Here is a 70,679-nt window from a genome sequence, read left to right on the forward strand (position 1 = left end):
CTGCACCAAATAATATGTCAATAACACTAGTTCACCTGCATTTCATTCTCCATTGTATCTCTGCCCAAAGAGGCTGTTTCCTCCTGGTTTCAACCTGCCTTGTCTGCCTGCCTGGCTGTCAAAAGGTTGGTGGCATTCCTAGCTATGTCTGTTGATCTCCAAACAGGCTTCAGCACTTCTCCCTCTCCACACAATGTATCCTTAGGATCAGTTTACACTGCTGGAGGGTTTGTTGACTGGGCTGCTTCTGGAAGTATGCTGCCTTCAGTGAGCTCAGGGAAGAATCACCATGGGGATGAGCTGGTGCTCCAGGTGGTGCTCCAGTTCTGTTTCTCCTTTGTAGCTTCTATAGCAGCTATTTTCTTGGGATATTGCACAAAGCCAGGCTTTTCTCTGTAGTACTTGACATTTTTGGTCCTGCATCATCTCAGGGGAGCTTGAGGCACTCTCGTAGGTCTGAAGAGGAAGGGGAAGGACTGTAGGCAGCCTGACAGCCAAGTTGTTTGACCAGCTGACCCTGGCATCTGTGAAGATGTCTCTCAGTCCCTGGCCCTGCTGGTCCCACCACCCAGTCACACAGGCTTGCCCACAGCACTGGAGCATCTATTCCTGCTTCTTCTGGTGACTGCCAGTCTCAGCGCTCCCAGCTTGGGGATAATCACTGGAGAGGCCCACTTGGTGCTTTGGGACATGAATGAGTGGAATCCAGAGATGCACAGAACAGAATGGCACTGGTTGTGGAGAAGGAGGAGGCTGAAACAGAGGGTGAGCACTGGCCAGGGCAAATGCCACAGGCCTGGGCATGAAGCACCGGACTCCCACACATGCTATGGCCACAGTTGCTCTCGGACCACTCCTGCTTCTAAACAGGGCTGTGCACTCCTGCCCCACAGCACAGCATGCTGTGGTTGTCTGGCCTGACACTCCCCTCCCAGGCCACAACACAGCTGGGATGGCCATTGGGACGTCCGGACCTCACAAGTCCCTGGGGAGGCAGTGAGTGCTGCGACAAGTGCGTGCTGAGAACAGACAAAAACACAAGCCCCAGTATTTGTCCAGAAATCTGCTCAGAATTGCTTTGGCCTTGATGAGCCTAGAGGATTATTTTCCATAGGCATTTTTAAACTGGAGCCTGGCAAGTACCAGATGACAGGGATTTCCTAGTTTGAGCACCCAAGCTGATGGACAGCACGGATCCTGCTTCTGCCACTCTCCCTGGGAGCCCTGACTGCCAGTGCATCTGCACTGGGATGGCCAGGGTGACAAGCACTTAGGAAGGAAGACATTTGTGGAGTGGGCCATGAGGGTCACCCCTGAGCCATGTGTACTGCTTCTTGGGGCTGAGCACCTCTCCATCCTTGGAGAAGACACTGAGCCCTCTCCCTCTGCCAAGCCAGCACCGTTGCAGATCCCCATGCTGCAGAGTCTGGGCTGCTCTGTATCTAGAAGACCGTCAGGGAATAAAGGCAGAAGCTGCAGTGAGGAAGGCAGGGACATGCTCCCATTCTCCTGCACCAGTAAAGGGAATGCAGAGTCCTCAGGTGAGCTCCTGGATGTTTCAGATTGGGTTTCTGAGGAGGACCACCTCTGGAGTCACATTTGTGCCTGTGCAGTGAACATGACCCCATTTGTGGGGCCAAGGGGAGTCAGAGAGGGAACAATAGTCTGTCTGTCCCCTGGCATCCCTACCCAGGTGCCCCAAACTCTTTCCCCCATGGATGACAGCAGCATGAGACCATTTAGCCCCATCCTCCCTCTCTGGGCTGGATCAATACCTGAACATTCCCCCAAATCAGCCCCTCAAAGGCCATCAGTAATGAAAAGAGAGAGAAAGGTGGTACCTGCACCACACTGCCGGCAATGCCTCAGCTGGTGCAGCTGCCTGTCTCTTCAAATGCCCAGCCCCAGCCCATCAGGCTGCATGGAGGCAAGCAGGGGAGACAGGAGAGCCAACACTGGCAGTTTCTTTGTGGCTGAGTGTGTCACTGTTTCCATCTTCCCCTTGCTGTCAGGGTCCAGTGGCAGGACTGCCATGGTGTGCGCCCATCCCACATTGTGAGCACACAACCTATTGTGTGCATGTGTAAATACATATTTGTGCAGCTTGTTCCAAACCCCCTCTTGTTCTGTTCCTAAAGAGCCAGGACTGACAATGTCAGGAAAGCCTCTGTCCCCCTGTCTTTGTTTGACCGTGCTTGTTTGGAGGATAGATCCCCGGAGAGGAGCTCACTGCTGCTGCATGCCCTGACACAGGCTTGCTGCTGACAGGGAGCAGGCCCCAGTTCTGAGCACAGAGGACACCCTGCAGGCTCTGCTCCCCCTCCCAGGGCCCAACCCACCATCGTTTCTGACCCTGGGCAAATGGGAGCAAGGAGCAGTGCCCGTGGCTGGCTCGCTTGGAGATGGCTCTTTCTGAAGTGGGTCAGGTGCTCTCCCTGCAGAAACACAGGCCTAAGTCCAGCACCACCAAGGTACGCTGACAATTGGAGGTGGCCCTTGCTCCAGAACAGGTTTTGGGAACTTTGCCTTTTGCTACTGCAGAGATGGGATTTCATGCCCTGCCAGCAGTGAAGCTTGGGTCAGGATGCAGGTGGCTTATCCCTGGGAAGCTTCACATCTGCTCGTCAGCACCCTCCTCCCACCTCATCCCACTAGGATGATCTCCCTACTCTGCTCGTCCATCCTACTTGCTTTGCCCATTTTGCAGGTCGTCACAGAACCATAAAATCATGGAAACATTCAGGCTGGAAAGGACCTTACAGATCATTTCATTCCACCTCCCCACAACAGGCAGAGATGCCACACACTAGATCAGGTCCCACTTTTCTCTCTCTGAAATAGTGTTGTCCATAGTGGTGAGAAGAAAGAAGGTTGTTCTGGAGAAGAAAATATACTTACAGAGCCCAAGTCCTGCCTTCCAAGTCAACGTTTCTGGAGATAAGGTTTGGAAGTGTGTGAAGTGTCCATCAAAACTAGCTCTCACCGGCAAATTCAGTCCCGCCTTCTCCACAGGCTGTTTTGTGTTGGTGACTGAGCTCTACAGGCAGGAGGAATTACATAAAGCAATTTAATGAGTCTTTTGTGCCAGAACTTCTTCAACAAGTGCCCCATGAACTGACTTTTGACCCATCATGGCAGTACAACCACCCATGGGTCAACAGCTACATAGGCACAGGGTGGGTGCACCATGCTGGCTCCAAAAACCCTCAGCAGAAAATAGTTGCAATGACTCCAGTTACAAATCCCTGATCCTCCATAATCAGAGAATAGGGTTAAATGTGCCTAATAAGCTCATTCTAAATTGCTATTGCCGCTCTAATAATATCTGATAAACCAGTCTTTTGTGGGACAACAAACATTTCTGTTATTCCTCAAGCCCAGCTTGGGGATAAATAAAGCCAGCTCTTGTTTTAAAGCAGGAGGTCATGCTTCATCTTAGGATAAAGGCACTGCTCCCCTTTCTCTGGTTTACAGGCTTAAAGGAACAAAATTGAGTGATACAAAATGTCAAAGAAAATTAGACGTTTAGAGCAGGAGCAGCTAAAGACAAGTCAGACAAACTGGCGCTGAGCTCTCTCCACATGTGTGTTTAGCAGATAATTTGTTATCATCCCAGTTCAAAGTTAACCTGCTGGAAAGCTGCGGTGGGAGAGTTGGCTGATCTGCAGTGTTTCAGATTTCCATGTTTCAGTTGGGTGCAAACAAAAAAAAAACTCAAAAAGCTTGTTTTTGATTAAGCCTGTTGCTGCTGGGTACAAATACTTACCTTCTGGGTGGAAGTTCATTAGGGCACAAGCACCAAACACAATTAATCACACAGTGCCCAGTGCTATGGCTTGGGTGGTGGCAGCTCTTGGTGCTGCCCTGTGATTTTCACTTCCCTGTCCTGAACTGGGGGGAGAGGGAGGAGGAGGAGGAGGAGGAGGATGGCAGAGTTTCCTCACACCCTCTGTTTTTGGGGATTCAGGCACCAGCCTGGGTGGGCAAAGGTCTCAGACCCCTGCACCTGCTGCCCTCCTCTCTGAGCAGCACCGTGAGTCCCCCTGACTCCCCATTTGGCTCCAAATGCAGAGACCCAGGGAGTCCTTCAGCTACATCTTGTTGGGCCTGTGGCAGGAAGCTGTGGTCGAAGCTGTTTGCCTGCCATGGCTCATCTGCTATTCTTACACACCTCGCGGGGGTGAGCTGTGTTTTCACTGTCTCAGAGATGGGATTTGCCTCTGTTATGCTTTGGAAAAGCAGACAACTGTGGTGCAGGGAGTGGGAGAGGAGGCACATGGTCTGTGCTTGCAGCAGATATTTGTTGTAGGGAGCTGCAGCTGCAGACCCCGCTTCCAGGTCTCCTGCAACATCCCAGCCCCCTTTGCCTTGTGCCCTGACCATGCCCCCCCTAGGATGCCCAGGGCTCAGGTCTCCAAGGATGGAGAATCTCCCTCTAAGTGTCTGAGCTCTGTCAGAACCAACCCAGCACCTATGCTGCATTCCAAGCTGTGTGGCTGCCTCTTGCCTCTGCCCCAGGTGCCCATAATGGGGGCAAGAACCTCAGCCCCAGTACCACCAGAGCAGGAACGGTCACACTACTGCCTGTCAGTGTTCCTCCTGCACCTGGGGGCTCAGCTCTCTGCCACAAAGCCACGACACCCTGTCCCAGCCTCTTGTGTGTCTTGGAAAATCCCAGATCTTAACTGTCACCAGCCACCCTTGATTAAATGACCCCTCCTCTGCTGTCTCAGATCAAGCCTCAGCAAAACATACATCCCAGGCAGGTCCTCATTTGTCACCAGCCTTGGGCCCAATAGGGCTGCACCTGCATGTGGCTGTGTAATGCCATAATGAGATTACGCTGTGACATGATGGTTGTGAAATAATCCACAGTATCATTCAGTAAATCCCGGGATCAAATTACCTTTCCACATGACACCCCTTCCTTGGGCATGGGGAGGCCAAGAGGCTGCAGCCCAGTGCCATGCCCTTCCAACAGCCTCTTGCTCTGCTCCTCCACATCCCTGCACCTCTCTGCCTCCTTGTCATTTAAGATTATCAAAGTTTGTGTTTCTCTGCAGGAGCCCCTACCCTCTGCCAGGCTCTGCTGCGTTTTCACAGCTGCCTGTTCACTCCCCAGCACTGCACTGACCCCCCTGCCCAGGCAGTCCCGGCTCCCTCACCACCCCAGCAGCACCCATCCTGGCTGAGCTGCTGCTCAGGTGGCTCAGGCAGTGATGCCAGCCTGCCCAGGGTGGGGTGAAGGGCCAGTCTAGCTGGCTGTGGGGCCACAGTCTGTGGGAGTGCTGAGCACACTGCGGTGTGGAACCCGGAGAGCTCTGGCGTGCACCCTGCCTCCCACAGCAGCAGTGTTGTTTGCAAACGTTTTTTTCCTTGTTCTGGCAGAGCTGCTCCTGGGAGCCAGAAGATCCCTTTTTGTGAGAATAAAGCCCGGGGCACAGGTACAGCCACACTTGGCAGCCCGGCAGTGGTGCCAGGGCACGCACAATGCCCCACGGGCGGCTCAGCGCGCTCCGCTGCGGGCGCCACAGTCGCTCCTGGCCCTGGCAGGTGTTCAGACACCAGCGCTGTTGCCAAGTCAGGCAAGGGAGTGTGGCCAGCTGCAAATTTCGGCTTCGTTTTTGGAGCCTTTGAATCACTGGCCAGCTGCCAGGGTTGTTATTTGTTAGTCTGAGTATTTTTTTCCCAAGTGAATTTCAAGCTGGCAAGAGGAGCCAGGCAGGAGAACTTGGCAGAGGGGCCTTCGGTATCCTCAGTGCGGGGGGAGTGGGAGTGAGGGCAGGATACTGTGGAGTGGTCTGCCCTGCCCAAGAGACCCCAGGCAGCAGGACAGCGGGTTGCATCAGTGCTGGCAGAACCTTCACACCAGGAAATCTTTAGTTTCACTTCCCTCGTGGGGGAATTCAGACAAAGCTCCCACTTATAGGGTGGAATCCATGGACCAGCTGTTTGGAGCAGTCTGCGCCTCTGTACATCCTTAGTGCTGCACAGGTCTTGGTGAGGTTTCAGAAGCTGTGACCCCAGGCATGGATCCCTGGGGTGAGCAGGGAATTAATATCACCCATTTCTGTCTAAAGAACACCAGAATCCCACCTGAGCCAGAACTTGAGGCCATGCTGAGGCCAGGGCTGTGTCCCATCTGGATACCAGAGCGCAGGAGCCCTAACTCTGGCCCTGCTCTCTACTGCTACGCTGTCCACCCACCCTCTAGCGTGGGCGGCTGCACTAAGCTGAAGCTTTGTGTTTGGTCAACTTGCACTTGCTGAGTCCAGGGTGTAGTCAGCTCCCTGAGAAAGGCACCTGGCTCCTACACCCATTCATGTGAAGGACTGGGCAGAGCTCACAGGCAGCTCATAGTTACTGGGGTGGCCCTGGATTCCAGAGAGAGACACCACAGTAGCTGTGGGCTGCCCCACTGGCAGCAGCCCCAGCTTCCAAGGCTGTGTGAGAGCAGTCAGGAAACAAAACAAAACATGGGCAATTTACAAGGGAAGAAATTGCTTTTCTGCCTTGGAAACCTGAGCCTCAGATCCACTGGCTTCCAGGGATGAGAAACAAAGACTTTGGGAGGGAAGAGCTGGCGGGTCCTTGGGAGAGCAGAGAGACATGGGGCAGGGACCCGTGAGAGAGCTGTGGGGTAGGGAGACATGGGGCCAGGGATCAGACTGTGGCCCAAGGGAAGTGCCAGCAGGAGAGAGCCTGCCTGGATCTGGCAGGGGCGGCACACAGGCAATTGGAGCGTGTCCAGTCATTCCCCCCACACTTCCCATCTCCCCATCACCTTTCCAGCCGTTGTTCAGCAGTCTCAGGGTGGAGGCACAGCATGGAGACAGGCTGTCTTTTCTCCCTTCCTGCTCCTCCACCTCTGCTCCTACCCCATCACCTTGCAGGTGATGTGTGAGCCCTACCACCAGGCCACATGCCACCAGCTCCTCAGGAATGTGGGTCTGGGGCATCCTGTGCTCTTGCCTGCCCCAGCACCCCACCACTGTGGCAGCTGGCTTATCCCAGGACTGTGTGGCAGCAACCAGCACCTCCCCAGGAGCCAGTCCATGGCCAGGAGCAAGGCCATGATCCAGCCAGAGACAGCCACAGCAGTTAGAGGGGCTCTGTGGGCCTCTCTGTTTAGATGGATAAATCTTTCATGATCCCATCTCCAGGCAAAGCCATTTCTGTCATGTTGCCTCGTTCTCCTGACATTACCGTGGTGGATTTTGTAAGGGACCTTTCTGCTGAATTGTCTGAATGTCTGTTCTGTGGCTCAGCAGTGGCCACTCGCTGGCCACCGCAGCCACATCAACCCATCTCTCCCAAAGGCAATCCCAGCCCACCTAATGGCAGATTGAAAGGCTGTTCCTGCCAATAGAGTGAGAAAAATATCAGTGCCCATCCAGCACATGGCACAGTGGCCTGCAGCTCTGTGCTGGGGGGACACTCCAGACCCCTGGAGATCCCTCCGTGTGCAGGCACCCCACTGACATTTCCCAGCACAGAGCTGACGGCCCATGGAGCCTCACACACAGCACAGAGGGCATGTAGGAGCCTGAAGTGCCACAGCTGCAAGACCCACACGAGCCTGAAAGATTAAAGACCTTTTTCCAGTGTTTGCTTCAGGCAGATGCTCATGCTCCAGGGCTTTGCTCAAATAACAGTCTGGTATGAGAATAAGCTCCCCTGGTGAGGTGCAATTTGGAGAACTTGAATGGGGGCTACAAAACTAGTTGCAAATAAAGAGATTAAGATCAGTATTTGTCCTTTTCTTTTCCTTTTTCCTTCCTAGTGGAGCAAAAATATTCCTATTTATTGCTATAAACCCTTGGGGGCTGTGTGGTAAACTCCCAGTGGGAATTACTGTCTCAAGAGATCAGAGATCCCGAGAACATCCCCTTGCCAAATTTACAGTTATCGTTAGTCTTAATTAGCCTTGTTTATCTCTCCCTGCAGTGGTATTTGGGGAACTAGCTCAGGTCAAACACAGGGCAGCTCCCTTATTGTTACCAGATATCCAAAATCTCCCTTCAGGCCACACCAAACTGTCCTTCACCAAACACCTTCCTCAGGCCTTTCCCGGATCCCAAGCTCTGGGCTCCTGCATGTTTGCAAGGAGGAGTAAATGGCTGCTGGGAAAAGCCAGGAGAGGAGGAGATCCTGTTATCCCACCCCCAGCATAGCTCCTGTAGCCCCCAGCCACCCCAGCCACTCAGCTGCGATGGCTGTGCACTCACACCCTCCCTGCTCTATATTTTTCCTAAGAAAATAAAGCATTACTGTCCTATTAATTATGTGAGTTCTGGAGCAATATTTTTCCCAGAGTCACCTACTGGTTCACATATTCGTTTTCCAGGCAGCTTAGCCAGTAGCCTGGCAACATGGTGACCTTATGCACTGCTCAGCTTTGAGCATTTTATTAGCCACACTGGACTCTCTCCACTGCTCCATATTGCTGAACCCCTCATTAGTACAATTAATAAGCCGCTTCTGTCAATTCAATCAGATGCCAGGCTCGACAGCAGGAGAAAGCTTTGGCAGATCAAGTAGGGGAGATTCTGGGTAGTACTGGGAAATTGTAGGAAACCTTTCATCTCCCCCAAGGAGCCGAACAAGAATGGAATTGTGGGACTGGGATTCTCTCAGGTCATGTTTATTTATCACTGGCTCGTTAGTATAATAAATCAGGTCTCCTGTCACTTTGAATAAAGTCATAGGTTTGCTGGAAGGAACTTGGCAGAACACCTTGATATTATTAGTGATGGTGTGGACAAAGCCCCCTGAAAGGCAATGCCTTGGCTGGGGTGTGCAGGCACCTCACACGCACCCACTCAGCCCCACACCCCACCAGGGACTGGCGCGGTCATGCCAGGGGACCGGGATTGTCTTGGGACACACCACACAGCATGTCCCAGGTACTCAATAGCCACAGGATGGATGATTCTCCCTGCTCCTGTTCTTGCTTCAGGAGATGTGCATGGTGGGAGACATCCCCATCTTAGCCTCGTGTGTGTTGCCAGTGCAAAGCACCAGGCACACAAGTGTGGGTGACATCCTGCACTGGCAGTCACGGGGATGAGGCACATGTGACAGCACTTCGCCTTTCACACCTCTCCATGTCCTGCTAGACTTTGTCCTGGCTCTGACGTTGGTGTGCTCTTTGGATCTCATACTGGTTCCAGGAGCTCCTGCCACAGCAGTGCTGGGAGGTGCTGCAGCTGCAGGGCAGATAGGTGGCAGGCGAAGGCCTTGTGCTTACACTGGTGCTCGTTTGCTGCATGTCTGTTGCTCCTGAGCCTGATCCATGTGTCCTCTGAGTGGGACCTACCAGCAGCAAGGGTCCAGGAGTTGGCTTTCGCATTTCACCTGCCCCTGAACTGGGCACACCCAGTGGTCTACCAGAGACGCTGGAGAGATCACTGTCTCCTTGCCTCAATCCGGCACTTTTCCACACCAGAGAACAGATGTGTAGGTTGGTTCCTGCATTGGAAATAATGCTTAATGACAAGAAGGAAGAGTTGTGATTGGTGCCATAGTCCGAGTGCCCCAGTAGAGCAGCATCAACATCCCAAAAACCCTTCCTCAAATAAATTCCCCAGGAAATCTTTTGATCTGGTCTGATGGTGAGAACATACATTTGAAAATAGCTTAAAGGTTACAAAATAACAATTCTATTTTACCATTTAATATAACACTGTGTTTAGTCTCCCTGAGGTGATAAATATTAAACTGTCCCTAATTTTCTTTTTATAGACCTTCTCTATGAAGACCTTCACCTTTCACCTTCACTGCAAGTCAATTCCATCATCTTTGAACTGAACCTGCACCACCCTTGAAATGCAGGGATTCCCAAATCAGCTGTGTGATGTTGGAGCATTCCCCACATCCGTCCCACCATGCCCCTAGTCCATAAGAGCCTGGGAAATTCCTGGGGCCATGCTCCTGCTCATTAGTTCTCTTGACTCCAGCTGACCTATAAATGTTGAAGGAAACAAAACAAACTGCTGGGAGAGAGAGGAAGGGCTGTAGGTGTTGGCCACATGTCAGTGGAACCAAGCCAAGCTCCAACTGAAGATGCTATTGTGTTGCAGCGATTTCCCTGGAAAAATAGGCCTGGAGATCTCCTTACCATTCCTGGGACGCACTTGATGACCAGGAGGGTGTGGATTCGGGGCACCCGGAAGGCTGTGGGAGTACTGGGGACTTTGGACAATGTTGTGAATGTGACCCTGAGCAGACACGACTATAAACCTGCAGGACTGGACAAGGCACCAGTGCCCGGCTCCAGCACACATGGCTGGAAGTGCCAAGGCTTGGCTCTGGTTCCCACACAGTGGGTGTCTGCAAAGATGCACAGGTTCTGTACTTGGAGAGGTCCAGGACACAGGCACAGCAGCTCCTTGGCTGCTGCCAATCAGCATCTGCAGAGTGGTGGTCCATTGGCCACCAAACCCATGGACTGGGAGCCAGGAAGGAGATTGTGGCAGTGGGGGTGTCTCCTGTGTGTGCTCCAAGCAAGACCTGTGGCAGTTGGGGTGTCTCCTGTGTGTGCTCCAAGCAAGCCTTGGTCAGGCCCATGGCTGCTGCTCTTTGGGCTTTGTCACCCCTTTCAAGGGCAAAGTTAAAAGTTCAGTCCTGGTTTGTTGGCAGAGTGGATGTGGGAAGGTTAGTGTCCTGCTCCTGGAGCAGGTGCACAGCAGACTGCTGCATCCCGAGAGTGTCTGGGGGAGGCAGCAGGGCCACCTGTCCCCTGGCACTCATCCCTTCCTCCCAGGAAGTGCAGTGGACTGAATACTGAGGCCATGGGCAGACACAGCTGGGATTGCCCATTTGCATCCCACCCCTCAGGGCTCTGGGATGCTGCAGACACCCTGGGAATGGACTGGAGGAACATTCCAAGAACCTCAGCCAGAGTGCAGCCATTATCTCTGTGCCATGGGGAGGGTCTGTGGGTGATGAAGTCCTCCTCACTGTCAGTGGCTGGGTCAGAGCGGGACTCTGACCTTGGCTGAACAGTATCTGCCAGCCCTCTCCAAAGCTTCACGGGCAAATCACTTCCAGCTTTTTAAATGTCTGGCTTAAACCACCACCTGAGCATCCCATGCATCTCCAGTCACTGCCCACAAACAGCATGGTACACGGAAAGCAGTCTGGGGACACAATGCTGTCCCTCTCCTGCACCACAGGGGAACCTCCTGCATCCGCCACCCCTGGACAGTCCGTAAATGCCCCTTCCCTCCTTATCTTTCCCTGAGCAGCAGGGGTCTTGGCATCTCCTTAGCCCCTGTTTCCTCTTCCAGTTCCTGTTGACACAGTGGCCATGGGAGAACAATGGGGGCAAGGGCAGCAGAGAGACAACCTGTCTGTTCCTCTGGTTGTCTGCTCACTTTCCCGGGCACAGCTGGGCCACAGGGACCTTTAGCACAGCTGATGAGGTGGCAGCACAGGGAGAGGCTAGGGCAGGGTGACCCCACAGGGGAGCCACAGCCTGAGCAGTCTGGCTCTGCCCCATCCCAGCACCGCAGCACTGGGCATCCCACAGCATTAGGCCACCCTGCACCGCCTGGATGCTGGTAAAGATGTCCTAGTGAAGAAAGGGATGCAGAGGTACCTCTGTGCTGATGAGAACAGGGCTGAGAGGCCAACAGAGGCATATAGAAAAGTGGCTGGTCAGGGATTTGGGGGAGAGAAGAGTTTTTATTGTGAGTTATTGGCCATGCTGACACTTTCTGCCCTCCAGCAGTGTCATTGGCACAAAAAACTATATTAAATAAAGACCTCATCAAGGCCAGCAGGTCTTGAATTAACCTCCCTGAATTTCCAGCCTGCGAGGAGCAGGGAGGTAAGCTCACCCTTATCTGGAGGGAGTGCTGGTCAGGAAGAAAATTGCGTGTTCCTGAGGAGCGGCTGGACGCCCAGCGGGAGGTGCGGCTGATACTGTTCAGCCAAGGTCAGAGTCCCGCTCTGACCCAGCCACCGACAGTCCCGAGGGTGGCGTGGAGCCAGCAGAGCTGAGGGGCTGGGAGCCCGGCACCTGCCAGCACATCCTGGCACTCCCCCTCCCCTCTCAGCATCCTCCGGCACCCCCAGCCCGCAGCCGCCAGCGGTTTGCTCAGCACCCCAAGGCCACCCAGGCTCCTCTGCTGGGGCTCGTGTGCCATCCAGTGGCGAAGACTCAGCTCCGGCACAGTCTGAGCCTTCCCACGCTGCCGCTCAGCGCCGGGAAGGAGGCAACCATGCTGGGCTGGAGCCTGGAAAGCATCTCGCCGTGGAGGACCCACTGTGGAAGCTGCAGACGGCAATGGGATGCACTGAGTCTCCATTGCCACACAGCCGGGGAGGCATGCCCGGGCCAACGATGCTCCTGGCAGGGGCGGCGGGCCTCCTGCTGCTGTAGCAGGATCCCAAGCTTCCCCTCGGAATGCTCAGGGAAGCAGTCCAGGTGCTGGAAGAGGAGAGTGGCCCGAGGTGGGTGAGCAGGGCTGGGCTGCAGCAAAGCCTCCTGCACCTACCCTAGGCATCCAGGATTGACCTTTGCTGGGGAGCGGGCAGATTCCTCATCTCAGGGAGATGTACAAGTCGTTCCATGGCAAGTACCTGACCACTGCATCTGTCTTGTCCCAGCCAGGGACAGGAAAGGGATCGAGTGCCTCCTCGATTTTAAACCACACTGACACTGATGGCTGGGCTGGAATTACCTCCAGCAGGGTCATTTCAGCTGTACCCCCGGGCGTGCTGCTGCTACCTGCTCTGCAATGGCTTGTGCCCATTTTAGCACAGTCAGCAGGATAGGGCTTTGAAACACCTGTGGGCAATCCTGAGCGTACAGGAGGTGTTCTGTGTATAGCACTAGTCCTCCATGGTCAGATGGATTCCAAAGGCATCATCCCAGAGGACCCTCATAGGGACATCACTTCTAAATGGATGCTGTAGGCAGCTGCACAGATCTTGGAGCTGTGCTGGACTGGGCTTGGCAGAGGGAGCAGGAGAGAGAGTTTTAAGGAAATTGGCTGAGAAGGCAGGTGCCCCAGCAGTGGCAGTTGTAGCTTGGTGAATCACAGCAGGCTCCTTTCTGCTTCAAGACATTAGGAGCAGTTCAGCAATTAAGACTGGCTTCTATTAATATGCAAATTTCTGCTGCCATGGCAATAATCTTATAAATGCAGATTGCACTGGGAACTATTGTTAGAGAGACCTGTGCTCGGCCCTGTACTTTGTCTGAGCAGATTCTTCTAACTGAGCTCCCCTGAGCCTGTGGCCTGGACAGCTGGGGACAGCACCGCCAGTGGCTACCGTGATGCAGGCAGCAGACTCCCACCCGTCATCTTCCCTATCCTTGCTTGGTCCTTTTTCCACAGATCATAAAGAATATCCTGAGTTGGAAGGGACTCACCAGGATCATCGAGTCCAGCTCCTGGCCCTGCACAGGACACCCCAAGCCCTCTGCCTGAGAGCATTGTCCAAACACTCCTTGAGCTCTGGCAGCCTTGGTGCCATAATCATTCCCTGGAGAGCCTGACCACCCTCTGGAAGAACCTTTTCCTAGTATGCATTCTAACTGTCCCCTGACAAAGCTCCAGACATTCCCTTGGGTCCTGCCACTGGTCACAGAGAGAAGAGATTGGAGCTGCACCTCTGCTGGCCTCAGGAGGAAGCTGCAGCAGATGCTGATGAGGCCTGACCTCAGGTTCTCCTTCTTCTCTGGGCTGAACAAACCAAGTGATCTCAGCCATTCCTCATGGCCCCTCCAGACCTTGCACCATCTTCATAGCCCTCCTCTGGACACTCTCTAACAGCTTTATATCCTTGCCTATGTGCCAGCAGCAACAGGCAGGCCAGTTCAGCCTCACTGCTCTGTGGGAATCTCCTCCCACCTGCCACCAGCATCCAATTCCAGTTTTTGCGGGCATCAGAAGCCGTGCCCTGAGCCACCCTGAGAAGCAGGGATGTGTGCATCCCCACACAGCCAGACCCACCTTCAGGAGAACCTGGCTGCTGTCCAGCCGTGCTGTAGCCAACCAGGAGGCTGAGACTGGCCCAGGACCACGGGTACTGCAAGCTCCAGCACCAGCTTGCCCTGCTCTGGGGCAGCACTGAGCTGCAGATCCTGACTTGAGGGCAGAGGGGATGTTTTCTCCTGTGCCTGCTCTGGATGGAGGCTTCAGAAGCCTCACACTGACTGGATGGACTTGGTCTGCCACAGGCTGCAGGGCTGTGTTGTGGGGCACCGTGCCTGTGCCCATGCCTGTTCCTGGTCCACCCCAGGCCAGCTGTGGAGGACAGCTATGCCCTGGGAGACCTAAGCACATGTCTGTTCTCAGATGGGGCCAGGACCACGAGGTGTCAGTGACTGAAGAGCATTAACAATGCCCTGGGTTCCTACCACCCCAGGCAGTGAGACCTGTCAGACCCCTCAAGACCTCCTGCGAGCTGCCACCATATCCTGGGTGCACTTGCTGGGTTCCTATGGTCCTACTCCCCAGAGATCTGGGTCCAGAGAAGGGCAGTGAAGCTGCTGAAGGGACTGGAGCAAATGTCCAATGAGGAGTAGCTGTGGAAGTTGGGGTTGTTTAGCCTAGAGAAAAGGATACTCAAGGAGGACCCTCTCACTCTGTATAACTCCCTAAGAGGAGGGTGTAGCCAGAGGTGAGGCTCTGTTTCCAGGGAACAAATGACAGGACAAGAGGAAATGGCCTTAAGCTGTGCCAGGGGAGGTTTAGATGGGACATTAGGAAGAATTTATTCACAGAAAAGATGATTAGACATTGAAACAGGCTGCTCAGGGACTCACCATCCATGGAGGTGTTTAAGGAACAACTGGATGTGTCACTTAGTGCCATGGTCTAGTTGATAAGGTGGTATTCAGCCATAAATTGGACTCAGTGATCCTGGAGGTCTTTTCCAACCTAAATGATTCTGTGACCTTGGCCAATCTGGAGGCCATGGCCATGGCAGTGGGGTATGGAAGCAGCCCAAGACCTCACAGAGGACGTGAATGGAGGGGCTGCAGAGGGCACACAGTGCTGGGTACACAGCCAGTGGTTTGCTCTGTGCCCAGATGTTGGTAGCCAGGCTAGGTGCTGGTGTGCTGCCCAGGTGTGATCCAGGTGAAGCCCTGCAGGTCTGTTTGCCCTCATGCCGGCTGTGGGAGCACAGACACAGGCCATGGTGCCAGTGGAGCCGCACAGCACTGGGGACACCTGTGAGATGTCTGTGAGGGGGCACCTCAGCACAGGTGCACTGCACCCACAGCCCAAGGACAGGGTGACACCTTGGCGCCAGCACCCACTTCGTGGGGACACAGAATGGGTCAGCTTGAAAGTGACAACAGTGGGTCATCTGACCAGTCCCTGCAGACACCGACATCTACTGTCATAAAAAGCTGACGTTACAAACAGATGAAACGAAGCTCCTGAATACACCCACCCGCCCTCACCGCCTCCAAGCTGAGTTTGCTATTGGGACTGGGTGGGACTTGTGCTCGCCTCACCATCTCCTGGCCCCGCCCCTTACACCTTCAAACCAGAGTTGTGGCTGGGGAGGGGCTTGTGCTGGCATCGCCCACTCTCGTCCCGTCCCTCGCTGCCTGCAGGCCGCTGCTACGGCCCGGGGCGGCGGCGGTGTGTCCGCCGCGGCCTGCCCTGGCCCCGGGAGGGCCCGTCGGTGGCGGGCGGGGCTGCAGGTCTCGCTCTCCTGGCCCCGCCCTCCGCTGCCTCCGGCCGATTTACCGACTCGGGCTGGGCGGAGCCACCGCGAGCCCCGCCCCGTGCACACCCCGCCCCCTCTGGCCCCGCCTGCGGTCGGCGTGGCTCCGCCCCTTTCCTGCGCGCTGCTGTGGCTCCGGGCGGGGCGGCGCGGCCGGGCCGGGGGATGCGGGGAGCGGGGCCGGCCGTGCGGGCCGCCCGTGGGGGGCTGCCGCGGGGCCGGCCGCTGGTGTTGCTGCTAGCGGCGGCAGCGCTGTATGCGCCGGCGGCCGCCGCCGAGCCCTGCGCCGCGCCCTGCTCGTGCCGCCGCGGCCTGCTGGACTGCAGCCGGCAGCGCCTGTCCAGCGGGCTGGGCCCGCGCAGGATTCCGCCGCTGCCCGCCGGCACTACGGGGCTGTAAGTGAGCGCGGCGGGGCTGCGGGGCCGGACAGGCGGCGGGCTGTGCGCAGGCCTTGGCCTGGCTGGGGGCGGGGGGTGCAGGCCTGGGGGCGGTGCGAGGCCCGGCCGACAGGGCTCGGGTCTCGGTGTCCTTATCTCTCTCTGTAACTCCCTTACAGGAGGGTGCACCTGGGTGGCGGTCGGGCTCTGTTCCCAGGTAACAAGCGATAAGACAAGAGGACATAGTCTTAAGCTGTGCCAGGGGAGGTTCAGGTTCGACATCTAGAGGAATGTCTTCACAGAAGGGTTGATTAGACATTGGAAGGGCCTGCCTAGGGAGGTGGTGGAGTCCCAATCTCTGGAGGTGTTCAAGGAACGACTGGACGTGGCACTTAGTGCCGTGGTGTGATTGACAAGGTGGTGTTTGGTCATAGGTTGGGCTCGGCGATCTTGGCGGTCTTTTCCAACCTAACTGATTCAGTGATTTTGTCTGCGGGATATTCGCACGGAGCCCGGAGCGTTGCGGGCAGAGCGACCCCGGCAGTGGTGCCTGGTTCGCCCTGGCCGCGGCCGAGGCGAAGCGGCTGCAGCGGCGCCGAGGAGAGAAAGAGGGCCTGGCTCCGAAGGCTCCGTGTGCCGAGGTCCCAGGGCGTATTTTCACGCTTGTCTTGCTCTGCTCTGTGATGGTAACAAGTGAGAGGACGGTGGAGCACGGGCGGGTTGTAGTTAGTAAGGCTAGTCAGTCCAGGATTTAAAGTTGTTTCAAGTTAGGCTTTAGGACATTGTCTTTTATGATTATGCTTGGAAGTGTTCCTTCAAGCACCAGCCTCAGCTGTGTTGCGGTACTTCCTGTTGCTTCTTGTTCCCTCTGCATCCCAGTACTGCTGTGCAACTCAGCAAAGCTCAGCCTCCCCTGCTGCTCATGCTGGGGGATCAGCCCACAGCTCAGGGGGGGATGTTCTGGGCTGTAGATGCACGTTTCTGTTGAGCTTCTCATCCACCAACATCCCCAAGTCCTTCCCAGAGCTGCCCTCAATCCATTCTGTGTCTGTCCTCTGTTGTGGCTTTCGGGATTTTGGCACATGAAGCATGTGTGATGTTTTTTCTTCGCTAGGACTACTTTAGCAGTTCTGAATCTAAATGAGCTATAATGTATACCAGCTGTTTAAAATTAATCAAAGCCTAATTTTTATCACATGATCAGTCCCTGATGAACTTTTCTCTATTAGTTCTGTGATACTATTTCAACTTGCAGTGAGGACTAAATATTCTTTTTCCTAACTCTCAAAATACTTGCAGGTGGTGCTTCCAGTGTGAGTATGTAGGTTGGCTGTATTTTCACTTTTTGTTTTTAATAAAGCCAGGAGAGCAGGACTTGGTTTTCATGATGGAAGTACTCGGGCAACTAACTTCATTTTTCCTCTGAAGTTATATATGTTTTGTGGCTGACCTGGTGGGTGATGAAAACCGTTGTGAAGTTAGGGAGTTAGAAAATATTGTTTTATATATCTGCCTCTTAACATTAATTTCTTTAGAGCAAGGAATGCCAGCCCTGTGTATAGGGGCAGAGGGGAGCACAATGCTGGTGGTCTCTGCCTCCCGTCCCATAGTAGTAAGTGTGTTTACATATCCTGGTAACCAGAGAGACAGTGAATAAAAGTAGTTCAGGTATCAGTTAATTAGTTCAGCAAGTTCTGTTTACAGTAGATTTTTTTGGGTGAGCTCAACTGGCTGCCTGCATTCTGTATCAACACGCCTATAGTGCCACAGTATGCTCAGCTTGGCCAAATTAAGATCATTCTTCATCATCCATAATCAATTTGGCATGTGTGTTCTGTTTTATTTACTTAAGAGATGAGTACCACTTAAGCTCAAAATGAATGTTGAGATGGTATTATATACAATACCAGATGAATCTCTAAAGTACAAATTTTACATGTTTGCTCTTTATTCTGCACAGCTTGGGCCTGCCGGTTACAATGCAAAGGCTGCTTAAAGGATGGGTTCTTTGGTTTTGGCTTTTCCAGACCAAGGGAATTGCATCTGGTTCTCCAGGACAGCAGGAATCTTAGCTGTGTAATTGAATGATCTCTAAACAGGGAAAATCAGCTAATGTATTTCATTCTGTGTTTTGTGATTCATTGGTCTGTTTGAAAAAGAAAAGCATCAGCAACAGAATGTAGATATAAATGTTAGAACCACTGTAAATATCAACTGTATCCAACTCCTTGAAAGAGGACTTAATTGTAATGAAAACTTTGTTGTAGTCCAGATCTGAGTAATAATAGAAAAATACTTTACTGTGCTTTCTGAATTAAAATCTTAATTTCTAACTCAGTAATTAGACAGTAGGGTTCTGGAGGGGATAGCTGGATGTTAGCACATCCTCGTGATCCAGGCCCATGTCTATCAGTGTTTAAGGGGAATTTGGACAGTGTCCTGAATAATTTTAACTTTTGGTCAGTCCTGATGTGGTCAGGCAGGTGGACTAGAAGGCTATTGTAGGTTCCCTACCTAGCTAAAGTATTTTATTGTATTATTCCTGAAAGCCTTAGAAAAGCCGAGTTTCAGCTTTCTTTGCGTATTTATCTTGTGTCCAAGATCTATGTCAGTGCGTGCTAGCTGTGCCTGACACACAGGTTGATCTGGCTCAGAACCCATGGCCTGGTTTTGCTCATCAGTGGAGTATCTGCACACCTTGAGGGGTGCGTTGTTACCTTCCACATCCATTGTCTCCTTCCTCCATCTGTTGCCCACCAGTTCCTTGGAAACAGCATGGCATAGTACTTCCCGCTCTGGTTAAACGCACTGCTCCAGGATCAGACTGCTCAGCACTTCCTGAGTGCCTGCATGTTTGAAAAATCCAGGAAAGTCTACTGCTGGGATTTGGGATCGTATCTCCCTCAACCTGTCTATGCCAGGCTCCTGTGGATGCCCAGAGGCTGAGGCTGAGCTGGGTTCAGGGGAATCTGGGCAGCTGGAGAGTGTCTGGAGCATTCCGCCCCCTGAGGTGGGAAGCCTGCTGAAGAGCAGCTGATACTTGGTTGGTTTTGTGTTTTTCCTAGTGTTTAGGGCTGGCTTAATTACCACATGTACTGAGGAAGCAGAGCTGCAGAAGAGTTCTGCAACTGGCTGCAGCTGTTCTCTTCTCCAGGTTCTCTTGATTCTTTTTTTTTTTTTTTTTTTTTTAATTGTTTCCAAACCCACACTGCTCTATCTGTATAATTTGCATCTTGGTGTAATTAAAAGAATACATTAACAACTGCCTGACTTGCCAGGACACCCAGGATTTTAATAATTCATTGCTAGAACGGAATCTTTACGCTGAACGTGAGTGAAAGTTAACTATAACTATACTATAGTCTGTCAATTGTCAGTCCATGTTGTCTCTTAGTAGGTTTTGTGCTTACAGATCAAAAATAGTCTGCCAGAGCTCAAGGAGTGTTTGGACAACGCTCTCAGGCACATGGTAGAATTTCGGGGTTGATCTGTTCTGGATCAGGAGTTGGACTTAATGATTTTTGTAGGATCAAGCTTGGCCCTCTGTGTGTTTGGAGTCAAGCACAGGCCCAAAGCTATTGCAGGAACAGAGGTCTAGGTGCTGTGGCTTGTCCAAATCTGGTTGTCAATGGGAATATTTTGAACTATACTCATTTACATTATAATATTAATTTTAATAGATAAATGTAGTTTTGGTTGCAAAGTGTGGTTTTGTCTCCTGCGTCAGCATAGCTGCTGCCTGCATGATAATCTTAAAACTAACTATAATAAATACGTACAATGTTACTGCAACAATGATGAAAGAATCAGTGATACAGGACCACACCAGTGGAGTTCATAGGGAGGGGAACAGCTTTGCTGAAACTAGCTTGTTGTAGCTCTCTCCTTGACATCAGAATTGGAAATGGGGAGGGAAGCATGGTGCCTTGCTGCCAGACTAGAACAACTAGCTAGCATAGAATATCTTGAGCTAGAAGAGACTCACAAGAATCATGGAGTCCAACTCCTGGCCCTGCATAGGACACCCCAAGAACATTGTCCAAATGCTCCTTGAGCTCTGGCAGCCTTGGTGCCTTGACCGCTCCCCTGGGGAGCCTGTTCAGTGTCTGACCAGTCACTTTCCAGTCACCAACCAGTCACTGACCAGTCTTTTCCTGATATCCGGCCTAATCCTCCTCTGACACAGCTCCAGCTGTTCCCTTGGGTCACTGCTCAGAGAGAGCAGAGATCAGAGCTGCCACTTGCGAGGCAGCTGCAGACCCTGGTGAGTCCTGACCTCTTCATATCCGTGCTAAACAAGCTGCATGACCTCAGCAACTCCTTGTATGGCCCCTTTTGACCCTTCACCATCTTCATAGCTCAGAGACATCAGCTGTGGCCAGTTATTCCTGCACTCACCTACAGATTTCTGACTGTGGTGAGGGCACCAGTCTTATTCTGCAAGCATAGTGGCAGTGTCAGGTCTGTTCAGACACAACAACTCAGGCTTTTGGCATGAGCTTTGGGAGATTCACCTCTGTGCTGGACTTGTGCCAGCAAAATGTCACACAGGTGAGTTGGTTTCGCCTTTTGGACTGGCATCTGCCTATCTGGTGTGGCTGGGACCATGTTTCTATATACACAAATGTGATTTTTTTGGTTCTTCTTTGACTCATGTCATGACTAGAGGCAGCCTGTGCTCAGAAATGGACCCATTGCATTTATGCACCAAGTCTAAGGCAAAAGTAAAATAACTTTGTGAAGTTATAGCAATGCACCAACACCCAGTGTGAGCATTAAAGCTGGATTTAATGACTCTTGCCCATTGAAAGAGTCCAATTCCTGCATTTGATTCCTATAAGTAAAACCAACTGGTGCTAAAGCATCTGCCTGTAAGATTCCCAGCCTCAGCATTCTCTCCACTCCATCTTGTTCGGGAATTTTGTGTATGTTGTTCCTTTAAAATAAACCCGCCTTGGCTGGTCAGCATCTTTGGAAAGCTGAGAAAATGGTGGATCATGCTACACGAAGCAGTTCAATAACGGGTGTTTCGTAAGAAATTACTCTCATGTCCCTGCAAAGTTTTTTCTTCTTGCGGTGGACAGGTGTTGTTAATAAAGCTCTGGGTTAAAGCAAAAATTCTCTGGTCAGGTACAATCTTCCTATCAAGTAGCTTTAACAGAAGTTTTTTGATTCAAGCAGAGAAGTAGAACTGTTTAGACTTTAATTGTGAGTGACCACTAGAACAAGCTCTTTAGTGAAGGAGCAGTTGTATAAAATACATAAATACAGTTTCAAACTTGAGATTGCATCAAGCATACATGTTTTGGGTTTGTTGAGATTTTTTTTATTATTCTTCCAGGAGCTAAATCACCTTTTTTCCCCTGTTCTCTAGCGATCTAAGTCATAATCATTTATTATCATCCAACTGGAGCATTGATTTGTCTGTCCATACTCTCCAAGAAGTGTAAGTTGTTTTTTATGAGGATAAAGTCTCAAGATATCCTACCTAATTCTAATTAGAATGTTTTATTGCATGTCAAGATACCTGCAGAAATAGTCAGTGCAAGTTAATTAAATTAATTTAATTAAAAGTGGATACTCCATGTTGACAGCATATTTCATGTATAAAACTGTTGTGTTGTGAGCAGAAATCTTTCCTGTGAAAAGTCAGAAGACCAATATTTTTAAAGAGGATTGAGGTTATTTGCTATAGCTGCTTTTAAATGAAGAAGTAATAATATCCATGAAAATGAGAAGCTAGCATATTTCACTGTTCAAATTGTTCAAATTATTAGTATTTAAGCTCTTGGGGAATCTTTTTTGTCAACTACTAGGTATTATTAATACAGTAAAATTGTTAAATGCATTGAGATGAATTATTTGTACTGTGTACAGGAGGATTTTTCTCCTCTTTGAAGTGTAAATAATTTTTTTTGCCCTCTATTTAAGGAAAATGAATTACAATGAGCTAAGTGAAATTCCGTATTTTGGAGAAACAACTTCCAATATAACTCTTCTCTCATTGTAAGTAATAGCTCATCTGCCTTCTTGTTTAACAAATTGAAGAACCATGTTAGAGTTCTGCTATCACGTTGTAAGAAAGCATCTTTTTTCTTGAAATATTGCTCAAGTAAAGAGCATCAGGGGATATGTAAGCACTCTTTAAAGAAGTACAAATCAGTTAGACAATCAAGTCACCCTAAATTACCAGTAAAATGCAGTCAACCAAGGCAGGCAGCTTTGAGGGGGTGGGATTCAGTCCAGGTATGATACTTCCCACAAGGACCAGCTCAGCTATAGGCTTCAGAATTTGAATCTGTTCATATGTCACAGTGGCAAATAGCTCTTGGATTTGCAGTATTGCTTTAGGAATTAACACTTTTGAAAGCATGTGGTGCATGCCCCATTCATGAAGCTCACTAGCACTGTTGATATGCAGAATCCTTTTACTGTTTAAGCTGTGCAACTGGAAGGATGAGATGTTATAGTAATCATATTTATTGCTGATTTTTTCAGGGTGCACAATACCATTCCAGAAATAAATGCTGAGCAACTCCAGGTTTACCTTTCATTGGAAAATTTAGATCTTAGTTCTAATCTTATCTCAGAAATTAAAGCCTCTTCCTTTCCACGAATGCAACTGAAGTACCTGTAAGTATGAGTGATATACTGTCTCTGGGATTCCTGGCTCTACAATGATGATGTTGGAGACCTCATTTACTCTTAAATTAGTGTTTTAAAGTTGGCATCCTTACACAACTTTGAACTGGTAGCTGTGCTTTTAATGGAGCTACAGATATCCCTGAAATAAAATAGTTTTCATACCATTCTGTATTGTATTTTCCCAAATAACATGCTGTTGTCAGAATGCAGGTACCTAAGCCATCAGGGACAGGGAATAATAATTTCTGCCCTGTTTGTTCTGCCCTGTGGACACTGTGTTAACCACTTAACATGGATTTATCTGAAACATGGATCTGCAGTAAAAATTCTCACACTGATACCTTTGGGGAAAAGGATTTAGCTTGGTATCCCAGAATTCAGATTTCTCATGGGACTTCACAGGGGTCTGGGGTTCTGTTAATCAGTGGTTGCTCTGAGGTGCTTGTGCCATTGTGTTCATCAAATTCTCTATGTTCTAAAAGGCCTCTTTCCTTTTTCCTTCCTTAGGAATCTGAGTAACAACAGAATAACTACTCTAGAAGCAGGTTGCCTTGATAACTTATCTAGCTCACTAATGGTGATAAAACTGAACAGAAATAGGATTAGTATGATTCCACCGAAGATCTTCAGATTGCCTCATGTGCAGTTTCTGTAAGTAACAGCCTTGAAAACATCAAAACAGCATTTACAGCTGAGCTATTAATCTCAGCATGTTCTTGACTTTCACACAGTGGTGCTTGTTGCAAGGTGTCTTAATATTTGAATGTCATCTTTATGGAAGGGAACTGAAAAGGAACCGGATTAAAATAGTGGAAAGTCTTACATTCCAAGGATTGGAATCCTTAAAATCCTTGAAGATGCAGCGCAATGGGATAAGCAGACTAATGGATGGAGCATTCTTTGGCCTGGGTAATATTGAGGAATTGTGAGTATACCTGGTTGTGGAATTTTTTTAGCAAAAAGGAAATGGCCCTGGAGAGTTGTGTCCCTGTATGGTTTCTCTTACATCGTAGCTGTGCTGAGATATTGATGAAATCATAGGAAAAGAGTATTTTCCCATTATTTTTATGTCATGTCTGGTTACTTCAGAAGTGGAAAGATACACTTCGCCATTCCTAGAAGTGTTCAAGGCCAGGTAGAATAGGGCTGAATAGAGCTACCTGGTCTAGCGGAAGGTGTCCCTGCCCATGACAGGGAGTTGGAATTGGATGATCTTTGAGGTCCTTTCCACCAGAAACCAGTCTTGTGTTTCCATTATATTGGTCCTCTTTCCAGCTTCTTCCCACATGGTGATCAGGAATGTTTGCCTCTGTAGCTGCTTTTTGCTGGTTTTCATTTGCATAACGTGGGGTTGTTCTTTCCTCTGTGACTTTGACAGTATGAGCACAAGGATGTATGATGCAATGTTAGCAAAATACTTATTTTTTAGAAGTTATTTTTGAGAATAGAGATTATAATTTTGTTTCTGCCACTGGATCCCTGAAGCTGGTGTTGAGTTACTCAGTTCTTCATATACTTTAGTTCATTTTTTTTTTTTTCATTTCAATGGGATTGAAAGAATCATGCATTTTGTGTTGTTTATGGCTGAAAGTTAGTAAATCATTCTGAGATCCACAAGGTGAAATTTTGTAAGTAGATGTTTCATTGGTTATCTATTTGGCAAATGTGTTTTCCTTCTAATTTATTAGAGAACTGGAACATAATAACTTAACAGAAGTAAACAAGGGCTGGCTGTATGGGCTGCGGACATTGCAACAACTCTATGTTAGCCAGAATGCCATCACCAGGATCAGCCCAGATGCATGGGAATTCTGCCAAAGACTTGCTGAGCTGTAAGTCCTGGGCTGCTATTCATTGGGGATTTTTGGAATGTTGCAAATATTGATTGGCAAGAATGAGGACTTCCTTTGGTAATTCAATTTTCTTGCTAGGCCTGTGGTAATGATATATTTTAATTATAAGTATTCTGTCAGAGAAATTAGAACACAATAGTTAATCAAGTCAGATAGTGTCTTAATAATTAATCCCCCTGCTTGCCTTTAAAGTGTGTGTTGAATGTTTCCAGAGACTTGTCATACAATCAGCTCACTCGCCTCAAGGAATCTGCCTTTGTGGGACTTGGCTTTTTGGAGAAGCTAAACCTGGGGGACAATCACATTAATCACATTGCTGATGGTGTTTTTAGAGGTCTGACAAATCTTCAAACCTTGTAAGTACAGAAAACTTCAAACAGAAATCTCAGTTTAAAGCAATATTAATTTAAGTGGAGCTTTTGGAAGTAGAGACAATGGATACTGCACTATGGAAGCCTGAGATTATTGTTGGTGCTGTCCTGCCTGCAGGTGTGGTAGGTCTGATAATCTCCTGGCTTACCAAGAAGACAGAATTCCAGCCCAGCTAAAACAAACCAACCACTCAATATTAGAGGTGGTAAGAAACAGTGACTTGGTGATGTTGAGTGCTCAGATGTGTGTCCTGCCAGTTCTGAGAGGTGTGGGTACCTTGTGTATCCTGTTGTGGAGCAAATAGCCTGGAGCTCTTTATTCTTAGAGGGTTTCCTTAGGTTTGGAACCTCAGAAACCAAGGACTGAACCCTTTCGTGTTTTAGAAGGCATGGTTTAGCCCATCATGCTCATGTGCTGACCACACATAACATAACAGTGGGTGTAGAGTTGCTTCTTGCTGTTGAAGGCGCAGCTTTGCACTTGCCAGCACCTTTTGTGGCAGATCTTGGATATTTCTGAAAAGACCCAGTCCTGTCCCAAGTAGATCTGAACAGTTGTAATTATCGTAAACAACAGTACTTGAAAAAGGAGTAAAAATTTATAACTCCTCTGTCACTTCATTAAATAAATGCTTAAATAAGCAAACTCACCAGAGAGATTTATGCAAGCAGTCATATTCTGTTAACCTTAATGCAACCTTTTAATGGAATAATGAAACATAATTTCTTAGATTTAGAGTAGCATGAAAAAGAACAAGAGCAGATTAATTAGTAGGTTTTCCTGGGCTCTCAGGAGTGTCAACAGTGAGGGCCTGGCCCTTTGCTTTGGGACTGGAATGTGCAGGATGGAGAGCAGTGGTGATTAACAAGCCTCCAAGCATTAGTGCCCAGCCATGCATGAGGAGCCAACTTCTCTCTCACACAATGAGGGGCTTTTCTTTTGGGCTGCTCACTTGTTTTGCTGAGTGGTCTGAGTAGTGGAGTGTAAAAATACTTCAAAAAACAAGAGATACTGTGTTTTAGTTCCATTGTTGGTTGTGTGCTGGTTGTTTGGTGCTACGGCTGGTGTACATATTTCTGTACATTCAGCTCCTGCCAGTCTGCAGTGTAGGACAATAAAGTGTAAAACTGTACATTAACTGCAAGTTATGATTGCAGATGTATCTAAGAATAGCACTGAAGTTTTGAAGATTTATGTATTATCACATTATTTACTTCATAATACCGTGAGCAGTTTGGCATTTGTATTCTCCAGCATTCACAGTCTAACATTCTGAAGTAGACCTTGAGATAATTCAAGAAACGTGTTTTAAATCACAAGAATTAGCAAATTGAAAATAAACTTGGCATAATATTCATATAGTCATTATTAGCTCAGGTCCATGTTGGGTACCTTAGCTTGAGTAATTTTCAAAGAGGTAAATATTTAATGTGAGCAAGTTTCAAGGCCATATTTGTTCAGACCTTGTGATGCATGAAATACTGAATTCTTTTCTTTTTGTCCTAAACTTGGAAGTGTATAAATACAAATTGTGGAAGTGACTTCTGTGTGTGGTTTTATCAAGACTTCTATATCAAAGTATGAAAAACAAGAAAATTGTGTGTTACCACTGATGGTATCCTGGAGATTGGTCCTAGTCTCTTTCATGATGGTGTTCTACACAGTTTACAGTCTCACCTAATGGGAAAGTAGAGACTTCATTTTTCCCTCATTAGCACAGGGAAAGAGGTGTTTATACAAGTGATATATACAGTTGCCTGTATATGCAGCTAGTTTTGTGTCAGTTGACTTATTTGGAAGCGTCATCTAGCTGTTACATAGAATATCTGGTGAAACACAGGGCAGACTATTTTTTATTAGCATGATTTCCTTTAAATACACTCCTCTCTGTGCGTGGTGGTATCAAAGCAGATGCTCTGGGCTCAGTCCATGCCATTCAGGATAACAATGCAACTGAATTTATTTCATCTTATCTCTGAAGACTATTTAATCCTCTCCAAACTGTATTGTTCTACTGCTTTTGCTGTTTAGACCTCTCTTCTCCATGAAGGCTTGAAGTGTTGTGCTGAGGTCAATCAGAAATCCCATTAGCTGATAACGAGATTTGTGAGCAGAATATCAACTTAATTTTGAAAAGCCACCACAGTGTGCCTGGCAGGCCTACGCTGTAACCTGGATGTAATCCCTTAATATGCTAATGCTGGTATAAGCCTGCTACTCGTGAAGATTAATGCTGCTTGTGCATTGGTTATTCTCTTTCATGAACCAACTTGCCTTCAGGAGCCTCTCCCAGCTCCTGGCAAATAGTCCATCACATGAAAAGTGCTGGTCAGACCGGGGTTTTCCTTAAATGCCACATCAAGAAGTTGTGCTGCAGAATTTGTTTGTGGTGCTGACTGCAACACTTACCATGAGCAGTTTTCCCTTTTGCCCCTCTGAAGTGAGAAATTAATCTCCTGACAAGCTTAGTTTTGTAAAAGATTTGAGACCTTCAAGGTAATGCTGTGCCAGAGCTCCGTATCTGGCTGTCTTCCCCAGCTCACCGTTAGCCCTGGTCATGATGATGCTCCAAGGCTTCTTTCTAAGAAATGTCTTCTCCTGCAGGGACTTGCGGAACAATGAGATCTCCTGGGCCATAGAAGATGCAAATGAAGCTTTTGTGGGACTCACCAGGCTGGATAAATTGTATGTATTATAAATTAAGGGAACAATAGCACTTCCCAGGCATGCAGAGAGGGAGAGTGCAAAATTTTAAGTAATTGTAAATTAATGACACAAGGCAGAAATCCTTTCTCAGTGTTTCCACTTATGTGCCACAAGCTCTTGATGTAGTCCTGGGTTCCTTGTTCAGGTGCATTGGATCCATGTAGCACTGCATTTCCTTACAGCACCAATTTGATTAGGATTGAAGGATTAAGCATAAGTATTTGACTTCATTTATTATTGAGTACCTCACTGACCTCTCTGTGATGACTGTCACTTTTTGTGCTTCTTTGGTTTGGGTAAAAGTTACTACTTATCAAAAACCAGCCCCAAAATGCAAAGTATTTTTGAACAAATTCAAAACACTATTGCATTAAGAAGCGTCTTGGTACTTAGACTGTGCACTTTTCATCCAGTGCTACCTGCTTTGATGGAAGCTCCATCCTGTGCAGTTACAAACGTTGCTTATAACAAATAGCCTGGTGTGAGGGCACAGTCCAGGAAGTTGTGTGGTGGTGTCAGGTTGGTATTAGAAAGTTACTGCTTCACTCCCAAGTCCTACTTATTGCTGTTTCATCCTCCTAACTTAAATTATCTTCTGACATAGTTCTAGCCCAGATCTCTTAAGTTGAAGGTAGAAATGGAGCCCTGTTCTTGGGAAAATCAGTTGAGCCTTTAATCTAAAAAAAGTAGTATTTAGTCCTTTATCTCAGCTAAAATTAGAAAAAAAAATGTAGTTAAACATCATAGGGAGCTTATTTTGGGTCTTATTTGTGGACTCATATTGACATTCAGACTGGTTTCTGGACCTTTATTTTCAGAATCTTGCAAGGAAACCAAATTAAGACAATTACCAAAAAAGCATTCTCTGGTCTTGAAGGACTTGAATATCTGTAAGTATTTGAATTTGTAGAACTCCTCATTATTTGTCAATTTCAGTCTTGTGTTCTCTGTGGGATTTTCAAGAACTTGACTGAAGGCAGCATATGAAATCACGCTGACTCATTATTGTGCGCTTTCCTTAACTTACAGAGATTTAAGCAACAATGCAATAATGTCCATCCAAGAAAATGCCTTTGCCCAGGCTCAGCTGAAGGAGCTGTAAGTTCATTACAATTATTTAGAGATTCTTTACAAGCCCTACCTTGGAAAGAATTCTTCAGCTATTGTAGGGTTGTTTGAAGTTGTCTGAAGTGTGTCTGCTTTCATTGTGAAATATTTGCAGCAATGCCGGTAAATTACAGACTCAAAGATGGTAGCAGAATGTTTAGATTTAAGGTTTGATAAAATTTTCACCTGCATTTCCTTAGTTGCAATTAGTAGGAATTAACTTTTTCCTGCTGTACTGAACCATTAAGCTTTTCCTGTCCTATGATTTTGCAGCAAGCTCAGCACTGGATATAGACAGTGAGCAAAACAATTCATTAGGAATCTCTCAGGGGGATTAGCAAACCCTGTGTTTTTTCTTCCTGTTTTGGGGGGCTAGGGAAAGGCTTTAAAATTCACAGCTAGACAAGATTTTGTATGTGCTCAGAAGATGTTTAAGCTGGTAGGGTATCTTGTGGTCTTCAGACATCTGAAGTAGTATAATGTGAAGTGACCTTCACACCCAAGACTAATCCTACTGTAATGCAGTCCTTTCTGTGAGATAAAGTCTCTGACTGTTGTAATCTGGTCTAAAACTGTTACTCCATTAGTTAACTTTGGCCAGATGAAGTTAGTCTGCAAGATCTGCCACTGTGAGGAGACAATTTCAGGTGTTAAAGACTTTTGTTGCCTCCTCTGATGTATTTTAAAGGTGATGAGTCATTGATATGTACAGGCAAAGAGCAGGATGGAATCCTGGCTTATTTGGTGCCTCTTTTCTCCCATGACTGGCTTCATCTTAGGGCAGATCACTTCTTGTTAAATGCTGGACTGTCTCAAGTCAGTCATACTCATACTTGGAGTACTTGGAGCCCTCCAGTGTCTTGAAGTCAGTTCAGAAGTGGCATCTGACACTCTAGGGAATGAGTAGTAATACCTGAGAAACTTTAAAAGCAGGCGGTAGGAAAGAAGAGACACATCATTTTTTCCTGTTGATAGGTTTTCTGTGGAGCAGAGAAAACAAGCTGCAGTTGATACCTGTATGAAACAAATCACTTTTGGCCTTAAATATTTATCAACTGGTATTAAGAATTGAAGCTTCAGCTCATTTCATAATGGCAGTTGTGTTCAGTTTGAAACATGGAGCTGCTCTGCAATGTTATGTTCCTTTTAATTGCTTTAAAGAGGGATAATTATGAAGATAATTGTGAAGACAGGCTTAGTGGTTTTGGGATTGTTTTTTTAGAAACTTTGAGTTTATATTCTCCAGGGTTAAAATGAAATGCAAGGTTTTAATGCTGACATATAGGGACTGATTCTGGCATAAATAAGTAAGATTTTATAATAAATACCCATATGTATAAAATAATAGTGTAAATACGGTGTTTTGCTATGTGTATGCTTTAAGTTGTTTTGTTGCGTGAAATCACATGTATGCGTGTGAAATAAACTTCACTCACCCTTTTGTTTTGCCCTGTTTCTGCAGAGTGTTGAACACAAGCAGTTTGCTTTGTGACTGCCAGTTGAAATGGCTGCCCCAGTGGCTCAGTGAGAGCCATTTGCTGCAGGCTGTCAGTGTCAGCTGTGCTCACCCTGAGTGGCTGGCAGGACAAAGCCTTCTCAGTGTGGACCCTGATGACTTTGTTTGTGGTTGGTATTTTTAGTGACTTTTTATGCAAAAGCACAAGTCTTGTAGCTGAAATCAAGCTGTAGTGCTGGGGAGGTACTTGGTCCTGGCCATGGTGCTCATGTGGGCCCATGTACATCACTGAGTCTGCTGTAAGTTTGGGGCTTAATTCTGCATCTCATCATTCTGTTTTGTGGTGTTTGAGCACTGAAATTAACCCAGGGTGTAGTGCTGTTGGGCATGGTTTTTTATTTAGCTTACTCATAAAAATGGATTCTGCTTCCATTCTCCCTGCTTTTGACTACCTTTGGCTTTGTAAGGTCTGTTTGACACTTTCTTCCTGTTTCTTGCCCATACTAGCAGAATATCATAGAATCATAAAATAATTTGGGTCAGAAAGGACCTTAAAGGTCATCCAGTTCCACCCACTGACATAGCCAGGGACACCTTCCACGAGAACAGGTTGCTCCAAGCCCTGGCCAACCTGGCCATGAGCTCTTCCAGGAATGGGGCGGCCACAGCTTCTCTGGGCAAAAATTAGAGTAGTTCAGGCTCTGGCACATTTTCTGGTGCTCCATATCTGTGATGTTTATTGTGTTCTCAAACTCTTTGCCCAGAGTCTGGGTGAAGTCTGTGGCAGGCCTGGAACTAGTCTGATGTTTCCTTTTCCTGGTGAGCAGTCTTATAACAGTTATTTGAGTATATGCGATTCTTTCATTGCTTTGGTGGCAAAGACTAAAATAATAATCATGTAGGTGCACATACCCATTTCTCCACTCCAGCACCACCACAGTGGCATCTGACAGAGCTCTGCATGTGACTATGAGAGTGTCTTTGCTGAAATAATGGATATGGAAATCAGTTTCATTGAGTGGGATGAGATAGTGAACTGCCAGCTTGTTATGCTTTGTGCTTGTAGAACTTCAAGGCTCTTCAGGATATTTAAACTATCTGAAAGTCTCAGTCCTTCATAAAATGGCCTGGCTCTTCAGCTAAGCAGGGTTTTTGAGTGTGATCTTAACAAAGGAATGAATTATCAGATAGTGGGACAAAAGGCAGGGCTGCTCAGCACTACACTTCCACACTGATTGTTTTCAATCCTGATTCTTCTGCCTCCTTCACAGTTTGATTTCCAGCTCAAAACAGCTGAATTTGTGCACCTCAAGCATGACATCTGTTCTCAAAGTTTCAGTTTTGCTTACATTGTCTTTTGAGTGACTTTTCTTGCAATATTAATTCAAGTTTAAGAGGAAAGTAGCTAATCTTGGTGCTTTACTTTTCAGATAATTTCCCTAAACCGCAGATCAGAGTCCACCCAGAGACCACAGTGGCCCTGCGAGGCACAAATGTGACCCTGATGTGCGCTGCTGTGAGCAGTAGTGATTCACCCATGGCCACGGCCTGGCGCAAAGACAGCGAGGTCCTCTATGATGCAGAGGTTGAGAATTTTGCCAGGTACCAGCAGCAAAGTGGGGAGGTGCTGGAATACACCACTGTCCTGCACCTCTTCAATGTGAATTTCACTGATGAAGGGAAGTACCAGTGCATTGTCACCAATCACTTTGGCTCCAATTATTCCAACAAAGCCAAGCTGACTGTTAATGGTAAGTGATAATGGTAAAAAAGGAGAAACACTCTGAACCCAAAATTTCATTTAAGTAGCTACAAATCTATATTTCACTAAAGCTGGTCCAAAATAGTCTTGCAAATATCAGTGGGATTTAGAAGTATCACACATCATTTTATAAAGCTGGAAAGAAGAGATTTTTTTTTTTTTGTGGTTGAAAAGCTTCTGTTCACTTTTTGAAAGTGGCAGTTATCTCCTGTGCTTTATTAGAACACAATTAGTTGTTCATCTAGTTAATTTGAGATAGAATTCTTTCAACTAATAGTTCCCTCTACTGTCTCGTCAGAACTCAGCACCTTTCCCACATGTTTGTAAAACTGGGGGAGGCTCATCTGAAAATAAGTGGCAGAAACTCTGAAAAGTCAAAATAGAAGTATTTTTTTATTTTTAGCCATCATGAGTCTGTTTATTTTGAGGGAAGGGGAGGTAAGAAGACAATGTTCACATCAGTCAGTAGACCACTGATCCCCACAGCACCTCAGAGCAGAGGTGAGGAGATGGAAGATTACCTTCCGTGTTAGCAGGGAAGGAAAATGTGCCAAAGACTTTTCCCTGGATTCTTCCCATGAGAAATCATCTTCACATCATCTTAGAGGAACTTAATGGCTTTAAACTGAAATAGAGTAGGTTTGCATGAAGAATTTTCACCCAGCGAGGGTGGCAAAGCCATGGCACAGATTGCCCAGAGAAGCTGTGGCTGCTCCTCCATCCATGGCCAGGCTGGACAGTGCTTGGGGCAACCTGGGAGAGTGGGAGGTGTCCTTGCCCTTGGGCATGTATTGTCTTAAGGGTCCCTTCCAACCGGAAGCATTCCGTGATTCTATGAACACTGTTGATACTGTATTTACATTTTGGGAGAAAGGCTCTTAGAAATAACCACTGGAAATCTGTGCAGTTCTTCAGAAGAATCTGTTCCTCTCTGTTACAGAGTGTTTCATATATGTTTTCAAATTTCTCTCTGCTGTGGAGCTTTTGCTACATTTTACCTGACACTGAAAATGCTGATTCGATGTTCCCTTTGATCCAGAGCTCCCTTCTTTCCTGAAAACTCCCATGGATCTCACTATCCGCACTGGGGCAATGGCCCGTCTGGAGTGTGCTGCCGAGGGCCACCCCCCGCCACAGATCTCCTGGCAGAAAGATGGTGGGACAGACTTCCCTGCTGCAAGAGAGAGGAGGATGCACGTCATGCCAGAGGACGATGTGTTCTTCATTGCAAACGTGAAGATGGAAGACATGGGGATCTACAGCTGCATGGCCCAGAACATCGCAGGGGGACTTTCAGCCAATGCTACCCTGACTGTGCTGGGTAAGTGTGACTGGCCTGTGCTGGCAGATGGATCCCTGCACATCTGCAGTGGAAGTGTAGCTTAGCTATAAGTAACAAGTTGAAATGGTGGAGAATGAAGTTAAAATATGAAGAGCAGCACTTGGTGTGACGTTTACACAGTGAAGCTTTAGAAGCTGAGTTGCAGAGCTACCCAGTGGAATTGGAGTTAGTGTGATCTTTGCAGGGAGCTGAGGGGCATATCTTAGTCCAGCAGTGTAGATTAGGCAAGTAATTTGTGTTGCCTTAGAGCAAATTTTGTCACAGGTAACAAACTTGCCACAAAGAAGACCAGTGGGACCTTGGGATGCATGAGAAAGAGCGTTGCCAGCAGGTCAGGAAGGTGATCCTGCCCCTCTGCTCAGCCCTAGTGAGGCACATCTGGAGTGCTGTGTCCAGTTCTGGGCTCCTCAGGACAAGGGGGATGCAGAGTTCCTGGAGCAAGTCCAGCAGAAGCTACAGAGATGATGAAGTGACTGGAGCATCATTCTTACAAGGAAATGGTGAATCTTAGAGGCCTTTTCCAACCTAAATGATTTCATGATTCTGAAAGTTCTGAGAGAACTGGGCTTGTTCAACCTTGAGAAAGAACAGCTGGGAGGGGCCCTCATCAATGTGTGTCCATGTCTGCAGGGAGGGGTCAGAGGATGCACCTGGCTGTGCTTGGTGGTGCTCAGCAATGGGACAAGAGGCCATGGGCAGAAACAGATGCACAGCAAGTTCTGCATGAATATGAGGAAGAACTTCTTTACTGTGTGGGAACAGGCTGTCCAGAGAGGAGGGTGTGGAGTCTCCCTCACTGGAGATATTCCAGAGCCATTGGAGTGCAATCCTGTCCCATATACTCAGGGATGACCCTGCTTGAGCAGGGGGGTAGGACCAGATGATCCACTATGGTCCCTTCCAAGCTGACCCATCCTGTGAACTGTGCTGAGTAATAATGGAAGGTCAGTTCCTTCCAGAGTGCAGCATTTTTTGGAGACACTGACTTTTAACGTTATGGCAAAATTTAGAATTGGACTGGCACAGGTTTTCAAAAGCAACTGCAGCTGCCTCATCCCTGGAAGTGCTTGAGGCACTTGGATGGGGCTTGGAGCAACTTGGTCTAGTGGAGGGTCTATGGCAAGGGACAGGACAGGATGATCTTTAAGGTCCCTTCCAACCCAAACCATTATAGGATTCCATGATTCTCTAAAGTTATCTTACAATTTCACTTCTTGTCCCAGAAACTCCTTCCTTCATGAGGCCCCTGGAAGACAGGACAGTGACCCGAGGTGAAACTGCTGTCTTGCAATGCATAGCTGGTGGCAGTCCTGCCCCTCGCCTCAACTGGACCAAGGACGATGGTCCCTTGACAGTCACCGAGCGGCATTTCTTCGCTGCAGCAAATCAGCTCCTCATCATAGTGGATGCAGGACTGGAGGATGCTGGGAAGTACACGTGCATCATGTCCAACACACTGGGCACTGAGCGTGGCCATATTTATCTAAATGTGCTGGCTTCCCCCAACTGTGATTCTTCTCAGAGTGCGATTGTCAATGAGGAGGACGGCTGGACAACAGTCGGGATCGTGATTATCGTTGTCGTGTGTTGTGTGGTGGGAACGTCCTTGGTGTGGGTTATCGTCATCTACCACATGAGAAGGAAGAACGAAGATTACAGCATCACTAACACAGGTTAAGTATAAAATCAACAGTCTCTGGTCCTGTTATTAATCCACAACACCTGAAATTTCTGGATTCATTACAAATGGATAAGATTAATGAACTGAAGATTTCCTTCTAAAATCCCTTCAGGGATTTGTTCAAATTCCTCCATTTCAGAGGTTCTTTTAAATACCAGAAGTGTGCTAATTCTATTCCTTATACACTAGTTTGCCCTACATTGAGGGAAAACAGTAAAGTTGGGAAGTAGATATTAGAATAAACTTAGAATGTTTTCAGGGCCTGGAATAATAGGTGTAAATTTTCTTTCTGGCCATGTCAGCTTTGAACTGGACATCAGGATTTGTAATTACTGAGGCAGAAAAAAGATACCTACATGCGAGTTGAAATTCTGGATATTCATGTTAATGTGGGGAATAGTGCTGGTAATACTTTGAAATATTCACACTGTTTACTGTTGCCAATGTTAATTTTGCTTTGCAGAAGAGATGAACCTACCTGCTGACATTCCCAGCTACCTGTCCTCCCAAGGGACACTGTCTGAGCCTCAGGAAGGCTACAGTAACTTGGAGGCAGGGAGCCATCAGCAGCTGATGCCTCCAGCTGGCAGCTACATGCACAAAGGCACAGATGGTAAGCAAAGTCCTCAGGTATGTTGCCAGTACCTCAGCAGCATGCCAATGCACAGTCTCATCCTCACAGCTTAAGTGTCAAGGTAGATCTTTATCCTGTTTCTTTCCTTTGGCATCTCAAGAGCCCAGGCAGAAGAGGTGGAAATAGATTTTTTTTGGAAGATGACTAGCTTTGCCTCTTATCGTTGGTATAAAATTCCTGTCTGTGCCAGACATCTTGTTGGCTTGTTACAGTCATAATAAGTAAGGGGTTTGCACTATTTCCCCACCTTTTTTGGACAATTTTCTGGATGTTTGTGTCATTGAGCTTACAGAGATGCTTTCTTTGCCATCAAAATGCCAAGGACTCATCACTGGTTATATAGGCTGGCTTGAAAATTAATCCTCAGTGTAAGTTTCTCACACTTGTCCATGATCTCTCCAGCCCAGTCCCACTGCACTAGAGTCTGTATCAGGATGGAGATGAGAAGCAGCTCCTCTAAGTGACCAGATCATCAGCTCTGATGTGTGTGGGCATGCAGGGGCGAGTCAGGTTTGAGATGGATATGGGCAGGTATCCTGGTTTAATCTCAAGGCTGTTTCACCCTGGTGCCCAAGCTGGCTGGACCTGCATGGAACTTTTTTGCCCATGAAATAGGGGAACGTGTCTATGGTTCCCCATGTCAGCTTCAGAAGGGTACTGCTGTGGTGAATTTGGATGGGAGGAATCTGGGGGGTTTCTCATATTACCTCTCAAGCCAAGTACTCTGTTACTCCCTTAACTGTAAAAAGTCCCTTCAATTTGTGTTGCTGTAATAAATGATCATACCAGGACATAAGGCCTGTGGAAATCTGGCATCCTCATTCTTTTTGAGAGCATTTTATTTTTCCATTGTGTTCATCAGGTGGTGCAGCACCGTTAGTGATCTGCTCAGATTGTTATGACAATGCTAACATCTACTCCCGGACCCGAGAGTACTGTCCCTATGCCTTCATCACCGAGGAGGACCCCCTGGATCAAGCACTCCCAAATCTCATGGTGCAGATGCCCAAGGAAACATACACAGTGTGCACCCAGAATGAAACCAGTGCTCTGGGTAGTCTCTTAGCAGACAGAGATGTGCCTGTCTTCTGTACCAACCGTGACAAAAAATGTGATAAGAAAATGTATTCACAGCAGATTATTGGTGAGTGTCCACTTTGGTTTTTGCTGCTTTGTATTCCCTGATAACTTTGGCTTTTGTTATGCTGCCCTTCACTGTTGGCATACAGCTAATCAATCCTTCAAGTGCCAGTAGTTTGTGGAACAACTCACATTTATTAACCACTTGTTCTCCAAATGTCCATGTTGCATCAGCAAACAACAGCTTGCATCCAGTACCTGAGACTGAAGAGGGTGATGTTAAAAAGATGGAATTTCTTAATTTGCAGGTTTAAGTTTGTGGAAAGTGAGCCTTTGCTTATACTTCAAGGATGTTTATTAAGAAAAAGTTGGAACTTCACATAAGAAATTCAAATAGCCTTTCTCTTTGAGCTGGCCTGAAGTTCAAAGAACTCCCTAAACTGGTTGTTTTTCTGTTGACTTTCTTCCAGATCACCTTTTTAAAAATTCACACTGAAGCTCTGTGTGTTCCTGGTTACTGGAAGAGATTGCTGGAAATGGAGAGCATCTAGTAAAATATACGCTCAAAACCAGAGAAAATCAACTCAGAACTATTGTAATTGCTGAGTCACAGAGCTCAAATCTATTTACAATCTGAGCGTGATTGATCTCTGCTCTTTGTGAGCCGTGACAGCACCTGAGGGAACAGCTGGAGCTGTGTCAGGGGTGGTTGGGATTTGGTATCATGAAAAGATTCTTCCTCCAGTGGGTGGCCAGGCACTGAACAGGCTCCCCAGGGAATGGGCATGACCCTAAGGCTGCCAGAGGTCAAAGGATTTTTAGACAATGCTCTCAGACACAGGGTGGAATTTGTTGGAGTGTCTGTGCAGCACCAGGAGGTGGACTCGATGATCGTTGAGGGTCCCTTCCAACTTAGGATATTCCTTGATTCTATGAACTTGCTCCTGTTCATCTTCTAATTTTTCTCCCTCAGAGCCCTTCCAGGTTCCTCTGTGGGGAGGCAGCAAAGACCTGGCTTGCTCTCACCCGCAATTCCTGCACCACCCATTGGCCCACGAGCCCCCACAGCCACTCCGGAGCGACGGTATCGCCAACAGTGACCGGGACCAGGCATCACCCAGACCCTGCCACAAGCTACGGGAGGAGAATTTTGATTTTAGCAGGACACAGAACATTCATGACCACAGTGAAACCACATAAAATGCTCACGAAGCCTTGTAAGCAAATCCAGATTGACTATTTACTACCTCAGGACTAACCCCAAAGCCAAAGATGCTCATGTATGTGTCTGCAGCAGTCAGACTCTCTTGGAGGAGGTGGCACATGCCCTTTTTTCTGCAATTTCTCCATTGGAAAATGGGAATGTGCACCAGAGAACACGTGGATAATTAGTGCCATCTACAAAAATAGCATTAAAACACGGATTGTGTGGTGCTGGAAGCAGCCTTTGTGGTGTGCATGCTTTGGAAAGCTCTCAAGAACATGTGTAGCTATTTCACAGTGCTTCGTCTGCTTGGAAACAAACCATCAGGGCCTCCTCATGGAATTCCCACGGAACTGTAAGCATAAAACTCTTGGCCAGCTTTTCCTTCCTTAGACTGTTGGCAGGTCTCTGTGGCCAGTCTAAATTTAGGGCTTGTTTTCTTCTATGAATAATAGGCTCTAGTTGTAAATAAATTCATGTTTATAAATATTTTGTATACATTAAGCATATAAATGTGTTGGCTGTAATGTAAATTATTTTTTATTATGCCAAAGTATGTATCATACTGTTAGTCTTGACAGCTGCATATCAAGCCATATGGGGGGCCTAGGGGGACCAAAAGCTTGTTTGTGAGGGAATAGAGCTGTCTTCATTTTGAAAAGAAGTGCATTTACTTATAGATATGTGGTAGAATTTTGTGATAGTGATGAATTTCATTGTTACCTACAACTGTGTACCTGGCTGACCTGGCTGCAAGCTGATCCATTTCATGATATTAGCAGAATTTCAAGGTTTATCTAAGCTTTTATCTATAAAAAACCCCTTCGTATTGTGTCTGTTGAGAGGGTCTCCATATGTTTCCTAGCTGACAGTTAAGTGAACTTTTTAAAAGAATGTGGTGATGAAAAGCATGAGGTAAAATGAGAGAGCACTTGATAAATACTTCTGCATAGCCAAAGGCATATGGAGTTTAAAACACTGGTCCTTTTCTGTTGTAAAATACCAGGCTTAAATTGTTGAACTAACTGTTCCTTTAAACCTTAATGTGGTCAAAATGTTTAAATATTTGACAGGTGAGAAATGATACAATGCAGGGAACCCCTCGCTATGGAAAAATCTTGCTGAGACAGAGGAAGCTCAGACTTGATAGTTCCAGTGAGATGTGCCTGACAAAATGAGGAAGAACAATGACATATAAAGACTTCCTGAAAAGTTCCTCTTTTGGAAAATGCTCTTTTTTGTAGAAGGTGTTAAAAGACTCTTCTGGAATGGGTTTTCAGCAGGTACATTGTGCTCTATGGTCATGCCTTTAGTGTGAGGTGCTTCCTTCCTGGTCACTGCTGCCTGCTCTGGAGCTGTAGGATTTGTACCAAAATAAAACCATCTGTGTGATATTTTTAGAAAGACAGAAAACCTTTTGGCCCAGCTCAGTTCTAGGTATGTGAGAATTCCCATTAATCCATTCCTGGACTGAAGGGTTTGTGACTTAATTGTCAGGTCTGGTCGTGAATCACAGCTGAACTTAGACACTGTGGTGAAGGATTCTGAGTAAATGAGTGGGGAAACACTGGAATAATGATGTTTTTCCCGTGGCTCTTCGGACAGGAATAATAGTCAAATCTTTGCAAATGAGTAAATATTTTCAAGGGCTCTTCCCATGCTCTCAAAGCCAGCGTGGCTGCTTTGGTAGACAGCAGCTTAGTGGGAAGGAGATCAAATTGTCCTTGGCCTTTGGGTAAAATAGAGAGAAACATAGGTGTGTAAATTTTTGCATTCTGACAGGTGAAATGTTTAAAAAAAAAAAAAGAGAATCTTAAGTTCATTTCTTTCTGTTTTTATTTCCTCCAGACTTTTCCTTCCCATACAGCATTTAAGGCACAGTGCTTATTCTGAATCCAAAGTGATCCCTGCTGCAGGGACCCAGCACTGTCAGTTTAAATCCAGATGAAAAAGGTCATGCCATGAAACTACTGCAGCAGCAGCAAAGCCTTATCCTTTTGGGCTGCTCTCTCAGCCAGTCACTCAAGCTACTGGGACAGGTCGCTGCTGGCATGTGTGATTCCCAGGAGTGGAAGAACTGCTGCTGCTGCTCTCTCATCACCATTTGGCAAATTCTGGTTCCTATATCTTTCATTCCTCTCTCTCTCTGTAGGAGCTAAACTTACACAGATCTGTCATGGTGCAGCTGGCATTGTTCAGACGCTGGGAGTACTTGGGGTGCAACTCCCTGGAGCAAGGGAATTCCCTTTAGGTAGATGAGAGCTGCTTGGCCCAGGCCAGAGCTTTGAAATCACTGCTGTCTGCACCAGGACTGTGCTGGCTGTCAGAGAGTACAGCTAAAGCTGCTCTGATTTCTGGGAGAGAGTAGCCTATAAAAGCTGAATCCTGAATTAAGACATTTACATCCTTCCATGAGCATTTAAACTCCATAAGCTGGTTGTAAATAGCGGATGCTTGTAAGAAGGTGCCACTTTGCTGCACTGTGGAAAAACTTATTTGGTAGACTTGGAGGAGAAAATCATGTGCATCTTCTTTCTCCTTTGCAGAGGCGATAGAGTGGCCTTTCTTTTTTCAGTAAAAACAAGCAATTGACCCAGTCAGTGCCAAAGCACTACCAGTACAGGAACTGAGGGGTCAGAAGCAGCAAGAGCAAAGCTGCTTCTGTTCCCTCTTGCTATTTCTATTGTCTATTTATATTTTTTTCACATCAGAATGTATATTTTGTATAGCATATGTAATATATGTTTGTCCATTGTAACATATGTCCAAACAATAAAATGCTGTATACATTGAGCATTCAGTGTAACTCTGTTAGTTTGCAAGTCAAATAATTATATTTTGTCCTATGGTATTTAATTTTCATAGGGAAAAAATAAATTTTGCCAACTGGACATGGTCCTGGGACTCTGTGATTTTGACAAGGTGACCTCCAGCGGGTGTTTCCACCTCAGCCATTCTCTGATTCTGTGATTCTCATTTCAGTTTTCCTGCAGGAAGTACCTGTACCCTTCTTAGAAAATAGGAGAGGGGTGGTTCTCCCATGGTAGTGTTGACTCTGGGCCAGGAGCCTTGCAGATTACTGTGCTCCCCGCACTTTTCTCTTGCTTTTTCAGTGCTGCCCTCCTGCAATTTGGTTCCCCTGAAAGGGAGATTTTCTTTCCAGCAATGAAGTGTCAGCACAAGTCGGTGGGAGCATCTCCCAGGTGCCAGCTGCAGGTGATGCTGCGAGCCAAATCCCTCTTGAAAACCAGCATGAACTTTTTATTCCTTTGAATAACTCCCTCTTTCTCACTGCATTCTTCTGCTGATTCATGTTCTGATAATTCATCACCTTTATTCTCCTGTGTGCTGTCCTGTGTTCTTCACTCTTGTACCTGTTCCCAGATCTCAGCACCATCTAGCTTTTCCCAGGTTAACTTGAGCTCCTGCAGGTGCTTCATCCCCTCATCTTTATTTACACCTAGGGAAAGGGCTGCCAAGAGCTGCAGGTGCCTTTTTCCCCCACCCTAGACACCCAGACTTCCAGGTTTGTTCTGGAGAGGGACTTGCCACAAGGGCATGTAGTGACAGGACAAGGGGGAAAGGCCTTAAACTGATGAGGGAAGGCTTAGATTAGATATTAGGAGGAAATTCTTCCCTGTAAGGCCGCTGAGGCCTTGGCTTTCCAGACTTTCCAGAGCAGCCATGGCTGCCCCATCCCTCAAAGTGTCCAAGGCCAGGTTGGGCAGGGCTTAGAGCAACCTGGTCTACTGGAAGGTGTCCCTGCTCATGGGCAGGGGCTGGAATGAGATGAGCTTTTACATCCCTTCCAACATAAAACATTCCATGGTTCTGTCATTTATGAACCCACATTCCTGATAACCAGGGATTCCTCCACCCTCTACCTGGACTAGGCTGGGCAGGGGACAGCAGAGTCACCTGCCACCTCGGGAGGACCACTTTAAATTTATAAACCACATTGGGTTTTTCCATGGAGCTGAAGCATTCAGAGTGTCAAGAGCATTCCCCAAATCCCAGCTTTTTGTGTCCCTTAAGTATTTTCAAGCCACCTCAAGGCCTCAATGATCCTAACCTGCCCCACAATCCTTGATTTATCCAGGAGTTTTGTGGAACCCCACCCCTGTGATCATTTCAACAAGACACTCAGGAAAAACCAGCTACTGGTTTCCCTGGCAAGTTCAGCTCTTCCTAGCATAGTGTGAGAGCCAACAGCTCTTGCAGATAAGATAATGAATAGTTAATGTTCTCAGTTACCCAAGCATATTTAAAAATTAACACAAGTGTGGTGCTGATGAGAGTAAAAAACTGGGTCATCAAAGACAGGGAAAAAACAGAAAACAATTGCATTTACCCTTGGGCTTCACTAATGACTGGGTTTTTATGGAGAATCCTAGTCCTTCCTCTCTTTAATCCCTCAGTGGTTTAATACTGGATGCTTCATTAAAGCACCTTCCCTCTTGCTTGCCAGGTTCTCCTCCTCTCCTCCCCTCCCGCAGGAGTTTGTGGCCCCTTTGGACGCGTCTCCAGACTCAGGTGTGATGGTTGCAGTGGCCAGGCTCATGCTCATGGCACCAGAGTGAAGGAGCTGATGAGCACAGCAGGGTGGGCAGGGGTGTGTGACATGGGAGGTGAGCGGGGGCAGGGGGCTGGGTGACTCCCCCCACTGGGAGCATCCCCATGTGTCCCTGGGGCATCTCCAGGCTCCCACTTGGAAAAGGTATCCCCTCATTTGTGGGTTCACCTTCTGCTAAATTGAGCCCCAAGTCCCTCAGGTCTGGGTTTAGCAAGGGAATAAGCAAATAGCTGGAAGGAGAAGACAGCTTTGGGGGCTTTGGAGTCCAATCCCAAGGCAGCCATGGCTGTCAGCTGCATTGGGAACCCCCTGAACTCCAGATTGCTGTTCCCTACATGTCGGAAGCTGGAAGATACACAGGGTCCTTTTTCAGAATGAACCTGCATATTCATAGGCAGACAGGAGTACAGGGAACAAATAAACTCCAAATCCTAATATTTATGGTTTTGGCCCTGAAGTGGCTTACTGAGAACACTTAAGAGTGGGGATCACCAACCCAGAGAGCGTCAGCTGCCTCCAGCCAGACACTGGCGGCATAGGAGCACCAAGACCCAACAACACAGAGCAGATGATTGCAGAGATCACACAGGGGTGTCTGCTGTTGCAGGTGGTGATGGGCACATGAACATGTTGTGAATGCTCACCTGGGCTTCCCCAGGTGAGAAAAGGGGTGGTTAGCTCCCATTGTGCATTGGAGATGAGATTTCCAGCACCCTTTAGGAGGATAGGTGAGCTTGTGCCCTCTAGGTTATGGACACTGAGGGAGGAAGTGAACGGCCTTCCAGAGACCTGGCACACAGCAGGCCCTGGGCATCCACCCAGTGCTTCTTTCTGTGTCTGACTCAGCTGGTTCTGGCTCTGCTCTGACCTGACCAGGATGGAAATGGGCTGAAACACAGCACAGCAGAGAAGGGACAACCTCAGAGCATGTCCTTGAATCCAAGGACCTTTTCCTATTGTGCCCAGAGGCAACCCTGGCTGGAGCTGCTATTTGGAGGTCAACGGGGTGCTATTAAGGCCACTGTTTATCTCATTTCTCCCAATGAGTTCCCATTTATCTGCGCTGTGAGGCACTCATTGAGTGGTTAATGACAGGCACAGCCACAGGGTCACTCCTGCTCTGCCCTCTCCATCTCCTGGTGATGTTTCAGGATTGACATCAGGATTGATGTCAGGATTTCTCTCACATGAGGCAGAGCTGGGCTGAGGGAAGAGTTAAAGCTTCATGCTAGGAGCTCCGACCAGAGATCAGAGCATCCTCTCTCTTGGATCGGGGCTCTCATTCCAGCTCATCTCTCTTGGCAAACGCAGATCTTCTCTGAACAAGATTCTCTTGCACATAACTTGCACGTAACACAGGATAACTGCCCTGCTCATCACTTGGAAGGTTTGTTTTCACATTAGGTTTAATATATCTTCTGAAGACTTATTCATGTAATTCACCCCAGCAGTTGGAAACATCTCTGCTGTCCTTGCACAGACTTATCACTGATACCATTTTCCTGATGCTGGATGCTGCAGGAGCATCTATTGAGCAGAGTGCTGTGATTTGCCAAAGGGGATTTTGAGATGCAGAAATAAATGAGCCCTGCTCCATTAATAGCTAACAGCCTGCTGAAAGTATCCCTGGCAGCATGTGTGGCTTGGGAAGGGTCTGGCTGAACTCAGTGAGCAACTGTTCTGTAGAACAGGACTGATCCTGTCCTGAAAAGTTTTAATTAAAATAAATGCCCGGGAAAGGACCAACCATTTGTGCTGTTGCTGCCTGAGCCTCATCCCTGCTACTGAAGCAGTGTGTTAGTGCAAGTGACCTACCACTAATGCAGCACCAAATTTGCATTTAAATTAAAAATCATATTTTTAAAATAAAGGTTTCATTAAGTCTGTCTGTCCAGGCATACACATTTTCAAATGCTTCACTGGTTTTTATTGACTGTCGGCAGCTCTAGGAGCCTGGATAATGCAGGATGTGTCCTCTCTCCCTCAGATGCTCCAGCATGGCCAGATCCAGAGAAGTTGTGCTGAGCCTCTGCTTCCAGAGCTGTGGTGGCTGTGTCCAGGCTGTAAAACCTCGGGACACTGCTTCCAACAGTGAGTGGCTCTTGGTGTCCTTCCAAGTGGGGTGTCACTCTTGTATCTGGTATTTTTCCTCCCTGTGTTGGCACTGCCCACAGCTGCAGAGGTCTGCAGCATCTTGGTGGTGCTGGGGCCATGCCAGTGACTTTCTGGAGAGGTTTTCCCTCTGCTACTTCCCAATGCAGCAGCTGCTTGGGCCAGTCAGGCTGCCTGAAGCAGCCTCAATATTCATGAGTGGGTTGTATAATGGGTGTCATAACCCCAGTGACTTACACTAAACCAAGTGCCTGGAGGAAGCGGGAGCATCCAGCCTGAGAGAAATGAGTGTCAGGCTCTGCAGGGGCCTGGCTCCAGACGGGACAGGGGCTTGCACAGTTGTTGGCTCCATGTGGAGGGGAGAACCTCAGAGAGGATGTGTTGTTCCTGTGTGGCTTCATGATGGGGATTACAGGCTTCATGCAGGGTTCCTCCAGTTACTCACACCAAGCGTCTGCCTGCAGCACCCACTGTGCTGTCAGTCAGACCCTCATTCCAACACTGGGGGATCCCGAAGGTCCTTGGTGAGAGTCAGGGACACCCTCTCTGGAGGAGAAGGTCTGTGTGAGGGGATAGGATGGAAGCATTTCTGGTTAGTGGGAATCCCTCACTTGGCAGAGCCCAATAGCCCATTGGAGCACTCCGGCAGCACTGCCTATCTCTCAGGCAAGTCCTCTCAACCACACTGAAGAGTTGTGGTTCTGGTTCTTGTATTCATGCATTCATGTATTCATGTATTCATGTGGTTCATCACACACAGCCCATATTCAAAAATGGATCAGATCCTCATTCACTGGGAGCTCTCTCTTTTACACCCCCCATTTTTTTAATGTTAAGTATTGAGCCATAACAGACTCTTTATGAGACCCTGTCTGGGCCCTGCCATGCTCTGTATGCTTGACACCAGCATTCCCATGGACTGGAGAGGCGCTGCTTGGCTCCTCTCTGGGGAGGACCTGGGAGCTTTGGCTGTGTTGGGCAGGTTTTTCCATGGCAGCTCCATTGATGGGATTCAAACTTTTTATGACTTACTAAGCAGGGGCTCAAATTACAGGTGGAGGTCACATAAACACCCATAAATGCAGTGCCTTTGTTAAGGGAAAATCAGGCCAGCCTCATCCAGACAGGTCTCTCAGCAGCTTGAGCCCTGCTGTACTGCAGTATCAGCACTGACATGTCTCCCTGCTCCTGGATTTGGGGGGAAAGGGGGCTCTGGAGACTGCCTACCAGCCCCAGTTGCTGCACCCTGCTTGGCTCTCATGACTGTGCTGAGGTCCAAGGGCTGCCAGCACTGCCAGCTAAAACATGTTCCCTCTTCCCCCAGTGTCACCAGAGCTGTCCCCATGGGGATGGTAGTACCCTCTTGGCAGCAGGTACCTGAATCCTTGCTGTGAGCTCTGGGCTGCAGACCCCTGGTTGTTGAGCTGGCACAACTTCATGGAGCCCAGCTCCTCTGGAAACCTTTCTTCTCACATCTTCTGGCTTTTTTTCATAGAGATGGAAACAGCAGCATCTTGCCTGGCTCCATCCCCGTCTGCAGCCAGCCTGGAGCAGCCACACCACATGCGACCGTGGTGCCTGGCTCCCCGTGTGCCCTGTGTCTGCTGTGGGCTCATGGCACCAGGTTCTGCCCTGGTGGATGTGGAATGTTACTTGCATCATGCACGGTGGTACCTTTTCCTCCCCTGGGTTCTGTGGCCATGGAGCTGGCAAGTTGCTGAGCTGGCTGAGGTGACACCAAGGTCCTCTTGTCCTCCCTGCATCCACATCCTGAAGCTGAGATCCTACGGTGGCCAGGATGCCCCATGGGCAGTGGTACCTGGCTCCTTGCTGCACTCCTGCCCTCCCTTTCAGCCTCTGCTTGGGTCTGACTGCTCTGATTTCTTGCTCCTGGTTAAGGAACATGAGGTTTTTGACAGATGCCTTTGCCATTATTCTTCCGTTAATGCTGTTGTTGCTTTGTGTTACTGTCAAATTGCATCTTTCTAAAGTCTTTCCCATCCTGTCAGCTGCAGATGAAGCACACAAAGTAATCTCCTGGCTCTGTCTGGGGAAATTGCCTTTTATTATTGATAAGGCACTGCTGCCTTTGGAGGACACAACTCCGCTGTGAGCTGGAGCAGGAGCTGAGGAGCAACACTCAGCCCTGTCAGTGCCTGTGGGTGCTCCCAGGGAGGTAAACCTGTCCCTGGCCTGAGCAGGTGGGAAAAAGAACCAAGCAATGCTGCAGCAAGGTGGGTCTGAGGCTGGGAAACTCTTGTCGGGCACCTCTCCTGGAGGAGAAGCCTGATGCAGGAAAGGGGATGATCCTGCTTGGAGCATCCCAGCTTCTCCTGCGCCTCACAGGGAGCAGGGTATCCACCTTCCCTCTTTGTGTTTGTCCCCATTACAAGTGAGTCGTGTGGTACCTGGAAACATGTGTCCACCTTAGCTCAAAGAAAACCCTGTGAGGATGGGACAGTGGGCAAGGAAAATGTGCCATCCTGGATGATTTGGGCTGGGGGCTGCTGTGGACAGAGGTGTGCTGTGCATGTCCACCTCTGAGCTCCCATTTCATTCAGTCCTCTTGGGACCTGGTGCAGCGTCAGGGGGAAAGAAATCTGGGTCATGGCAAAACCTCTCTTTCTGAATAATAAATATTTATGTGTGTTTACAGCGTGTTCCTGCTCCTGGCTGCACAGGAGGGGCTGCAGTACTCGGAGCAGTGAGTGTCCACACACGTGTTGTGGAGTGAAGGCGTAGGTGTGCCAAGGTGGCTATGGGCCCTTCAGCCATGGGTGACTGATCTGGGGTGACTGCCCTAAACCAGGACAGTGACCCAGACATGACTGGCCCTGGCCCTGGCTCTGGTTCTTGTGCCCATGGCTCTGCTGCTGCTCTCAGAGGGTCTTGGTTTGCTCCCAGCCAAGGTTGGCACTGGCTAATGGCCCAGTGGCGTACCTGGCCCCAGGAGCTGGAGAAAAAGTGTAAAGGGTGCTGGCTGGGAAGGCAGCACACAGGGAAAGGACACTGCTCCTCTGAGCACTAGTATCCCCTTTCCAGGGTGGATCTTGAGCTACTGAGGAGCTCCAGTTACACTTCACTTCATGATCAATCCCACCTTTGCAAAGTGATTGACACTTTCAATAGTGCGCTAAGAAGTCCTTGGCACCAGAACAGTTCCTGCAGCATGATTCAGCTGGTGTGAGCTGTTATTACCCCCAAAGCTCTGTACAACAGACCACTGCTGGACCACTGCAGGAGGAGCAGGGCAGACCCCATTCCCAGGTGTCAAAAGTGGCAGCTTGGAGATCCATGAGGCACAGGGCAGGTGGTGCATTCTGCAATGCAACTTTACAGGAACTGCCTGGATCTTCCCATAGATATTTTTACCCTCCCTTGCCACGTAGCAGTGCGGCCAATGCTCAGCTGTTCCTTTAGCCTTTCTCCCAGGAATCTGTCAACAGTGGGCACAGGGATGGCACCCCTGGTGCTGGTGTTGCATCCCAGGACCACCCACGAGGACCTGCTGCCACCACCGGTACATGTCACAAACTGTGTTAACCCTGCTTTGTGGGTGCTGTGGAGCAGGACAGACCGATGGTCTCTTGAACACAGCATACAGCTGCCCAAACAGGATCTGGTTGTAGATCCAGGCTTTTTGCAGCACTGAGTTCATTGTGCTTCCATGAAAGTCATTCCTTTAGTGTGGGCCTCCTCCTGCTTGGCTTGGCAGTGGAAGGCCAAAGTCCAAGGTGGTCCATAACCCAGTGGTGCTGTGACCGGAGCCCCCAGGCTGGGAAGGGGCTGAGGGCTCTCTGTTAGCGCCCTTTGGTGATGAATTGGGCAGAAAATTGCAGAGTCAACAAAAGCCCAGCAAAACACTCTTGTTGGAAGCCACCATAGCAAGCACTACTATTTTGCTGATAAATCTGATTTTTAAATGAGCTGCATGTCAGGCTGGTAAATAATGCATCTTGTAAATGAAGAGAGCTGGAACCAGGCTGGAATGAGCAGCTGGTGCTGCAGGTACAGCAAGTCCTGCACATCAGGGAGAGCAGTGGCAGCAGTTCTTGGGAGCACATTCCCTGCACTGCTTCTCAAATTGCTTTTTAAAGTCTTCAGTTCCCACAACACATTCCATGAGCTTTTCCCATAAGCATAAATCCAGGAGTAGCATTGATGAGAACAAAAAGGTTTTATATATATGAACTTCAGAGACCAACAGGGAAAGCAGGAGGCTCTTGAGGCAACAGCCCTTGGGAGAGATGGATCTTTCTCATTTCAGGAGCATTTGCAGCCATATCAGAGCCATTCTGGTGGCCTTCTTGCTCCAGATCCTTGCAGACAGCTTTTCCTAGCCTCTTACCACCAAGACTTGAGTAGAACAGATTGTTAATTACTATTAAAAGTCCCAGGAGCTGCACAATACTGTGTGCTTCCTACCTGCTGGGAACAGATAGAGCAGAAACTCGAGGTCTCAGATACATGTGGCTTTGTGCTGGATAAAATTCCCTGTTACCTCCAGCTTTTTATGGGCAAGCCCAGTCCTGAGTGGACTGTGCTGGGGGGGTGGTCTGTCTGGGGGTCTGCTCCGGGTGCAGCCCCGAGCTCAGTGGTGTGATCTGAAGGGTGAGAACTTCAACTCACCATAGCTGATCAGTCTTTAAAATCACTTGTGCTGAGGGCTGTCACTGGCTGCTCGTGGCACATCCCTGTGCACGTGCTAGCCATACAGAGCCCCAAAGTTGCCCTGTTTGGGTTCCAGCTCCTACACAGATGTTTCAGGTTTCTTTGGGTACAGCAGTCAGAGAAGAGACCTGTGCAAGGGAAGGATTTGGAGTCAGAAAGCACTTGGACTGCATAGCAGCTGGAGCGCATCCCAATGAACAGGTTTCCTCAGGGCTGCCAGGGAGTAAGCCTGGGGCAGATCCCAGTTCATTTTGTAAGTCCTGTCACCATCACATCTGGTGGGGACCTGAGACCTTCTGCCAAGTAAGAGTACTGGCACAGAGCAGCACCATTGCAAACACACCAGGGGTGGGCCTGGAGCTTGGTTTAATGGCAAAGCTCCAGGAACTATGACTTCCCAGGAGGGCTGCTGCCCATCTCTGGAACAGGCAGTGGCACAGCCTGCTCAAAGAAGCTGTGGCTGCCGCATCCCTGGAAGTGCTCAAGGTCAAGTTGGACACAGCTTGGAGCAACTTGGTCTACCTGAAGGTGTCCCTTCTCATGGCAGGGGGTGGAATGGGATGAACTTGAAGGTGCTTCAAACACAAATCATCCTGTGACTCTAAGATCTTTGGGCAGGCTGCAAGGAGCAGAGTTGGTCGGTGATGAATTATGTCCTATTGGAAGCAATTACTGATCAGCGAAGTGCTTTGAGGCAGCCTGAGAGCCTGTAACCAACACAAGGGGCTCTTGAACACTGCTGAATGTGCAGGGAAGAGTTAATGGCTAATCAAAACTCTGGATGATTTCCAGGAGCAAACAAAAGGCGATAGTCAAGGTGCTTATGAACTGGTGTTAAAAGACAAATTCTTCATTGTCAATCCAGCTACCATCCTTGTTCAGTGAAACTCTGCAACAGATCTCCCACAAAGGTAATTTTCTGCTTCTCTGGCTTAATTCTATTCATCTTTTAGAGAGTAATTAGCACCACTTGGTGTTCTTTTAAGCCCAATTAATTGCACCTTGTTTTAGGAGAGAAAGTTAATGCCTCTCCATGTAGGTTAGTGCAACAATTTATGATGAGAGCTGGGACCAGGCAGAGGTGTGGACCAGGGGCACCATTGCTGCTGCTGCTGTTGCTGCTGCTGTTGCTGCTGCCGCCACCAGAAGCCTGGTGCTTGCTCCATTGCAAAGATTTCCCAGTTTTAATTTGAGCTGTTTTCTGGATGCTGTGGCTAGCAGCAGTGAGCCCACATTGCCAGCGGCTGCCTCTGCTACTCAGCAATGGTCAGAGGGGTGCAGGACAGACTTGATTGCGCCTGGAAGTGTGTGGCAGCCGAAGGATGCCAACAGCACACCATGGTCACACGGTTATAGAGTCATAGGGGATGGTGACAGGGCCACCACCTGCCACACATTCAGAGGGGCTCAGCCAGGACCAGCTCTAGTGCCACCAGGGAGGCAGAAGGGGCTGGATGTGGCTGTGAGGCAGTGGTGTGACCTTACAGGGAAGTCCTCCTCTGGGATAGTCACTTTGTAGTGATATCTGTAGGTCAAGACTCCTGCTACAGTAGCATTTACCAAATTGTTCTTTGCTCAGTTGTGTTCTGCTGTTGCTGCTTCTGAAGGATCATGGAATCACAGAATGGTTTGAGTTGGAAGTGACTTTAAAGCTCATCTCATTCCACCCTTGCCATGAGCAGGGACACCTTCACTAGACCAGGTTGCTTTGCCCTGGCCTTGAACACTTCCAGGGATGGAGCACTTCCAGGATGGCTGTTTGACTTCCTTTCCCTGCAATGGCAAATGCCTTTGCTGGGGTTCCTCTGCTGAAATCACACCCTGACCAAATGCAACACCAACAAAAATCTGGACTTGTGCCAGACTGCCATCATCAGAGCTCAGCCAGCAAACAGTGCTCAGCAAAAGGCAACTAGACATTGTTTGGAGGCCTCATTTATGGAGCTGCTGATGAGGCATCAGTGACTTTGATAATGTCAAGGACTAGAAAGCAAATGCTTCCACGATAAATCTTGTCTACTTTAAAAGTAGGTTATACTTTGAAAGCGCTTTAGTTCTTAGGAATTTAATATTTCTATGTCAATTGTAAGACAAGTAATTGGATGGGGAGAAGGTTGTTACCAGAACCTGAGATCAAAGGCAGGATTTGAAATGATGTGCAGGTGGGTGTCTTTGTTCACTGCAAATGTGACTCTGGAGGTTTTGCAGGCACCACTTGTGTTTGAAATCATGGAAGCACAGAATATTCTGAGCTGGAAGGGATCTGCATGGATCAAGTCCTGGCCCTGCACAGAACACCAAAATCCACCCTGTGCCTGAGAGCATTGTCCAGATGCTTCTTGAGCTCTAGCAGCCTTGGGGCCATGACCATTCCCTGGGGACCCTGCTCAAGTGCTCAACCACCCGCTGTGGGAATACCCTTTAACTAATATCCAGGCTAAACCTCTCTGCACGCATGGCAGAGAAGATCACTGTCCCAGCACCTGCCATGCCCAGGGTACTCACCCACAGACTGGTGTGTCCATGGAGGGAGGGGCTCCAGACCTGGGCTTAATCCTCCCTGGGAGGATTGTTTTCCCTTCCATGAGAGTGGGTTGTTTTAATTGCACTAAGCAGTTTATATTGAGGTTATCGAAAACTCTTTCTGCCCATGCTGGGAGATACTTGGGTTGTTTCTAGAAAAAACTCTGCCTCCTCCTGCCCTCACTCACCCCTTCCTCTCTAGGGAAGGAGTTTCCCACATCCCATATGCAACATTTCCCTGATCTGTCCCTTTCCACATTGCAAGCTGCACAACTGTGAGCTGGCATCAAGACTCTGAGGTAAGCACGAACTGGCTGAATCCAAGCCCTCCCTGTGGGGCCGCAACCCCAGAACCCCCAGACATGGAACATAGCTGCAACACCAAGGCCATGGATTTCCCTGAAGGGATGAAGCAGCACAGTGGAAGTCCTGGGGCACTCTCTGGGGAATCGCCCTCCCTGTGCTGTGCTCTCACCTGAGGAGAGCAAGAATTGTACAGCCCTGTCCCAGAGCTCTATGCCCAGCCTGCCTGAGCAGTGAGCAAAATGGGATCAGTTTAATTATAAGACTTTGATATTCCAGCCTTAAACTTTCTGTAAACCAGTGGCTGCTGGACAGGTGAGCTGGACTCCTGTGCCTAATGTAGATTGATAGCAGATCAGCTTTTCTGTCTTAATTTGCTTATGACCTAGAGAATGAGCAGAGAGGATCTGTTATCCTGCCAGTGCACTAATGGCTTTGGCAAGAGAAGAGCTCCCGAGGGAAGCAGTGGTATTTGCTAACCTTTCCGCAATTTGCTTTACATAATAACACACTCCTCCAAACGTCCTCAGCGTGACTGGCCATTCCCCTTCGCCTGCACATGCCTTGATATTTCACTTTTTAAATTTCACAACTAGTGCACAGTAAGAAAAGGTGCTGAATGCTTCATGTCATTCATCTTCCCTCTCCCTTCAGAGGCTATTCTTAGCCATGCCATCGGTTTAGCAATTCAGAGGGAAGCACTTTTCCTTTTCAAGGTCTCTAAAGATTTCCTATATCCGTATGTCCAGCTAGAAAAGAAAAACAACCTGAATCTGCCTGCTAATCTGCCCTTCAGCTCACTGGTTTTCTCCAAAATGGGTTGCAAGGCTGGGAGCATAGCAGAAACCCTCTCCGGGGGCACTTCTAAAGGCAGTAGGACGACTGAGCACACAGTGTGTTGAGGATCAGGCAGGACACTCCAGTGACACACCATCCTAAAGAGGGTCACTGCAAAATATCATGGAGTAGCCCTGGAGAAAAGGACCTGGGGGTGCTGGTGGGTGAAAGCTGGACATGCACCAGCCACATGTGCTGGGACCCAGAAACTCCCTGGTTCTGGGCTGATCCCACAGCATGAGAGCAGGGGAGGCAGGGATTCTACCCTGCTCAGGTGCAGGGCACCCCACCTGCAGAGCTGCTTCCAGCTCTGGGAAACAACATCAGAAAGATGTGGAGCTGCTGGAACAAGTCCAGAGGAGGTCACTGAGAAGCTCTAATGGCTGGAGACCCTCTGCTCTGAATACAGACTGGCAAAGCTGAGAGTGTTCAGCCTGGAGAAAAAAGGGTTCCAGGGATATCTTAGAGACCCTTCCAGCACCTCAAGGAGCTCCAAGAGAGGTGGAGAGTGACTTTGGACAAGGACCTGGAGGGACAGGACAAGGGGAAATGGTTTCTTACTGGCAGAGAGTAGGGATAGAAGGGATATTGGGAAGGAAATCTTGCCATGGGGGTGCTAACGCCCTGGCACAAGTGGCCCAGAGCAGCTGTGGCTGCCCCATCCCTGGAAGCATTCAAGGCTCACAGGTGCACCAGGGGATGTGGGGGTGTTCCCCCAGCCCCTCCACCTTTACTCAGGTGACTGCTTGTTTACTATGAGAGTGAAGTCCATTTCATGTCTCCATATATGCGTGTCTTCACTTGCTGCCTGGATCCCACATGGCATCCATCAGCATCTCCCAGCTGCTGTGTCCTGCCATGGGAGCCTGGACGATGGGGCAGCCATGCTGCTGAGGATGGTGGTCCACAGGCATCATCCTCAGCACAGTCTTCCATTGCTAGGTTTTTACTCACTAATCATCCAGGTGTTATTCTCAGGGAGTTCCATCCCATCTCTCTAAGAGGGCTGTGGGGCACCCAGCTATGGAACAAAGTGGGTGATTCCTTTTAGTGTTCTCAGAGATCAGAAAGAGGCTGTGAGCAGCACAGAACCTCACTTAGAAAGGATGAAACCATTAACTGAAGTTAAAAGAGTGTGAAGAAAGATAAGAAGCTAAAACGAGAATAAAATGAAAGTAGGAGACAAAGCACGGATGAGTAATCAGTGTAAATTCATTAGTTTTTCAGGCACAGGCACTGGGAGTGGAAGCAGGAGCCCAAAAGGGGGAATGAAATTGCTAGTGGTGAACCAGAGAAAATGCAAGTTAATTCTCCTTCTCCACATATCATTGTGGAGTGGGAATTGCAGCCTGTCTACTGAGAAGCAAAGATCAGCACCTCTCCTTTGCTTGGAAATGGCTTTGCCTAATATCCCAGTGCCCACGGACTGAGCTCAGTGCCCTGTGAGGAGGCACATGCTGCAGGAGGTAGCTGCTTGGACCCTGTGGCTGTGGGATCTTCTCCCCAAGCACTGTCAGACTCATTAGTGGAAGGGGCACAGCTGACGGGCCTTTCTCAGAGCTGGTCCATGGCAAACATTTCTCCAGGGATGCAGCAGTCACAGCTGTGCCTCACCCAGGTAGGACAAACAATGGGAAATTGATCAACTAATTAAATTAATTAACTAATTAAAATTAATTAACTGAGTACACATGCACCAGCCCAGTCTCCTTCTCTTCCCACTCGCAAGCAACTCTCCCCCACGTGCAGTACCCAGGGGTGGGAGCTATACAATTGGGGATGATGAATGCAGTTAGTCCAAGCTGCCACCATCACTTCATGTGACGGGTGTGTTCAGACACTGTTCTCAGCCCTACAGTCTCCCTGCACACCCATCACCCACCATGCCTCCCCAGGAATCACATAATTCCTCACCCTGACACCCCAGTCCAAGTGCCAGCAGATGCAGCTATTGTTGTTACATGCTGCCATTTATGAGTGTTTTTATTTCAGATTATTACAGATTCTTGACGTTAAAAGCCCATAATTAAGATAATTAGAACAAAGACATTTGCCTTGTAATCAGCATATATTTCAATAAGATGTTTTAATTTACAGGTGGAAGTTCTGAGCTTATTATTTAAATAATGTTATCTATATTGACAACATGCTATATAGATCTGATTGTTTAGGGTGTTTATGATACTCCTTTCTTTTTAAATCCTTTTTCAATTTGATGAACACACATCAAACCTCCAGGACATGAGAGAGTAGCTCCTCAGGGAAGCCAGGCAGAGCTGTGTTAGTGGTGGCTGGGATTGCCATGGGGAGGCACTTTATAGAGCCACAGCTTGGTCGAGGCACTGCAGTGATCCTGAAATCACGCAGTACAGAACTGGAAGGTATCCACAAGAATCACTGAGTTCAACTCCTGGCCCTGCACAGGACAATTCCCAAAATCCCATCATCTGCTTGAGAGCATTTTCCAAATGCTTCTTTGACTTCTGTCAGGCTTCAGGCTGTGACTGCTTCCCTGGGAAGCCAGTTCCAGTGTCCATGATACTCTACAGCATGAGTTTGGGTGGCCTCAGACCTCTCCAAAACACTCAAAAGAGAGATTCTGGCTCTGGGAAATGATTTCTCACTCTACTGTGTCAGAGGCTGTTGAAAATAGCTGCTGTCAGCATCCAGGAGTTTCTGCGTGTCAGCAGTGGGGTGAGAGATTGTAAGGGGCTGGCTGTTCACCTTGCCAAAGGAGCTGGAGTATCTCCAATGTTCTCTGCTTTGCTCTCCATCCCTGGTTCCTGGGGCAGCCTCACAGGCAGCTATCCTTCCTCTGTTCCAACAGGGGCAGGGTACTCCTGGCTGCTTGTGCCTCCATTCCATCTGTGCCTCCATCCTGCCCACACCTTCATCCCACCCGTGCCCTCATCCTGCCCATGTCTCCATACTGCCAAACATGGTCTTACAGAACAGGCAGCAGCAACAGCAGACCTTGCTCCTCCTCTACACCTAGAGATTGCCTTTTCCGCCCAGCAATATCTTTCGGAAGGTTTTTCACAGTGACATTGTCCCTGTGAATGTTGGTGGCAGCCCAGTAGCAGGTGCGCAGTTCCACCTACCAGGACAGTGCCTGCAGGCAGACTCCTGCCAAGGAGAGGGATGGGGAGGGTGGTGTCACCGATGTCCCTGTGCTGGCTGCTGGGTAACAAGTATCTGCTCTGGTTCACCTGACAGTGCTCCAGAATACAATGCGCCTTCCCTCAGCTGCAGCTGGCAGCCCTTCATTTCTCAGGCTTAAAAATAGTCACAGGCATTATAAACAGCCCTGCACGGAACACAACAGAAAACTTGTTTTTCATCCTCTCCATGTTCCTCGTGGGAACAAATGCTCTTATCTCCCTTCTGTGCTTGGTTGACTGCTCTGTGCAGGACAGAGACATGGAATATACAGCACATCCAGCACCATGCCTTGTATAGAGGAAATTATCTGTTTGTTTATTTCTGCTTCTATGATGTTCCAAGTTCTTCAGTGGAACCAGGATGAAGCAGCAGCCACTGGAGAATCATTTGGAGACTGGTACCCACCAGCCTCTGAGCTTTCAAAAAAAATCTGCTCACAGAGGACAGACTTTGGCTCTTTCTCAAGAGCGCCTTCCAAATCCAAGGGCTGTCTGGCGTACTCACATTAATGAACACTTGCACGTTAACAGTTATGAAGTTTTTACCTTCTGCTAAAAAGGTATGAATTATGCATCGGGGAAATACATGAGTTAGTGGTGTGTAAAGAGCTTGGAGCGGCCCACGGATCCGGTGTGTGGAGGCGCCACAAGCCCTGGGGTTTTCCTATCTCTGCCAGCCCCATTCTGGCTGTCGGCAAGTCAGTGCACGGGCTCCTGTCCCAGTTTGGTGCATGCCCAAAGGCTGGCCTGGGAAGTCTGTGAGCATGTCTGGCTCTGCTCTCCCTGGGAAAGACACAGCTGCTGCTGCTGGCCCTGCCCTTGCTGTGCCACCAGCTTCGCCACATTGGACTTTCCCCACAGAGTGAAAATAATGAAAACCATTATTTGTTGTAATAAGGCATTTTCTGCAATCCTTCACAGCCTGCCCTTCACTGCCACAGGGACAAGCTCTTGGCGGTGCCTTTAAGCCTGGCAGTAGGTTTGGTTTTTGGGAACTGCCACATATGTTTGCTTTCTGGGGTGGGGGGGGGGGCATTGGAGGTTTTCTCCCGAATTTGCCCTAAACCATGACAGGGGACCTGACTATATGGGGCTGGGTGTTCATCCCACTCGTGTGCTGCAGCTATGGCAACATTGCCTTCCCAACCTTGTTCCCTAAATTAGCTGCTATTTAGGCTTTGTTTATAGCTCTGCTTAACAAATGGAGTGTTGCATGTAAAGGTTCTTATTTATTATTTGGCAGATGGGGGTCTGTTAAATTCCAGTTGGAAATGAGTTGTGGGAAGATCAAGCTCTTTGCAGAAACTTCCTTCTAAAACAATGGAACAGGACCAGGGACATGGAACTCATGCACCTCATGGCACTGCCCTGGGAATGAGGGACAGCAATTAACAAAATTAACTTCATAGAATCATAAAAAGGTTTGGATTGGAAGGGCCCTTAAAGCTCATTATCTCAGCCCTGCCATGGGCAGGGACTCCTTTCCCAGGCCAGGTTGCTCCGCACCATACAGGATTCTGTGCCACAGCTCCCAGGTCCTGTTGTGCCACTCATGCCCATGATGGTCTCCTGCTTTATGTATGCAGCAAATCTTGTAAGATTTCCTGTCTTTTTTCTCTTCCTTCTCTCCATGCACAGTCCATGAACAGCCGCCTCTCTGCCTGCTGCTCTGTATGGAATTTTTACAGGTGTAATGTACATTTTGACAAGGATTGTGAAGGCCCGAGGGCAACAGAGATATTAATTGCACACTGAATATTCCACTCATTGCTAGGACAAAGCTTCCCATGAAATAATTCACAAGTGGAAGACATGCTGAGGAAACTGCCTCTCCAGAATAGTGTCCAGGCTCCCATGAGCTGAGGGAGAGAGTTGCAAACAAGCAACAGGCAAACAGTTTGACATAGTTTTATTTTCTCCCAGTACCACTATGATCTATAAGCCATAACAGGCAGATCTTTCCAAAGAAGCTATAAGAACTCGTTAATATTCATGCTTTTAAATAACGAGGCAGCAATGGCTCAGCAGTGATTATACCCGGTAAGTTTTGATGCACTCAGCTCACATCCCTAGAGGCTCCAGCTCTATCAGCTGGGCTGCTAGGTGACAGACAAGATGCTCTGCTCCTCTTGTCTTGCTCTGGCTTGTCTCCCACCAATCCAGCCACTGCTGTTTTCCATCAGTCTGCATCTCTCAGCTAGTGGCTGTGCTCTGGGTAAAACCCCACTGCTGTGTTTACCCATGCAAGCCAATCCTCGAAATCTGGCACCAGGCAGCATTCAACATGAACCTGCAGTTAATTACACCTTCTTGCTAAAATAATTGAGTAGCCTACATTCTGATTGCAGTAATTGCATCCTAATGAACTTACGTTTCAGCTTGTTGCACACAACTTTGGTGTTCCATAATATATATAAATATATAAAAATATATATAAATACCAAGTTAAGTTCATAGTTCAATCTCAAGGCACCTGAGGCACAAGGAGTCCAGAACCAGCCTCCTGAATGGAGAAGGCTGGACTTGATGTTCTTGGAGGTCTTTTCCAATTTAATGATTCTATGATTCTGTTCTATAGTCACTCCAGGAGCTCAGCTGGGGGACGGCTCAGTTTCAGACCTTGTCAGGAACAGAGTTGGGCTTCGCTGGACAAACAGTGGGATGTGGCTCCAGTGCCAGACCAGCGCTGGGCACCTCCTGCTCTCAGCCCCAGCTGCTGGAAGACACTGCTGATGTTCTGCCAGTCCATGGAAGGGGTTCCTGAAGAGTCAGAGAAGAAACTACAAAACGATAAATTAACGTTGCTAACAGAAAAGTGTAATCCTATTGACTTCAGTGAGACTTAAAAGCAAACAGTTCTGTTAACTATTAATTGTTATAATTAAGAAGATCAGATCAGAAGCCCAACCTGTGCTTTATGAAGAAAATGAAAGCTTCTACAAAAGTTACTAAAATGATGACATGCTCCCATTATGGCTCTTTACAGATCATTACTTATTGTCAATGTTGTTCATGTTTGCTACCAAAATACAAATGATAGCTTTCTACAAAACTGTGCATGTTAGTTAACCTCATTAAATCCTAAAGGATTAGTCATCTGTTCCTCAAAGTTATGTGGCTTGGAAAGTGATTTTCTAATATGCAAACTTCAAAGGAATTTTGAAATCCTGCAGCGTAAGCGAGACAGACAAATGTTAATCCACTGGAGTGTTGCTTAATGGCCTGTTTAATTTTTGTATTGCTTGGTCTCTGTAAGCAGCTGGACATGAAGGCTGCTTGCAATTCAGCTTCCTCTTGAACCACCCCACTCATGGAACATGGATTCCTCTTCCACATGGATGACAGTGCTTGCAGGTATGGCCATGTTCCTGTGTCCTTTCCCCAACCTACAGCTATGCACAGACACAAACCCACCTGGGGAGAGACTCCCCAGGCTCACCGGTGGGTGATCACAGACTCCACAAATGGTTTGGAAGGGACCTAAAAACTCATTTCATTCCAAACCCCCTGCCATGGGCAGGAACCTCTTACCACTATCCCAGGTTCAACCATGGGATTATCCATGTACAACCTGGACTTGGACACTTCCAGAGATGGGGCAGCCACAGCTTCTCTGGGCCGCCTGTGCCAGGGCCTCAGCACCCTCACAGGGAAGAACTACTTCCCAATACCTAACCTAATTGTTTCCTGTTTTAGTTAGTGTTAGGGAGTGCAGGGAGTTTGTGCCTGCCCAGTGTATCATGCAGAATTGGGAACCCACTATCACACAGGCTTGGTGGGGACTACCCTGACTCAAATAAATAATGCTATTAACTGTGAAGTAATGAAGGAATAAAACACACTGCATTTTGAGAGCACAAAGAACTGAAACCCACAAATTAATTAAGGTTCACAGCCCTCCTGTACAATGCAGAGATAATTGCTCAGTTCACAGTTCATGTGGGATAAGAGGGAAAGGGATGTGGCACAGTGATAGCAGCTCTGTAACATAATAGAAGAAGCACAAGTGTCACTTCAGCCCCCAGAAGCTTCTCCTGCCTTCCCCGCATCTCCTGGGACTCACAGGGGACTGGAGGAGCTGGGCTTGTGCACTCCAGTGCTGAGTGGGGTCTGGACAAAGATCCCTGGCTCTAGTCCCATCCCACTGCCTCTCCCCATTAAGCCCTGCAGCATCAGCCAGGACACTCAGATGAAGCTTGGGATCCTCACCTGTAAGTGTTGGAGGATGTTGCTGTAATGGAGACTGCCAGCAGTCAAGTCAGCAATCCAGGCTGAATAATGTATTCATTGCTGTGTTATCAGCTGGGAAACCTGTTAGTAGTAAAAATACATGAGAAGAAGCAAGGGCACATGAATGTTTAAAGGGACGAAAGCTTTCTCAAGGATGACACTTAGGCAGGCCCAGCATGAGTCTGGGTGTCAGATGTATCAAAAGGCTGCTGTATGGAAGTATTTTGGTATGTCTGATATGCAGGGAGCACAGCTTTGCCTCAGGGATCTTATTTCATTCATCTGAAAATGAAAAGCATCACACCATACCCTGGAGACCAGTGAAAGATCCCGACATTGGACTCAAGGATCTCAAAAGTCTTTTCTAACCTAAATGGTTCTCTCTTCTACCAAATAAAGCAGCAGGATGAGAGGAAACGGCCTCAAGTTGCACCAGGGGAGGTTTACATGAGATACTAGGGAAAATTTCTCCACCAAAAGGGCTGTCCATCATTGGAACAGGCTGCCCAGGGCAGTGGTGGAGTAACCATCCTTGGAGGGATTGAAAAAATGGGTGGATGTGGCACTCGAGGACAAGGATTAGTGGTGGCCTTGGCAATCCTGGGTTAATGGTTGGACTTGATAGTCATAAAGGTTTTTTCTGACCTAAAAGATGTCATGATTTTGTTTCCTGACTTTTATGTCAATAACAGATAGTGCCCAAACCCACAGGAGCCATCTAGAAACAGGACACATGCTTTTTTCCTTCTTTTGTGAAACTGGTTTTGAGGGCTGACAGTGAAAGATGAAGCACTGTGTACTCCCTCCTGTCATCCTTCAGTGAGGTTGAGCCCAGCAGTGGGACTTGAGAAGTGATATCCGTAAAACAAGATGCATCAGCAAAGAAAGAAAAGTCCCTGCTTTGTGAGAGGGAAATTAACTTTGATGTCTTAATTATAAGTCAGAGGAAAGGCTGGTGCTGGAATGGTGAGCTTTGAAGATTATCATATTGTCATTATTCATTAATGATTACAAAAGAAGCTACCCCTAAATGATCATGGTGGAGTATAATAGTAAACCTATGAAGCCTCTATTAGATCCCATTTACTCCCAAACTGTCCCTTACTAATAACTTAGTAACAAAACCCAGCAGTATTAATCAGGTTTTGGCTACAGTGACATGTGTTGCTGTATAAAAACTGCCAGGAGAAAAAAGAATCTAAAAAAACTCTTCCCTTGTGTTTAGAGCAATAATTTAATAACTGAATTATAACAGGACAAGAGCTCCAGAATTGTGAATGTCATAACGTAGTGGGAGGATTTTTATCTGGCTGTTACGGGAGGGAAAAAATAACAAAATAATAACGTAGAGAAAGGTGTCTCACCAGGGTTCTCAGAGGAGAAGTGACATTGGTACATAAGATCTGGTTCTCAGACTGCCTCTGCAGTGTGCTGAAAACCATGGTGAAAGGGGGGAACTCGATCCAGAGCTGGACACAGTGCAGTAGGAAGACAACAACTTATTTCTCAGTGAATGCTCAGCTGTGGCAGCTCTCGGCAAGAGTGCTGTGGAAGGCACAGAAAATAAGGAGACTTCTGCGTCTCAAGAGTGGGCAGCTCTGGGTGAGTTACCAGGTACAGCCCGAACCCAAGGTAACTCTGAACCACAGGCATGTACTTTTCCCAAAGATCTGCCTCTATTGTAGCCACATCTGGGTGACCTCAGCCTTGAGGTAAACTGTTTTTCTGTCAGAGTGTGTTATTCTACTTCTTGAACTAAAATGTAAATTAACTTAAAGCCTTTGTAAGCAGCTTATTCAATATGAGCTGTAATTACAGCTGGGGCTGTAAAAAATGGCTCTCTGTAAAACTTTTATCAAAGTTATTTTTCGTTATTTTTGCTATCTGTGATGCATCTGGATTTTCCAAACAGCAAATAATTCTGCACTTATCTCGGTTCCTTTGGTAATATTTTTATGACACATCTACTGAGACTTTAGCTACATTATTAATATTCAAAAAGAAGAATGGGGACAGTCTTTTCTAAATAAGTCTGTGTAAACCCTCGCATGCTGCTGCTTAAATACTAATCATGGAAAGACAAGGAATGTATTAATCATATAGATTTGTACAAGTAATGTAACCAGATCTGCATGAGCTGTTGCTCGGAATAACGAAGGCAGTAGTCCTCCAGCTGGGCAAGGCTGATCTACTCAAATGAGGCTTTCTGGAAGGTTTGAGTAGTTGGAAGACTGACAAAGTGACAAAGTCAGTGATGTCAATAGCAGTGAAAGAAAGGTTGTCTTTGTCAGTCTGAAATCACACCTGGAACACCAGGGAGCGATCCCAGACGGCTGATGCACACACAGGTAACCCTAGTGCTCCCTCCATTTGTAGCAGGGCGGAAGGAGACTTGGTTTCACTTCCTAACATTCCACTGCTCCTCCTTGATCCTCTTTTCTAGAAATCCAGAGAATTGTTAGTGTGTTATTGCAGCTCTGACCCCCTCTCCTCTGTCTGTAGGCCTGGTGGAACTGAAGAGGGCAGGACAATGCCTCAGTCCACTGTCACTGGTTCCAGTTCACTCAGATATTTCAAGGTATCTATGAAAGACAAGCTCAGACCTCATGTGCAGGACTCAGGCTGGGAGGCGATGACTGACAGGAGTGGGCATCAACTCTCAAGAAATTAGATTTTCCTTTTGCATTCTCCAGAGAAGTTTGTGCACTGACACAGAGGACTGCAAGTGTTGCTCTATGAGCTTTGACTGGTCCTCCTTGTTTCCCCAGCTGCTCAAGCAGCTGATACTCAGTGAACAGAGAGAAAGTGACTGGTGAAAAGGAGCAGGAATCAGAGAGGAGCTGGGGATTACTTTTAAGAGACAGAGACTGGAACAGGATTTTGGACCATGCCAGCTATCCCAAATCCTTGTGAATAGGGTTATAAAACTTGACAAGGCTGCTACAGATATTTCAGATCCTATTAAAGATGTAAAACCACTGACAGAGATGAACCGCTTACAGATGCTAACTCACTGCTGGTGAAGGAGGCTGACAGCAAGGGGAAGGTCAAGCAAAGGATTTTAGTGGGCGATGATCAGAAACATGCCCAAGTGGGGAGAAATGGCTGAACAGATGGTAAAAATGGTAAAACATCACCAAACCAACAGCTTCTGCCACTCCTAACAAATGGATGAATAGCATACTTTTCCAGTCAGTCCCACATGCAGAGGAGAGTTGGCCTGTGACACCCATTAGCCAGGGTTTTATCCCAGCACAGACCATTCTCAGTCATTAAATTTAGAGCTACAAAGTTGATCAAGAAACTGGAGCATCTCTCTTATGAGGAAAGGTTGAGGGATCTGGGCCTCTTCCTCTTCAAGAAGGGGTGACAAAGAGAGGACCTCATCCATGTCTGTAAGTGTTTAAAGAACGGCTGCCAAGAAGGCTCTGCTTGGTGGTGCCCAAAAACAGGACAAGAGGCAATGGTCAGAAAACCGATGCACAGGAAGTTCCACCTGAATATGAAGAACTTCTTAATATGTGTGTGATGCAGCACCGGAACAGACTGCCCAGAGAGGGTGTGGAGTCTCTCTCACTGGAGACGATGAATGGTCTGTACACAATCCTGTGCCATGTGACCCTGATGAAGCAGAGAGGTAGGACCATATGACCCACTGTGGTCCCTTCCATTCCATTCCAACCTAACCCATTCTGTGATCTGTGATTCTGTAACTCAGTAGCAGTGGCCCTGACCTCTCTGTCAACGGTCCCCTGGTCCTGTCACACTGGGTCCTTGCCTCCCAAATACCTCAGTCCTGCTTGCCTTTCTTAGCCATGCATTTTACAGCTTTTCTCCAACCTTGTTTATTCTTCAAAGCATTAAGCTATAGATCTAGACTTAAACACTCCATTACTACATTTAGACTCTAAAGCCAATATGTAGATTTCAAACCCATGCTGTAGTGCTGTAAAACCTCGTGACTCTCCGCTCAGTTTTTGAGTGGGCCTTTATCCCCTCTTTGCATTCATTGGTGTCGGTGGTGCTTGATCACATCATCTGCATCCCAGAGAGAGTAGCGGAGGGGTATTTGCATAGGCTGTTTCTTTATTCACATTGACAAGTCTTCTTAGTTCATCTCATTAAATCTACCTCAGCATCCAACCGTACTTGGAGCAGGCACATGTGGAGCAATCTCTGTAGTTACTTTTTAAAATTTATTCTGGAAGTTTTGACTCCTGTGGGTGAGGCACAGAGAAAACAGCAAAGATGAAAAGTGCTTGAGAGTATATTACTGAATGTCCTGCACATCCCTGCATGACACCTGCTCTCGGAAATTATTCTCCCTGTTTCAGAAGTGCCTTGTTTGTTGTTCTCTTCCCCCTCCTTTTTTTTCTTCTTTTTTTTTCTTTTTTGGCCAGCTTGAGGATAACTGAACACTGCTGTCATTGTGCAAAGCAGTGCAACACAGGTCAGGAGCAGACTCATCCCTTGCCCAAGCTTTTAACCTGTTGGCAGTTGTTTGTGTCAAACAAACAAACAAACCATTTTGTGTCAGTTTTTTCCCATATTGTCTGTTGCAGGGTTACAGAGTTTCCTTCAATTGAGGTGTCTTTTATTTCACGAGTGTTAGTTTGAAAGGATTTGTGATGTTTCAGGTGCAAAATGGTGTTGAATATGCAGCTGGAAAATTGAAGCATACAGAGTATCTGTATTTACTGTCTGATTTACTGTAACATCTTGGTTGAAACATCTAAAATTCCCAGCGTAACACTCTTGCTCTTCACAGCATTTTGAGGAGACGTTCAACACTGATCTCTGCTCTCTGATGACCAGTGATAGTACTGAAGGAACAACATGGAGCTCTGTCAGAGGAAGTTTAACCTGAATATTGGGAAATGGTTCTTTTCTCCAGAGGGTGGTTGGGCACTGAAAAGGCTTCCCAGGGCAGGACAGCTGTCATGGCCCCAAGGCTGCCAGAGCTCAAGGAGTGTTTGGACAACACTCTTAGGCACATGGTAGGATTTTGGGATTGTCCTGTGCAGGGCCAGGAGTTGTACTTGATGATCATATTCTATGATTCTCTGATTCTATCGTATGCAATGATCAGTAGTTCTGCATGGCTCAAGAATGGTAATTTATTTGTGAAAGAGGAGCAAAGAAGGACATACCACAATGTGGATGCTATTCCTACTGGTACTGCCTCTCATCTGCCTGCTGTGCTGATGAGTTAATGAAATACAGGCAGATTTATGGTGCAGCTTTGCATTGCTGAAGCATGCATTGATCCCCATCTGCAGCCTGCTGTATTGATACATTCTCCATTCCCAAGTAAGGAGCACAGACACTAGGGATTAGTCAGCCCAGGGTGACAAAGACTTCTCTTGAGGCTTTACAAAATTCCCTAGTGAGGTCTGGCTCCATGGCAGCTTCTGCTCCTGTACAAGTTAAATTATGACATGTTCAAAAGTTTGCCTTCATATAAATGTATCTTAGGGTCACACAATTTTCAAACAGACAGTCCTGTCTGTCTGTCGACAGAACAGCAAGTGCCTGGCTTTGAACCACTCTTATTGAACTGTGATTTGTTTGTGTTTCCTCAGAGGCATGGAGCTTCCTGAATAATTTGTTACCCTATGTTTGAGATGAGGGCTCTGTTAGGGAAGAACACTATGCCCACTGCTGCTTCCTGGCAACTGTTTTTGTTTTCAGTTAATGCAGTGGAGTTAACCATCACTTGTGGGTTCTCCCAAAAGCTGTAACAACATTGTGGTCAGGTAGCGGTGTTGTGAGACAGTCAGAGCTCCTGTGTGCCCAGTCACTAGGAAAATAGGAAATAGCACCCTTCTGCATAAACAAATGCCTATTCAGTACCAGTGCAACTGGCTTTCATGACATCCTTGCTGAGGATGAATATGTTCTTATTTTGTTTTTGTGCATGTTGTGTAAGTATTTTGCCTCTGTGGGGAGTGTCTTCCCTGTAAGCACTGGACTGCTGACTTATACATCCCACCAAGACTTGCATGGCAAGCACTGGGCACGAGGAAAAGGACTTCAGAGGAGTCCAAATACAACACCACAATTCCTTTTCTAACCACTCTGAGAAAGTGTGTCTTCATGCTATAATTAAACAGAAGTTTGACATGTTTTTGCTGTTTTGATTGCCTTTGAACTTTGACAGTGTGATAAGCAAACTTTGCTTCCTTGCCTACCAAAAACTGTGCTGCCTTGAAGTACTTTATGTCTGTCATTCTGATGTGGCAGAGCTTAGCACCCTTTTCTTGTGGCATTCTACGTGTGCCGATGCCAACAGGACAGTGGAATGCCAGCTGCCACAGTGTGACGGATAATGAACCAGGGATGCTGGAGCTCTGCTGTTTCTTTGATGGCCCCTTTTAGCTCACTGAGAGGCCAGACATTAATGATTCCTCAGCCCTTGCCAGGTCAGCGCTGGTGGGGGTGCAGGGCATGTCCCCTTCTGATCGTATCCAAGGCGCTTCATGTGTCTGGGATCTGTGATGAGTAGTCTGGAACAAAGAATGAGAGCAGGACAAATGGACTAAAACTGTCAGCCAGATCCCAAGCAGCCTGTACACTCATGGAGAACAGTAGAGCAGGTCCCACGGGGTGAGATGTGCTGTGTGAGGTGAGCTATCCCAAAACCACCCTGTTACCTAGGGGGGCTGCCCCAACCTCCAGCAGTGTTTAGCCCAGCAGAGGTGACAGTGGGGATGCCGGGCCAGGGCTCCAAGGAGCCCCACAGGCTGTTGTCATTATCTGAGAGCAGCGCCACTCATCTGGATTAGTCTATGTGCCAGAGCATCCACACACCACGTGCTGAAGAGGAGATGGGGATCGGCAAGTGATGCAGAGAAAATACATTCGGTAACCCTCTTTTCCTTCTCAGAGTACAATGAAACTGGCAGGTAGACCTGCAGCTCCAGAAGAGGATTATGGTTCATGTGATGTAAAACGAACCTGGCCAGTTTACTGGCCTCATGAAATTTGCAAGGATTAGGCGGCGTGTTTTGGCTTTTAAGTTGATATAGAAACATACCGTTAAAGAAAACAGCACTTTCTTTACAGAATAGCAGTTTCGTGACTTGTTTCTTGTTTTTTTTACCAAGCCCCCCGCAGGCCCCAGATCGGCCCGGCCCAGCAGCCGCGCTGCCCCTGACCGGCAGCTCCGCACCAGGGGCGTGTCCAGGACGCGGCAGGGGCGTGGCCAGCGAGGCAGGCGGGGCGCGGCGGAGACGGGAAAGGCGGGGCCTGGAGGGGTGGGACCGGCGAGGCGGGGCTGGGGCGGCGCGGCGGGGCGGCAGTCGGGCGGCAGCCGGGGCGGGAGCAGCGGCAGCGCTGGCAGCGCGGGGTGGGTAGCGGCGCCCCGTGTTGCGGCATGTCCAAGACGCTGCGGAAGAAGCGGCACTGGCTGAGCAAGGTGCAGGAGTGCGTGGTGTCCTGGGGTGGCCCAGCGGGCCCCGACCCCGATCTGCTGCGCGGCGGCGCCGAGCGCGGCGAGTTCCCGTACCTGGCGGGCCGCCTGCCCGCGGGCGGCGAGGGCGCGCCGGGCCCCGCGCTGCTCTCGGGCAAGGCGCCGGCGCCGGGGGACGTGCTGCTGGAGGTGAACGGTACCCCGGTGAGCGGCCTCACCCACCGCGACACGCTAGCTGTGGTGCGACACTTCAGGGAGCCCGTACGCCTCAAGACCGTGCGCCCAGGTGAGCGCCCTCCGCCGCCGAGCTGGACGGAGGCCCTCCCGCCGCCGCCGCCCAGCCGGCCGCGCGTAGGCCCGGCCGCGCCGGCGCCCTGCGGGGCGGCGGGAGGGCCGCGGCGGGAAGCGGCGCCCGGAGGGAACCGGGACGTGGGTGCTGCTCTGGGAAAGTTTCCGCGGGTTCGGGGAGGTGTCAGTGCCTAGGGGGGTGATGCAGGGGCGGGGAGGTAGTCCTGCAGTCCCGGGGCGGCCCCGGGACGGTGCTCGCTCCCCTGGCCTGTCCCGATGTCTTCTCCCGAGGGTCTGATCCCCGCCCGGAATGCTCGGCTTCGCGCCGCTGCGATGCTGTGTTTGTGCGGGTGTGATCCTCGCGGGGCTCCGGGTGACTCGGTGGCCCCCGGAGGGTCCGATGCCCGCGTCCTCCTCTCAGAGGTGCAGGAGGTGTTTTCCGTGGTGTTTATATAATCCGCTGCTTGCAGAGGTCGAGGGCGGGTGGGGAATGGCCGGGATAAAGCACCGGAGTGCCCTCGCTCCATCCTGTTGGTTTCCCATTTGGCAAAGACAAAAGCCCCGAGGACAAGCTCCGGCTGTTCTTTTTTTCCACGGATTTGGAAGATAGAGTACACTTCAATTAATTAATGCTTGTGGTAAAATCATATTTATCAACGTGCCTGTTAAATTAATGCTGAATTGTGGCATTTGCAGCCGCATGAGTTAATTCATGAGCTCCAGGGGTACCTAACTGCTTTCTTGGTCAGGCAACCCAGATGTGAGCATGCTGCCTTATAAGAAGGTGTCTTGGGGAAAAAACATTTTTTCCTCAGAATCTGACTGGATATCAGTATTTCTATGACTAGGATCTATAACATTTCTCATAGCGTTTCTTAGCTTAACACTTGTCTCGTTCTTCTTTTGTAACTGCTGGGTGCTATTTGACTTCATGTAATACATATTTTAAGTCAGGTTTTCCTTGTTTGACCACTCATGGAACGTCATCTTCCATATAGAGACTGTGGTGTTGGTCCTGATTCATATGAGTTGTTAAATTAAAACAACAATAAAAAAATGAAACAAACACACATCTTAAAAGCACCTACAGATGCCTGGTAGGTTTTGAAAGAGGTCTTGATTTACAGAATTGGAAATCCTTTCTGAAGGGAGTAAATAGAAAAGAATGAACAGCTGCAAGTTAGATGTGAACTAAGAGGATTTTAAAAAGAGGGACAAATTGTTTAAGATAGAAAATAATCTCTTTTTAAAAGAGTAAGCTTGTGGAAGATGAAACTATAGTTCAAAGGGATTTCTTGTGTTTACTATGGAGGGAAATAGGGATATTCTTGTGCTGGGAATTTCTATAACAGAGATGTCAAACTGTCAAAACTGGCGGAAACTATTTAGAATAAATTGCTGCAATTAACAGTAGAAAATGGTAAGAGCCAGATGATGTTCATGAGGACTTCCAGGTATCAGGTATTAACAGTAGTGTGCTACCTGTTCCTTAAATTTGGGGTGGTGTGGAAGGGATAGGAGTATAGAGTACTGATGGGAAAAGGGTCCAGAAGATCAACAAAGGCTGGCTGGGGATTCCATCAAATCAAATCAAATTAGAACTTGAGTTAAGAAGAAGAATGTTGGGCATGTGAACCAATACCACTTAATGAGGAGAGTGGACTGCTTTCACTGGCTGGTTTAATCAAATCCAAGTATTTTGGTGAGGTGGATTTCAGGCTTTCAGTGAGGTATCCCTGACTTGGAGGATGCTCTTGCTGAGTGAGCATGGTGTTGCAGTGTAGCTGCCAAAATAAAAGAGCAGAATTTTCCTGTGGCTTAGTAACTGGTTAAAACAGAGGAATGTTTTTTCCAACAGAAGAAAACTGCTGCTGAGTCTTGTAAGGACCTGTGCTGCTTAGCATAGTCATCCAGAGGTTATAGACCCAATGCTGGTGAGTTGTACGAAGAGAAGTAGCATTTTTGTGCTGATTCCATATAACTTTTTCAGATTGAACTGAATTTTCAGATCCAGCAATTTTTCCCATATTGGAACATATATATCACATCAGATGATTTTTGTAGTAATTTTCTCTGTTGGATTTAGTGTCCGTAAATACAGTATTTTAAAACATACTGGTTTTTGGTTGTTTCCTTGCAAGGCTGCCACAGCTGCTCAGTGGCAGTTTTCCAGTCAGGGTATACATTAGGATTTAGGAATTAGTAATTTAGGAAATAGTAATTAGGAAAGCTGTTGACAAGACAGTCTCTGTGAAGACGTATGACTTTGAATTTGGCTTCCCTTTTGATCCAGAGCCTTCCGAACCTGCCAGGTTTTGGAAGGCATCTGGGAAGATGCATGGGGCCATGTGGGTGGTTGAGATGAAAGGAGAGAGGGCCCAGAGCTGGTGGTCCCTGGTAGGCTCATAATACATCTGAATTCTCAAAGACATGTAATTGTGTTACGGCATTTCAAGGTCCCATGTTTCATTATTTTCCCCAGTCAAAACTCAAACTATCGTTTGAAAGGCATGGAGTGCTCTGCCAGCAGACCTTTGTGTGCCCTGTGGTTCTTCAGGCTTGGGTGCTGCTGGGACAGAAATCTGAGGGGATCCAGTGTCAGGGGCTGACACTGGAGTGAGGTGGAATGAGGAATTTGTCTCCTTGAATCTGAAT

At 47.9% G+C, this 70,679-nt stretch overlaps 2 protein-coding genes across 4 annotated transcripts in view; both read left to right on the forward strand.

Moving 5' to 3' along the window:
* Window positions 1–15,861: 15,861 nt before the first annotated feature.
* Window positions 15,862–40,806, forward strand: LRIG2 (leucine rich repeats and immunoglobulin like domains 2). 2 transcript variants are annotated; one of them, XM_014258183.2, is made up of 19 exons: window positions 16,074–16,091; window positions 21,448–21,519; window positions 22,005–22,079; window positions 22,572–22,706; window positions 23,226–23,369; window positions 23,500–23,643; window positions 24,407–24,550; window positions 24,784–24,927; window positions 27,548–27,628; window positions 28,468–28,539; window positions 28,679–28,747; window positions 30,219–30,382; window positions 31,643–31,963; window positions 33,014–33,295; window positions 33,679–33,816; window positions 34,540–34,989; window positions 35,461–35,610; window positions 36,494–36,775; window positions 37,685–40,806. In XM_014258183.2, exons 3-19 carry the CDS (start codon window positions 22,009–22,011, stop codon window positions 37,909–37,911), a joined length of 3,018 nt encoding a protein of 1,005 aa, XP_014113658.1. In that variant the 5' UTR covers window positions 16,074–16,091; window positions 21,448–21,519; window positions 22,005–22,008; the 3' UTR covers window positions 37,912–40,806. The 2 variants fall into 2 exon arrangements, with proteins under 2 accessions (XP_005529326.2, XP_014113658.1); XM_005529269.3 differs by lacking the exon at window positions 33,679–33,816 and having other exon boundaries at window positions 15,862–16,091.
* Window positions 40,807–67,645: 26,839 nt separating this feature from the next.
* Window positions 67,646–70,679, forward strand: part of MAGI3 (membrane associated guanylate kinase, WW and PDZ domain containing 3) — a 54,384-nt gene continuing 51,350 nt past the window's right edge. For both annotated transcript variants that reach the window (XM_088067035.1, XM_014258182.2), the window contains exon 1: window positions 67,646–68,022. In XM_088067035.1, coding sequence (XP_087923161.1) covers window positions 67,701–68,022 — 322 coding nt within the window. In that variant the 5' untranslated portion in view covers window positions 67,646–67,700. The remainder of the gene's footprint in view (window positions 68,023–70,679) is intronic.

The sequence above is a fragment of the Pseudopodoces humilis genome, chromosome 26 (assembly GCF_049639895.1).
Source record: "Pseudopodoces humilis isolate 2021_Gansu_Grassland_sample_001 chromosome 26, ASM4963989v1, whole genome shotgun sequence".
NCBI lineage: Eukaryota > Metazoa > Chordata > Aves > Passeriformes > Paridae > Pseudopodoces > Pseudopodoces humilis.

Excerpts from the sequence above, each read along its gene's own strand:
- LRIG2 (XM_005529269.3), top strand. The coding sequence starts at position 15,862 with ATGCGGGGAGCGGGGCCGGCCGTGCGGGCCGCCCGTGGGGGGCTGCCG. Across the intron at positions 28,748-30,218 it reads CAGGCTCAGCTGAAGGAGCT|AGTGTTGAACACAAGCAGTT; the intron begins GTAAGTTCATTA and ends CTGTTTCTGCAG. Across the intron at positions 34,990-35,460 it reads TTACAGCATCACTAACACAG|AAGAGATGAACCTACCTGCT; the intron begins GTTAAGTATAAA and ends TTTGCTTTGCAG.